This window comes from Coptis chinensis, chromosome 8, assembly GCF_015680905.1.
Source record: "Coptis chinensis isolate HL-2020 chromosome 8, ASM1568090v1, whole genome shotgun sequence".
Classification (NCBI taxonomy): domain Eukaryota; kingdom Viridiplantae; phylum Streptophyta; class Magnoliopsida; order Ranunculales; family Ranunculaceae; genus Coptis; species Coptis chinensis.
The window spans coordinates 84,440,657-84,512,745 of NC_141463.1; the positions used below are offsets into that span (position 1 = coordinate 84,440,657).

Sequence of the window (72,089 nt, forward strand, 5' to 3'; positions counted from 1 at the left end):
TATAAATCATCGGTTGCCTTGGGAGATTTTCATCATAGTACAGTTGTTCCATCTATCAAATGGGAAAAAAATTAATAATAATTTAAGATCTTTTGTAATCGAGTGAACCTAACTACATGTCAACTTAATTTAACACTTACGCGAGCCCGGAACCATTCAGCAAAATGTTGTTCCTGCCTTTTTTCCAAATCACGAGAGCTGTGCTTTTGTAGCTCAACCATATGCTCACTGCAAAATGAGTATTATTATCTTCGTGATTGATTTAACACAATCTACATACGACACATCTAATCAGAAAAGACACTTACTCTAAATATGATGATATTTCTTCTGAATTGTTTAACACATAATATCGAGCCTTGTTGAAATCCTTTGAACTCATTGTTATATAATTCGGAGCTCCCAATGGTCTAACATTATGTGAGAAAACATGCAACCCCTTGGTTTGTTTCACTTGACCACCGTCGTAGTTCACGATCTTCACGCGGTTGAACCCGGCGTTTCAATTCCTTGGAGATACATTGAACAAAAAGTGAGACATTCGAGTCAATGTATGCGCTTCTGCAATGGAACCCTATACGGGTGTGCCCTATTACGAACATATTGTTTGAGAGTTTTGAGAAATCTGCGATAAAGTGTTATATAAGTAAAGTTAGATGATGAGGTATCAAAGTATGATAGTATTTTAGCACCAAAATGAGTAGAATATAGTTTATGAACATCACCTCTCAATTGGATACATCCACGGTATTATGCAGGTCCACCAACTATTGCCTCACGAGGCAAGTGGACTGCCAAGTGGACCATGACATCAAAGAATCTTTGGTGGAAAAATCAATTCGAGCTTACAAAGTATTACTGCAATGTCCTTTTCCAATTTCTCGAGTAATTCTACTTTTAACGTTTTGCAGCAAAGCTCTCTAAAGAAGAATCCTAGTTCAATTAGAGCAGAAGATACGTCACTAGCCAAAAACCACGAAGTGCAACTGGGAGAACTTCGTTGTAAAGAAAGTACATGACAATCATGACTCTTTGATCCATGTACTTTTGCGATCTGTAACATTTACACATCGAAATGTTTGATGCATAACCATCACGGAAACTTCACCGTTTTCAACCACTCAAAAAAAATCCTTCTTTCAAAGCAAGAGACAATGTATGTATAACATGCGGGGAGGTACAACAAATTTATTACCCTTGGAATTAGATGCAACTCTTGTCTAATACCCAATTCGGCCAAATCCAACCGAAGCTTTTCTTTGAATCTTTTTTGTCTTCCCATCTAGGTTCAACAATGTCCCTAAAACACTTTCACAAATATTCTTCTCTGTGTGCATAACATCAATGTTGTGGGGTAATTTAAGAATGCGCCAATAGGGTGTCGAAAAAATATGCTATGCTTTGTCCAGTTCAACTCGGTCTCGAGACGCTTCCTCTTCTTGTATTACGGATGCTTTCCATACCTTTGTTCCTCAACATGTTCTAACTGCTTTAACACATCTTCCCGGTCAACTTGTTAGGAGGCAACTGCTCCAATTGTTTCCACTGAATAACTGCCTCTAGCGGCTTTGTCAAAGGATGTCGTGGCTGCAAAACCTACAATGGTTCATATAACATAACTTCCGCCATTTTTCAAGTACATAGAACATGTATCCTTGTTGCAAGTTGGACATGCTAGTTTGCCTTTTGTAGACCAACCGGATAAATTAGCAAATCACGGGGAAAGTCATTTATAGTCCATAGTAATGCGGCGTGCAACGAAATGTTTGTTTTGATTCACGACATCATTATGTATCCACACCATGTACCCACAGCTCTCTTTCGGTTCCTCTATTAATGGCTGTAAATACACATCAATGTCATTTCCGGGGAGCTTTAGGCCCGGGGATAAGGAGAGACATGAAAATGAGCGGCTCCTTCATACATTTCCAAGGGGCATATTATATGGCATAAGCGATCGCGGCCACATGCTATAGATCTTTGCTCATGTCGAGGAAAAAGGGTTGAACCGTCACTTGCTAGGCCAAGGCGGACATTTGCGGGGATCACTAGAAAACCACTCATGTTCCTTGTCAAACTCTTTCCAAGCGAGAATCGGCAGGATGCGAAGTATATTCTCCTCCCCAACTTCGCTTCTCCTTGTGCCATCTCATGTCCTCAGCGGTCATCCTCGACATAAATAACCGTTGAAGTCTTGGCTTAAGTGGAAAATACCGTAATACTTTCACTGGTATTTTTTTAGTCTTACCTTCATTAATTTTATACCTCGATGCATTGCAAACAGGGCAATTTTCAAGATCCTTGTTCTCTGTCCCCCAGAAGAGCACACAATCATATTGGCATGCATGTATTGAGATATAACCTAGGCCCGGATCCCCGCGAGTAATTGCTTAGCCTCATAGTGAGATTTTGGGAGCCTCTCACTGCGGTAGTCTTGCGACTTAACCAACGCAAGGACCATGTCAAAAGATTTGTTGCTCAACGATTAATTATCTTCAAATGGAACATCTTCATGAGAAAATCCAACGTGCTATATTTCTCACACCCGGATAGAGAGGTTGGTAACCGTTTAAGAGTCTATCAAATGACATTGTATTTCCATCTTTCATTATTATGATGGCGAGTAAATGCACCCCGTCAGTTGCATCGGGTATGTAACTACTACTAGCTTCCCCATGTTGGATGCCCCGCTGATTGTCTCTATGTGTTGATTGTCTCACATCTTCAAGCATGTCATCAAACCATCATAGCGTACACCTTCACCACCTAAATCGATATATCATCATAAATTCGTCATCACTTGCGACGTCTAAAGGTTCTCCGTGGTATATCCAAGAAGTATAATCTTTATCAAAACCATTATCATACAAATGATCTTTTACTTCTTGGAAGTGTCGGTACATCCTATTATTGCATTTCTTGCATGGACAACGGGCCCTACCTTGACCGTCTAAATGATTGCTAGCAAGAGCAATAAAATCCCTAATACCTTGGGCATATTGAATAGGCCTATGTGGCATATTCAACCAACTCTTATCCATATTTCTTCCTATTAAAAATTCATAAGACAATGATCATTTAACTAATAAATAATAAATAAACAGCAAACACCATGCATTTCACAACATTTTCCACATTAACCATATTTGTCTCCTTATGACTCGAGGATTTAAATGTGTGAGCCTATTTAACATATCACATTCTAAATTAAGCGTAAGGTCGTGTTTGTTGGTATTTCTCACCTATTGATTTTCTAGTATGTTACAAGGTTCTAAAAAGCAGGTGTGGGACTAAAAACAAGCTATTTCCCTCTCACTACATGCCAAATATATAGGAAGCAAAAAAGCGAGGCTGCTACGACATGTACTTCAAGGCATTGGATTCAAACTCCATTCTTGAACTCATTTAAGAATAACAAATACTAGGATGCTACCGGACCTCGGATAAACTTGCAATAACTTGTTACTAATCGGACTATTCTGAAACTAATTCTTAGGTGCCTACAAAAGAAAATGGGTCAATATAATCTTGTTAAGTTATGTAATGTCTTGACAATTCAGATTAACTAAAGAGACTCACAAATCCATTAAGCATATATATCTAGCTAATTAATTTATCATACCCATGTAATTAAAAATGAATCCTAGTATATAATCATACATGCAAAAATCAAAACTACAAGAAATAATTTATCTTTCAACATATAAATTATGTCACAAACATAAAAACATGCTTACCCTTTCAATAGTAATCATTGAGCAAGACAAACTAAACAAAACTTTGTAAAAATATTTAAGAACAATCAAAGAAAGCAATAAAAGGTGAAAGCAAAAATAAGACTTGCAAAAAAATTTAAAAAAAAAATCAACTCTATAAAATGTAGGCTTTGACAAGTAACTAGAATGTTCTTTCCAAAATTGAGAACATAAAATTATGAGGGGTATGAAACCATAAAAATCAATTAAATCAAGTAGGAGATGCAACCATCAGACTATGTATCAACCAAGCTAATGAAATCTACTTGATCCAAACCTATTATGTTCTTCTATCCCTAACCAAATCACGTATTTTCACTCTTGTACAGTATGAAGTGGCTATCATATAATATTAAATTCTATTTTATAGTGATAATAAAAAGGAAATATAATAGGTGAAGAAAGTGGGTGCTATTACATGAAAATGAACTTAATTGACAATTAAAGTAGTTGATATACAACCCTTACAAGCAACTTTATAATTTAGAAATATAAACTCTTGAAGTTGTCCAAGTTTATATGCTTTAAATTCTGAAAAGCTATTTCGTGACTCATTAAGTAGGAACTACATGTGTAACTACTATATGTTAGTATAACAATTATATGATAAAATTTCATTTGCCCTTGGAATGCCTATGGCTGTACTCGATGATTTAGTGTATGGTTGAAATTTTGTTTTATCCATAAGAAAAGGTTGCCTCATCCTTCTTTTGTCGGGGAGTTGAAAGTTTGTGATCTCCAAAATTACAGTGAAGTCCGCTTTACAAATTTCGTGGGAATGGTTAGTTTTCACTTGTGTATCAAAACCGATCGTGATGCCTGAGAAAAGGGCGGTTTGTAGGTTATTCATCAATATTATATTTTTAACAAGCTTATTATGCCTTCCTAAAACAGATTACTTCTGAATTTTTTTTCCAAACATGTAGTGAAGTTTATTTTCTTGGAGAAGTACACAAGCAAGCACTGAGGTTGAGCACTGAGGTTTATTCTATCCTGGGCATGTCCATCTTTTAGGTGAGCTATGCAATTAAAAGGGCAAGCACCGAGGTTGAAAGCGAGAATGAATGAGACAACCCCAAGGTGCGAGAGGCACTAGAGGTGTGAGCCTAGAGCCTACATGCACTTTTGACTGCATAGTATGATCGCCCTTCAGGAAATTCCTAAATCTGCTTTATTATGCTATAGAAGTTAGCATCACGGTTCACATATTTGTTCACAATAACAGCTCCTTCAGCTCTCTAGTCTCTAGTGCTCTAGTGCTTCATTATCCTAATGTATGATATCAGTAATTAGCCACAATTGATTTTTCCTAATGATTTGGGGCTGTTTATTATTCTCCGAAACCAGTCCATTGTTTAACACTATAATTTTCCTTCTTTTGCTAACTGAGCTGTAATTGTATTAACAAAATAAACGAAAAAAATGTACAAGCAACACAAAGACGGACCAATGATACATTTGCATCATTATGTAAGCCCTACCTGTAACTATAGCAGCCCTACTGGGAAGGCCTATCATACTCCCCCAATAATATGATCAAGTACCTTGAGAATTCAGTCAAACTTTATGGATAGCCTCCCATTTACATAATTATGGGGGATTAACTTCATACGTAGAATGCAGACTATATTTGGCCGCTTGATCTGCAGCAAAACTAGCTCCCCTCCAAGTGGAGGAGAGAGTACATTGTGGAACACTGTGACCTTTCCTTTGCATTGCTTCTATCTGCTTCTTAAGCTCCAAGGCATATTCCCTGTCCCAAAGGCTGCTATAGCAGCAACTGATAAATAGCTTCCCTCTGTTTGGCCATTGGATAACACTATAACAGCGATTTCCGACTACTAATCTATACTATTCGAACAATTGGCTATATTTGTCCGAGAAAAAAAATATGTTTTTCATCTATATATTACCCTTCTATCTTAGATAGTTCATCAGTTTTCATAATTCCCCATTTTAGGAAAGGTCGCCGTTTTTTTTATTGTTATGGCATAATGATAAACGCCTTATAACAGTAGTATCTAGATGTTGCTCACGAGTCAAGAAAAATGCTTAAGCTCATTTACTACACCAGCTTATATGACGAAATAAAATAAGAACAAAAGTTGCAAATACTGCACCAGTTTTCAATGTGATAATATCAAATGACATGCATATATAGGCTACAGCATACCTCAGCGTTATCAGGAAGTTTTAGCGGATCATAAATCCCGGATGCAACAGCTCCTTATTTGAAGATATAACTTCTAAATAATTATCAAGAGCAGAAAGAGCTTCAATTACTCTAAGAATTGTATCAAGAACAGGATACCTGAAGAGGAGTGAGATAGAGCATAAGAAAAATATAGTCTGCTATAGTAAATGTAAATGAATAAAACCGCTATAACCTGTCAAAAAACTGTAAAAAGAGATCTTTAAGACATAGGCGATCACCAAGGCAGCAAACAGGCAATCCTTAATAGTGCAGTTTGTTGTCAAAGGCGTTCACAAAGGGGTCAGTTTGAAAAACCTAGCACCCTGAGCGTCGCCTCGCCCCTGACAACACATAGATGCTAGCCCACTAAAATACAGCTTCCACTTTGTTTAGTGATTTAATTGATTTTGGACCCTCCGAGGTATCAGAACATACACAAGTCCAATTTAGGCGATGTTGTAGTAGAATGTATGTGCAAATATCTTTGGATGCTCTATGAGTCCATGACCAAGGGGAAAAAAGGTTAAACAGCTGACTTTCTATGTGATCCAAATTTATCCAAGTAATTTTGAGTTATCCACAAGTATCCGCCCGAGAAGAGGAGGGAGATTGGGTTATGGGATGGCAGCAAGGCTAGCTTCACCCCAAAGTTGTTATGCTTTCGGTAGGCGTAAAAGTGGGTGAATTAAACATCGGTTTGGTGAATTGACCTTGGAAATAGGTGTGGCTCTAAAAGGTTCCCCAAGGTCCTTTTCAGATTATTATTTGGACCTCGGTTCTTAGAAGAATACATCAAGGCTTCGGAAACCCAAATGGGGTTATAAATCTCAACATGTGAACCGACTTTAAAATGGGTGACATGGCATTACATGGCTCCGCCGTGCTAGAGAAATAGCACATTCGAGACCATATTAAGGTCTTAGATACCCGATATAGGATTATAATTCTCAACGGTGATATAGGATTATAATTCTCAACGATAACCAAAAGAGATTACATTCATACTTGAGTACTTAGCCCGTGACTAATTAAACAAAACCAAAACCCCATAACAAAATATCATAAATTCCTAATACAATCATTCCACCGGGGAAGAGCACCCCAACCCGTCAAACCAAAACAAATAAAAAGAAGAGAGAAGACATTACAAGATTCACAGAGACCCTCAAAGACCAACCACGTTAACAACACCTATATCCTAGAGCCCCCGCCTTAGCGGTTGATCACCTTTTGGAGTTCCAAAGGTCAAACTAGTGCTAGGTCCCTCTAATCCCTTCATTATTGTTTTCTCTCACTATCTAGTACGACTTAAGTGGCATTGACCGCGATGCGTAAGCGTCGATGTGCAACACAGTATCTTTGGACATGGGAGTAAACCTGCATTAATAAACTAGAACTCAAAATAAACTATTTTGAGACCAGATTGCCACCTTACACCCAAATTGTATTATTTTGTTATGAAGACCGACAAACTATAGCCATAATACATCCCAAATGTTACTTTCGGCGAGGAGTTTATGAAAAGCTGAAAAAACGGAAGGCGGGGCATGGTGAAAACCGAGGAGCGGAATCCATCACAACCAAATGATTTAAATGCGAGAACATTTTTCTCCTTTGGTTTTCACCCACGTTTTTCTAAATGTCACTAGTCAAGAGAATAAAATACTCTCTCTCTCTCTTCCACAGGGGCCTTAATTGACAATAACAAATTAAAATCCTTTTGTGCTTCAGGATTTAATAGATAACAGAAGATAGGGAGTTGGAAAAGCTGCTAAGGGACCCACCAACACGAGGGAATTTAAAGAGGTGCGGGGCGTAAAGCCCTTTCGACTATCGGCTTAGAGCATGGAATGGGGTTATCCTTTTTCGAGGGGAAAAGTCTTCACCGAACCGACTGTCCACTTTCCTTCCCTACGTCAACTGTCCCGGTGGGAACGGCGGGTCTGCGAGCTTCGGTGGGGAGAAGCATTAAGCGTCCCTAAGCCCAACGGAAAAAAAAGCGGATTCCTAGGCGGGCAATCGGAATTCATTCAACGGCGGCGACGGGTAAGATTGACCTACCCGAGGATGGGAATGAAAGAAGGGCGCTTTCTCGGACTCCTCGGAGGCCACCGGAGACTACGAGAGATAGACCGGGATCTATCGACCCACTTGTCCAGCGGATCGGTCAATAAAGAGGAAAAAGGGGCGCAGCCCTCATCTTCTCGACCGGCCGCCGGGAAGACTCGACTTCGAGCTGGCGCTAGCCCCCTTTCATTGATTCGGGGGACAAGTATAATTCATCAACAACCGGGCTTACCGACTCTACTTATTTGCACTTCCGAAGCAGATGGAAGTGCGCCGATGAAGAAGTCCCGGTTCGCCATTCCCCGAGGAAAGGTAAAGGTAGTTGGCTGAAAGGAATCGGAGACAAAAAGAGCTCGTTCCAAAGACTTTGAGTTCAACTGCCCGGGTCCCGATTAAAGAGGTAAAAAGGAGTGGAAAGGGGCAACGCCAATGAACCGCATCTAATTGAATGGATTCTTTATAACCTGCGCCGCCTTAACCAACCCATCCTACATGAATCAAGCAAGAGGCGCAATCGACCATCTTGATGGAGTAGCAAGAAGAATTCCTACTAGGCGGAAGGGAAGCCTACGCCTAAGAGAATGGGCTCACCAGTTATTAGACCTACACCTAGGGAGATACTAACCTTTTTGTTTCATAAATCTTTACCATGCCAATTCAATACTCTAGGATCAAAGACTAACATATAATCCCTCGGTGAAAAAAAAAGACTTCAAGTTCTTAAAAAATGTGTTCTTTGAGCGACCCCAACTAGTGATCGGCACTTCTTCCAAATGCAATAAAAGCGAGTGTAGATAGCAATCGAAAATCTGAATATAAAATCCCACCCACACACGGATAATGTTCCATCTCGAGAATGTGTTGCCAATCATAGCTTGACCAGTATTCTCTACGAGTACCACCTTTGCGCCCCATACAAAAAGCTAGGTTTAAGAGTATTGGTATTGGGCTTTTGCTTAGGGGCTAATTAGATATTAGGATTAGATATTAGATATTAGGATCAACAAAACAAAAGAGAACATCACAAGCATATGAGCGGCAAAGAAAGATAATGCTATTTATCTCAATCTCTAAAAACAAGAATATTCTTTCAATTCAAAAGGATCGGCAGTTGATTCCAACCCAACTGCCATGCCATTTTATTTTTCTTTGATAGCGATTCGGACCCAACCCAACTGTCTTTGATAGAACATCACAGCATATGAGCGGCAAAGAAAGACAATTTCTATAAAGCATTTTATCAAACAGTAAGGAAAGGATGTCAAACTAACACAACAATACAAAACTAGTCAAGCCTCTCTTCATAAAACAGTTCATAGGTTAATTTAAGGTTTCTAGAAGATGAGCGCGAGTGTAAAGTGTACCAATTGATAATGAAGTTTGATTTCGCTGCCAATGTACGGGGAAGTTAATGCTCTCCACCTTTTGTTAGCGCCAAGGCTAATCGAGAACTCCTATCTTTGTGTAAGAACACGCGAAACAATGTTTTATCGGATAACCAATATTAAGGTAAGGTGGGTTACGGTAGTTGGGATTGAAATAACCTCGATCACCTTTAGCCACCTCAAGCCAAAGGTTGGTGTATTGATTAAGTATGGTTGCCGCGATTCAAGTATTGAGAAAGATGAGTGTGGGAGAGGGGAGGAAAGTCGGGTTTTAAACTTGGTTATTTTCTATTTTGGAGACTTAGGTTTCCTATTTAATTTTTCTTTGTGTTTTCAGTTTTCTTAAAACAATGGGAAACAAATGACTAAAAATAAAGCGGGCTCGACCGAAAAATATAGCGCCATATATAAAAAAATTTTGTCACTAAACTAATTAGATATAAACTAAATTATAAAGTGAATTAGCGACGTATATTTTGTGAAATCCCATTAGTAGCAATGGTTCGAAAAAACGTCGGTAATGAAATACAATCACCAACGCTAAAAAACGTAGCTAAATAGAAAAATCAATTTACGTCGTTGACTTCGTCGCCAAAATTCTATTTTCGTTCTACAAATAATGATTGCCACTTTTGGCTACGCTAAAAACGTCGACAAAAATATTTTTCAAAAGCAAGTTAGAATAGTATGGGCAACGATTAAAAACGTCGCCAAAAGTGACCATTGGCTACGATATACTGTCGTCGCTAAAACTTTTGTCGCCAAAGACCCTGTTTCTTGTAGTGTGATGTCCTTTACCAATGATTTTTGGGCTCTGCAAAAGGGTCTTATTTATAACGGATCCCTTTTGTTGTAGTGTATACCAAGTTCTCTCGGGGAAACCAAAATTTTCGATTATCAAATTTGTGGTTTTTTTTTTTTTTTTTTTTCTTTTTTTTTGTATCAATTTTAAGGCTAGTCGAAAGCAAACCAGTTGGCTGTTTAATTTCTACTTAAACTAATTTTTCGATGGTCTTTCAATTCTAACTAGGGAAACCAAAATATATTAAGATTAGAAAAAATTGCAGTCTTTTATTTTTTATTTCTCGTTTAAGGGCGGCTAGTCTAGCAAACCAATCACGCGCCTATTTCATTTCTATTTAACCTATTTTTTTTTTTTTTTATGGTTTTTTCTAACTAATTAACTTAATAATTAATAGGTATATTAATAATAACACTTGTGGAAGTCACATCACAAGTGATTTCGAAAACTTGGCAAAGTCATTTTTAAAGTGATGTTGAATACATAGATATTACATCACTTTATAAGTGACACGGCGAGTGACGTAAAAAGGTGTTACTATATCACTATCACGACATCACTTATTAAAATGATGTTGTACAACTCTACTACATCAGCCTTTCAAATTAGTGATGTTAAAAAAAAGATTGTGATAATTATTACATCACATGCTGAGAAAAGTGATGTCATAGTTTTCATATGACATCACTTCGCTGAAAGTGATCTAAAATTAGTGATGTCATATGTCATATTTGTTGTAGTGCCATGAGACTATCTACTTTCATCCAGAAGTCCGTTTTTCAAGGTAATATGTGGGATGTTCGTATTATTTATTATTTTCTCCATATACATCAGGTAAAATAGTAAACCATCTTCTGAGAGATTTTTTTTTCCTGAAAGTATGACTGGTGAGGATTGAAAGTCGAGATTATCTATCTAAAAGTAAACTAGGAATTCCGTTTCTTGGATAGGAGAGTATAGGAGATTGACTAAGTACACACATAGGCTTTGATCGAGAGTTCCGTAAATTTTTACTATCTCCCAACATAATCTATGAGTCTTTGCAGCAATAAAGTTAGCAATGGAGACCCATCCATTGGATTTAGCACTAAGTTGGTAAGAAATTTCTCTCTTTGAAAAATATTATCATTCTTGAACATGATATTGATTGATTTTATGGGTATATCACCTGAAAACTCTCACGATACTATAACTCGTCATTTTTGGATTTTGTGGGTATATCACTTGAAAACTCTCATGGGACTATAACTCGTCCTTTTTGGGGAACTTAAAGGTTTAAAGCCTTGTTGCATAGGATAAATGCAATCGTGATGCCTACAAAAGTGAGTTAGGATTTTTTTTTTGTTATTAGAATGTGATTTCGATCACTTTTTTTTTTTTTTTTTTTTAATCTTATTTGCTAAGAGACTAGCAAAAGGCTAGTTGGGGGTTATGATAAGTGCTCAAAAAGTATATTTTAACCCTCAATTATACCTCTTGTTTAGCCATCTTATTGGACCAATAGTACTTGTAAGTTGTGTTTTATGACTTTACAGGTGAAAAAGAGAGTTTTGCTAAATATTAGAGTTAAAGGGGTAAAAATGAGCAATTTGGGGCATTAAGAATCACATGGAAGTTCATAAATAATTATGAAAAAAGCCCAAGGTTTTGAAGCTATAAAAAGATAGGAATTGGACCTATTTTAGAGCTTACTTGAAATCCCAAGGCAAAAGAATTCGTTACTTGGACCAAAACCCACAAAAGAGAAACGAAAGATGGAGCAAAAGAGGAAAACAGACTCATACGTCTGGGACGCATGGATTTATATTGTCCCGTGCGTCTAGACGCATAGAACCGACACAATAGACTCCACCTCTTAACACTTTTGGAAATGAAGATGGAATCAGAAGGAGGTCGATATGTAATAGGAAATTAGGTCCAATATCCCATGCTTTGAGATGTTTCTAGAGCTCATTGTAACCCCTATATAAGGAGCACCTCAGTGCCAGTTGTAATTGTCAATTCACATTATTCTTGCCTCCAGAATTTGAGACAAAGAGAGGTTAATAATAAAAGATTCGGTTTTCACTAGCTATCCACGTCTTAATAAGTTAATCTCTTTAATTAGTCTTATGTTATTCTTTTATTCTTCTTCTTCTTCTTTTTCTTCTTTGTGTTCTTTATTCTTCATAGAAGGCTAATCTTCTCCTTCAAGGGAAGAGATGAAACTAACAAATGCTTAGGGTTTGGTGATTTTTTTGGTTCATGGTGTTCTATAATCATGTTAGTTATTTATGTTTGTTTAGTTATTAGTTTTATTGCCCAGACCAGGGGATGAGAGTATAGATTAGGGTTTTTATTTATTGCAATTAAATATCATGCTAGTTTATGGTTTTATGTATTACAATTAAATATTTACTAGTGACAGACTTTTATTTATTGCAAGTTGAATATAGTCTTTGTAATAGGGTTTTATTTATTGTAATTGAATATTATACTACTATTTTCTATTTTTCTTCTAGTTGTGTATTGTTATAGAGTAAAAGGAGTATTCTTTGTGTTTGCCTTAGATGGTGATTCATTGAATAGCTGCCCAAGCTCACATATAAAAGTAAATAAGATATTAATAACATATACATAGGAATAACATAGAAATAAAAATAATTCTTTAACGATGTTTCACCCAAGAAGGCATCAACACTTGCTTGATTGCCCAATTGTAGTCTATTTGTGAGAACAACGTAAAGCAAAAGGTCATTGAATCAAAAGTACTGGTGGATTTGAATCTCTTGAATCTCTCTATCATATTCTATATTTATTTCCAATTCTTAGCTTTAGTTTAATTAGATAGTTTAGTTTAATTCATAATCTCTACTACAATAGTTTTAATCCCTCAACACCCCTTTCCACTCTCGTCCTTCATAAGTGATACAAGTCAGAAGCGGATTGATACCCGGCCTACTCATCTTTTACTCATTAAGAGATATTAGGTTTTGATCTTGTGTGGTTTTGACCAACGACACTCATCCATATTTTCTTTCCATCTCCATTCCATACATAAAAACCACGCTTGTCATCTACCATGGATAGTATCTCCACAAAAAATCAGCCCAATCAGATGTGTCTAGTCTTGTCAAAAGAGTGCTAAAATTCTGGACCGTTAGATAAATTTCTAACTTGAACTCAACTTTTAGTAGGGCTAGACATGTTCAAAAGAGCTGATTTTTTGTGGAGATCAAATCCCCATAAAAAAAAATCAGTTTTAGTTCATTGTGTAGGTAGGTAGGATTTGGTATGTCAATTCCCTATACCATTTCTCGTATGCGGCGTAGCTTGTTGATATATATATCTTGAGATGGACATAGAATTTGTTGTTCAATCGACGTCATATTTTTCAATGTACTGAGATATTTGGTCACAAGCCGAGTTCAATCAGATTACAAAAAATGAAAATCCCAAGTTCAATTCCTGAACTAATTCCAATTTTAATCTGTTGCAGTCTTGCACTCACTATATAAATTTTAAATCCAAGGCAAGCAAATTTGCATAGAGTATGATTTATGACGTTATGGTATTGGGTCTAATTCAGAACTCATCTTATGTTTGCGTCTTTAAAAAAAAAAAAAAAAAAAAAAAAAGGATATATCTCTTTGCATTTATTGGAGTTGCATCAAAAAGGATATAGGGAGGGATTCTAAGGACATATCTTATCTTAACACGTAAACAAACTCAAAATCGTTAGGGTATTTGTAAGTTTTGGATTAGACTAATTTTTTGTAGATATGATTTTCTAACTATTCTAAACATTATCACAAATAATAAAAAAATTCTAAACTTGCCAAATATGTCCCTAAAACCCCTCCCAAAAGTATAAAATATGTTTACGTGTTAAGATAAAATATGTCCCTAAAACCTCTCCCAAGGATATAAATGCTTTTGAATGCTATTGTATTGGCGTTAAGTTGGCAGAGTACACCACGAGTCCATGACCATGTTACGGAAAATGGGGTCAAAATCTTTATGTACAGTGAGATGAGAATATGAGATTCATCGTGCCATTTGGAAACTTGACTTAACTTGCATATTTTTTAAACGGGGAAAAAGACAATCAAAATTGAGCAAATGATTAATTCAGCAAAATGTACGAACAAATTACCATTATTTCTAGTCCATTGTGATTATGATCGATTATATTTCTTTATCATACATGTCCCAAAATACTTGTAACCCATAAATCCCAAAGGAGTGAAAGGACTATGGGATTTGTAAATGTGAGAACTCAACAAGGGTAATTGAGTAAATATACGGGTGACAAGTTGACAACTCACTGACTCTCTGTCTAATGTTCCTCTCGTACAACAAACCACGATAGAGAACAAACTAATCAACCGCAGCGGCCCAACTCGTTTTTTTTTCCGATAAACATCAACGGCCCAGCTTTCCTCCCCATCACGCACTCTTATTCTCTCACCCGTAAATTTTGTACATGTTACGCATTAGTTTTTTTTGGGTTCTACTATTGACACCCCCAAATTGTGATTGGCAGACTCTGCCCAACTAGGCCCAATTTAGGGTATTACAAGTCCTGTATACCCCCACCCAATTCACCAAAAATAAAAAAACTGGCACTAACCAATTTCAGCCTCCATTATATCTTTTTTCTCTCTTCGACCACTCTCTAACCGCACTCACCAAATTAGTATAAATAAATCGAAGCCAAATCGAAAAAGTGCACATAGCGATTTTTTTTTTTTTTTTTTTTTTTTTTTTTTTTTTTTCTAAAGTCTCAAAGCCTATTATTCGAGATCGATAGTTAGGCATGGTTTATTCGGATTCTAATTCTAATTGGTAATTATAATTATATAGGGAATACATAATTATATTATTTAAGTGACATTAGGAATGTTTTTCTAAATTATCAATAAAAGAAGACTTGTTTTAATTTAAATGAGAGAAATAAGATATAATTATATAATTTAAGTGATCTAAAACCATTATTGCACAGTGGGCGAAAATGCTCATCTGCAATTTCAGGAGGCCACATCAGCAATATTTTTAAGTAAGGACACAAAATTAATTACAAAGCAGGACAGTATTTTGATTTATTACAAATTGATCATTGCCTTGAATTTCATTGGATGCAGGATGTTCTCGAGATTGTTTAGATGTTCTCGAGATACATATATTAAGAACAAACTAATTACATGCCAATTACAATTTTGATTCGTGATATAACTACGGAACACTAAAACACACAAATTGATTCTTCAAAAGAAACTTTTTGCCTTCACCGAAAACACACACACAAAAAAAACACAAATTAATTAACAACCCAATAAATAAACAAAACCCCAATCTGCTTAACCACCCCAACCACACATTCTCTCTCAAAAAATAGCGATGGCCTCAAATCTATATCTGAATTCGAAAAAGGGCCAGAGATCGAAGAAGAACTGCTCAAGCTCCAATGGTTGTTTTTCTTAATTCTAAACGTGGTCGTCGTGGTGAAGAACAGGTGATGACTTATATTTGTTTTAACCCGAACAGGTGATACAACAAACTCATGGCTTAACAGCAGCATGAATCTTGAGGAATGCAGGGTGAAGTGCTTGAATAATTGTTCATGTATGGCTTATACTAACTCTAATATTAGAGGAGATGGAAGTGGTTGTGTTATGTGGTTTAAGGATCTAATCGATATGAGACAATTGGTCAGGGGCAGGGGCAAGATCTCTACATTAGTATATGGCTTCGAAGCTAGGTATGTACTCACAACTTCTTTGTGTACAATATTAATTCGCACAGTTTATTTAACCATTTCACCTATTCACGTTCCATTATTAGCTCTACAATGAATTGTATACCTTGATGTTGTGTTTTCCCTCTTCTACTAATAGCTCTACAATGAAACACTCTGGTTCTGTTTCACTGCGATATGCTTTAAGCCAACACATTTTTTCATTTCATACATGTAGTGGTCTAATGCTCATCTTACGTGTTATAAAATTTATGTCTAACTTCATAGTTCCTGACTGCATGCTCAAATAATCTATTGTCGGGTAATGTGTGTTCAAAGCTTCTAAAAGCAATTCAAGGAGGGAATGTGTGATAATGATCATATGCATTGCATTTGCTGCTGGGATGATTGTGTTAAGCTTGGGAACCTGGTGTTTGTGGAAGAAGAGAAGACCCAAAGGTATTGTTCATGATTTTTTGTTTCCATTGTTCTTTGCTTTTAAGGCATCAGAACCAAACCATGCCTTTATTGTTGAAATCCATATGTCAGACATCTTATGAAGGTGCAGTGGTTCATTTATGCTAAGTGCATATCCTTAGTATTTTGTAGTACATCAAAAATTTTGTATAACGATGATCATCTTCTGATCAAGTGAATGTGAGAAAGATGACCTAGAAATGCCGCTTTTTAATTTAAGTACAATAGCAACAACAACAAATAACTTCTCAGAAGACAAAAAGCTGGGAGAAGGTGGCTTTGGTCCTGTATATAAGGTAAGTCTTACTCATATAGTCTTCACAAATTTAGAAGGTAAACTTAATATGATTTTCTATGTGGACAACTAATATCACTAGGGCAAGTTGGATGGAGAACGAGAGATAGCTGTAAAGAGGCTATCAAGGAACTCTATACAAGGTGTCAGCGAGTTTAAGAACGAGGTGTTATTAATCGTTGCTCTATAGGAATTATCTCGGCTGCGCAAACCTGTCCAGAGAACACTAAGAAGAAATCACAGGTATGAGTTTTTTGTGGTCTGATGGCAACAATAGAGTTTTTGCGCAGGTTTTTCTATATTGGTGTAAGTTTGGTGGCGATTTCTCTTTAATTTGATGATACTACTTCATTGTTTTGAGTTTTAAGATACCCATATTTGAATTGGCTTCAATAATTGTTTGCAGGAAACTCAATTGTCACATGATGCATACAAGTTCCTTATAAACTGAAAAAAATAGCGTTCTTAAAACCTCTGCTTGGTTCCCAAAATTAGAAGTATGACTAAATCCTATCAAATTAGAATTCCACTTCAAATTTCAATTAGGAAGGTGAAGCACCGACCTCAGCAAGCATATATAGATCATCGTAGCAGTTCGGAACCCCATCAAACAAACATCGCCCAAAAAAGAAAATTTTGAGGTACGGGGGGGTAAGCTTTAGAGGTCTGCGGGCGGGTGATTGAGATGGAGAACATGCAGTTATCGAATTTCGAATCTACACCCGACGGAGGAGCATTATCAAAGGTTGGGGTTACAGCCGAGGAGAAGGATCAGATCGAATCGATCTTAGTATGGGTTTGTGCTTGAATCAAATTTTCAATAATTTTATTTTGGTTTTAGTGTGTTTTGAATTTTTACGTTGATCTTTCACAACTTTTGCAACAACTTGGTATTAAGTAGTGAACTGAAAATAAAAGTGTGAAATTACAAATTATATGTTACCTTTTCTATTTTCAATTAGTAATAGTTAACAATTTGTTTGCGTTAAATTAAATTGGGTTCTAATTGTTTGTTACAATGTCTCACCAAGTATGAGTTATGATTACGTTTTTTCGTTGTGGTGATAGTGATATTTCACAACTTTTGCAACTTGATATTAAGTAGTGAACTGAAAATGAAAGTGTGAAGCATTATTGAATTGGATTAGCGACTAAGACTATCGATATATGTCATGCTTTGTAGGTGCTTGCGTGCATCACGGAAACCACTATTTGTTCGTTTTGATCTTGAACGAAGAATTTTAACATTTGCAATCACTATTTGATGGTATTCATGTGCTTAACCGTTATTATGCCGATTTCACCATTTCCAGAGTTTTTGCTCCCAAGAAGCTCTAATAATGATCATGGATTATGCCGATTTCACCATTTCTGTTTTTCCCACACCAATTCCTCAATTCCACTTGACAAGGTATTACCTTTTAGTATTGTCATTCTTATATATGATTAATTCATTTATTTTAGTAGTTTGCATATTGTCAGGTTGGTCCCATTGGTGCATTTCTCCTGAAGATGCATGTGCTAATAGTGGCAGTCTGTTGTAGATATAGTGTTTCTTTTGAAGGGCATGTAATCATTGGGTAATACTGAAGCAGTAAAGTCCGTTTGAATATGAAATGTTGTCTGTTTTTTGACTTTTCCTTATTTGTTTTTAGTACATGTGCCGCACATAATAGTTTAAGTACTTATATATGAGTGCTTGAATACCATATGGATATCTAGAGTATCTCTTGCAGCCTAAAGGAATTTTCCTTCTCCGCACTTAAAATTAAATGAACTAAATGCTTGGCTTTATATTTGCATTTGGTATTATTTATATCTATTTTGGTTTCTATGTTACGTTTGTCGTAAATTAAGCCCTATGTTTATATTTTTTTAGTAGCATTGTTGTCTTGCACACTATACTGATGTATCTTGAAATGGATCCTTAGCTCAATGGAAGAGCACTTGATGATGGTTCAATAAAATTAGTAACCTTCTTTTGATGGAGTAATAACTCTTGGTTTTGATATACAATTGTAATTTGAAAATCAACCATAATTTGAAAATCAACCGTAGTTATTTTGATTTTTCGGTATTAGTACCAGGGTTAAGACTGTTAATAAAAGGACACAACAGGTGATAAATAAGTCCATATTTTTTTTCTTTTGAATCAAGATCTAACTACTAAGTTGTACAATGAGAGACAATGGTTTCAAATGTAATGTATGAAGATATAAGGCAGGTTCATATAGGCAAGATTTTGAAAGTTATTGAGGTACGCACATAAAGTCTTAATATTTTGGATGGATTTGAGATCAATCTTTCTTTTCTTTTTCGTTTTTTAATGTATATGACGTTGACTATGTCAGTTATTTTGATTTTAGGGGGGTATTACATGTGCATAAGTGTGTAGAATTGTCAAGCCCGTAAACAAATTGAAAGAGCTTGAGATAAAGCAACAATGTTGATCATCACATACAAAGGAGAGCACCATCATCCTAACACATTCAAAGAAACAGTAAGTCTCTAACATCTTTGAATCATTTTAATTTGCTTATTAATTTTATATGATAGTTAAAAAAATTCATGTTCATTCGATCATGCTAAAATTTTAACCTAGCTTGATAAAATTTAGAATATGCTTCATATATTCAATTTCTTCTCTATCAATGTATAAAAGTTGATTTCTTAGCTTGCTTTGGAGTGATGATTCAATTCATGTCTTAAAGCCAACAGTTGGTACTCAACCTCTTACTCTTTTGTTGTGGTTGGTGCATGAATGTAGCAAGCTATTGAACTTGGAGTCAGATTAGCAAAGTAGTTGTGGGAAGCTATGGATTTATGTTACAGTACATGCTTAGCTTAGTGAATTTGAGTTGTTAGTTAAGAAAACTATTTGAATATTCGATTGAGAAACAAAATGGATGATAAAGATACATATTTTTTTTTCATCTTATTTTTTTGGTTTTTTTTTAAAGTTTAGTGTATTGAATGGATTTTTTCAAATACTTTTAACCCTGTGGTTTAGCAGACATATAGGTTTGGTTACAAAAAGAAAAGAGAAGAAGACAGGAGCTATACTGAAGAACAAAGATGAGTATAAATTGCACTTCTTAAATGGTACGATCAAGTGCTAGAAAGGGACAATTCCTAAGCCTAATTTCTAAGTTATAATTACTGCATGGTTGTTTACTAAGAGATGACGATAGCATTGCAGGTCCTAATAGATTGAATGTCAAGTATTGAGATGGTGCATACAATGATACCACTAAAGAAAAATCTGAAGGCAAAGACTGAAACATAACTATGAATATGTAATGGTGCAGACATGATTTATCATTGCTAATTGCTGATGCATTTTATTATTGCATAACTTCAAGACATATATTTGTATCCACGGACATGTATATTTATTTGTATCAATGAGATTTTTGACTAAGATGCAAAGGTATTTACTGTAAATGTAACAATCCCGGCATGGCCGGGCAAAATGGCTAGTATTAGATAAGTTATTCTAAATTATTCTAAATTGCCTACTTGATACTGGAAAGAGGTTCTTGAAAACTGAGCTATATTATAGTGTAGAGACATGAAAAACAAAAACACTATGATAAAACATTAATTCCAAGTTCAATCCCTTGGCAGTCTTGCACTGACTACAAAAATTTTAAATCCAAACTAACTGAATTTAAATTGTAGGTTATGATTTATGACGTTATGATATTGGGTATTTGGGTCTAAATTATGAGTTCGGATTCATCCTGCAATTTCTCATTGGACTTGACTTATTTGACCTTTTGGTGGGGGAGGGGGGACAATCAAATTGTGCCAATGATTGATTCAGGAAAATGTACGGGGGGGGGGGACAATCAAATTATCACTCTCTATAATTGATTAAGGAAAGTCAAGCAATTGCATTGAGTATTTGCTTTGCGTCATAGCCGTCATTGACCAAAACCCAAAAAACAAACTATCACTCTCTATAACAAAGAAACTAACCAACTCATTTCAACATCACACCAAATACCTTATTTGAGTTAATAAATGTGTAATTATCTTATTTGAGTTAACAAATCACAAGCCTTTGAAAACATATATGTTGCAGCTTGTGGTGGTGGGAGAAGTCCTTGAAGGATCCGTAATTGATGCTCCCTACGCATTTTGTAATTTGCATAGCGCTATGGCCTATCGTACTAGTGTAATCAAGTGTTTTTGCGAAAGGCTTGTGCCTATGTGTTGAGATATTGGGCATAAATCATGTGCCAGTCCGAATTATATTTGACCATTTGAGTATATTGGGCATGGGCTTGGATCTAAAATGATTTGAGTTAATAAATGTGTAATTATATTACTGCTCACAAAAAGAAAAAAAGTTACTGAAACTGAAACTGGGGCCAAATTCTTTATCTACATTGAGATGGATTCATTGTGCCATTAGCAAATTGGACTTAATTTGTGGTACTTCTGAAGACGGGGAGGGAAAATGTAAGAAAATGTACAACCCACATGACCATTATTTTTCCGTCCATTGTTATTAATTTATTATACCATACATGCTAACATGCCCCCAAAAGTACTCGTAAGCCACAAGGCACATGCCCATAACTATGGTGTTTATAAATGTGATAACTCAACAAGGGTACTTCAGTAAATAAACTAGTGACACCTCCCTGACTCCCAAAATAACTGTCTAACAAACTATCAAACCGCAGAATCACTCTCACTCAGACACCCACCCGTAAAAATTCGTACAAAGAAACTCTCACAAATCAAACCTCACTTTTTTTTCCTTCACCTCATTTCTTCTAGAAGGGGTATTCATCAGTAATAAACCATAACTAATTCTCTAACAAACTCAATTCTCTCCCTCCACTCTTGACGTCACTCCCCATTTCTTCATTTCAACCACACTTTTAACCAAAACTTTTTCTACTACAAATACCCCTCATCAGTAAAAAATCTCACCTACTAAAACAAATATCCGGAAACTTCTACAGGGTCAAATCAGTCACAAAATATAACCTAACCAAGGTCAATATCTCACCACAACTGAAACCACAGTCACACATAACACACTTCACGCCTGGTCACTCATCTATAAATACCTCCCTTCACTCACTAGCCATCTCCTCATTTCTTCATTTCTTCTCTTTTTCAAACACTCTCTCTCAATTCAACAAACTCAACAATGGTGATAAGGAAGTTTCTTTTTCATCTCATCACCATTCTCGCTTTACTCATCATCATTATTCCCAACATTTCTTATGATGAATCTTCATCATCAACAACAACAACAACAACAACCATCGATGATTCCTCCTCTTCTTCATCATCTTCATCACCACCATCTGATTTTTCCAAGAATATAGACGATTCATCATCAGCTACTACTGCATTCTCACCACCAGCAGCCGAGCCACCTTCTTCTTCATCGAATGGTAACAATGTGCAATCACCAATGGCTCATTTGGAGTCGATATTAACAACGCTACCACCATCAGATTTCTCAGCTACTACTACATTCTCACCACCACCAGCCGAACCACCTTCTTCTTCATCGAATGGTAACAGTAATAGTAAAGAAGTGCAATCACCAATGGCTCATTTGGAGTCGATATTAACAACGCTAGGTTTTCAAGAACTAGCAGCAGCAGTTCCATCACTATCAGATTCCGCTTACTATACATGGAATGGTCCTTCAACAGTATTCGCACCAACAGATGATTCGATTCGGTCATGTATCGGTTCCGGTTCAGTAAGTAGCTCATGTTCTGTACCTCAGATCCTTCGTGAGCACATAGTTCCGGGAATATTCTCTTATGATTACTTGAACAAGCTTGCTTTTGGTACTAAACTTGAAACTATGAGTACTGGTAGATGTATTACTGTTACTACTGCTTCTTCTACTACTACTAATAATAATAATCATGATTCTTCTAGTTCATCAAATAATGATACTAGTACGATTGTTTATATTGGTGGTGTTGAAATAACACATCCTGATTTCTTCAATAATGGTTTGGTTGTTGTTCACCGTTTGGAAGGATTCATTTCTCCTGTGTCTCCGTTATCATGTAACATTGAACGGATGAATTCATTCTCGTTTCCTCCTTTAAGACAAACTGATAACAACAATAATCGAACTAGTCCCATTTCTTCTTCATCACAATCATCGAATAATCCTCAAAACACTTCTCCTGCTTTAATGAGATTGATGTTGAAAGATGTTATGCTTCGTCTTCATTACAATGGGTTCAGTATTTTATCACAAGCATTGAAAGCCAAGTATCCAGAAATAGTGAATCTCCAAAACATGACTGTTTTGCTTTGGATGATGCATCCATCTTCTCAGGTGGTCATGCTTATTTGAGTAACTTCCGTTTCCATATTGTTCCTAATAAGATGATGTTGAGCTCTGATTTAATGAGGTTACCAACTGGGACCTCTTTACCAACTCTTGATCCTGGTAAAAGTTTGAAGGTAAGCAGTGGAAATGATAGTGGTAAGATGATGAGGATCAATACAGTAAGAATTGAAGTGTATGAACTGATTTGTAATCTCAAGATTGCAGTCCACACCATAGTACAAAATATCAGGATATGGGTATTTATCGATATTCAATTTATGGATATGTATCGTGGATATATCCCCCTCTTTGGGGATATTTGACATTGTTTCACATGCAAATATCGTGGATATATCTAAAATATCGAAAAATATCGTGGATATTGTGGATATTTCTTGATATATCATGATACATTATTTATATTTATTTGAAATATAATAGTAAATATTAAATAAAATTATTATATACACAAAATATCGTAAAATATCTCCAAATATCGCAAAATATCGCAAATATCGTTGAATATCACCGATATTTGCAGTCGTATATATCTCTGAACATATCGTGATATTTATATATCTTTTTCTGGAATATGGATAGATATCCCCAAATATCGGGATATATCGGGATATTTTATACTATGGTCCACACTATTTCAGTGCCGTTTAGAGACCTTTCACTTGATGGAACGGCCACAATAATTGCCTTCCTTACCCTAGTGGTAATTCTGTTTCTGATTAACTGTGGTATCGCCTATGGTGAGCCCGACCAGCCCGACCAGGAAGTTCCCCAAGTTGCTGAGGCCGAGGCCCACGATGAAATTGATATAAATCCAGAGTCAGTTGAGTTTTTAGGTGAAGAATCAGAGTCGGAATCAGTGCCGGCCCTGAGGCAAAGCGACCCAAACAATTGCTTTGGGCCACCAAACCAAAACAAAAAAATAGGGCCACACTATTATCGGCTACAAAACAATAAACTTTCTAATAAAGAGTTCAGTTAGTTGCCACTTATTTAAATTATGACAAAAAATAAACCAACCATATTTAAAAAAAAAATAAACATATGATTTCAATTAATCCCTCAATACCTTTTGAGACCCAACTTTTTATATTAAACTCTTTGGCAATACTTATCCCACTCATTACAAACAATTAAAAAAAAACAAAAAACACTAAACCAACTCACAATTAAAAAACCCAAACTTTTATCTATATCTAAAAAAACAAATAAAACTCTTCTTTCAAATAACAAAATCACTCACAATCCCCGAGAACCCAACTCCTTATTAAACTCTTTGACAATACTTACCCCACTCGTTACAAACAATAAAAAAAAAACAAATAACACTAAACCAACTCACAATTAAAAAACCCAAACTGTTATCTATATCTAAAAAAACAAATAAAACTCATCTGCCAAATAACAAAATCACTCACAATCCCCGAGAACCCAACTCTTTATTAAACTCTTTGGCAATATTTACCCCACTCCCATTCGTTACAAACAATTAAAAAAAAACAAAAAACATTAAACCAACTCACAATTAAAAAAATCCAAACTTTTATCTATATCTAAAAAAACAAATAAAACTCATTTGCCAAATAACAAAATCACTCACAATCCCTGCGAACTCAACTCCTTATTAAACTCTTTGGCAATACTTACCCCACTCGTTACAAACAATTAAAAAAAACAAAAAACACTAAACCAACTCACAATTAAAAAAATCCAAACTTTTATCTATATCTAAAAAAAACAAATAAAACTCCTCCGCCAAATAACAAAATCACTCACAATCCCCGAGAACCCAACTCCTTATTAAACTCTTTGGCAATATTTACCCCACTAGTTACAAACAATTAAAAAAAAACAAAAAACATTAAACCAACTCACAATTAAAAAACCCAAACTTTTATCTATATCTAAAAAAACAAATAAAACTCTTCTCTCAAATAACAAAATCACTTCACTCGCTCTCTCTTGGATTATATTGAATAACACACGTTAAAAAAAAATTGATAACATTAACGCATATAGGGCCACATTTTATTGTCTTGCTTTAGGCCACCAAAATGTCAGGGCCGGCACTGGTCGGAATCAGAGTCGGAGATTACCCAGGAACTAGGGGAAGAACATAATTACGAATGCTGTGGAATCCCGTTCGCAACAATGTATGAATTGATTATGCACCGTAGCAATAGTGATGAACACTAATTTTTTTATATTTTGCATTTGATGTTCTAAATTTCTATATTTTTGCATTGTTGTCACGAATCACATTTGTAAACAGAAAGGAATGCTGATCAAGTTTCATTAACATGCACTAAATTCTTCAATGTCAAACTTGTATTTTTTGTTATCGCTTGGAACTTTCGCGCTTAAAGCTATATACATTGACTATTTGTACCTCAATTTTCCCATTAATGGAATCTCTTCTGTATATACATTGGATATTTCCAGGGAATGTTCAATACCTTTTCGTTCTTCACTATTCACAAAAATATATAGAATATAACAATATGGGATTGTTTTGCTACGTTAGCATGCATTCAGTATCTTTATTGTTGTTCTATAAAAAACTTACAGAAACCCATTTGTAGACTTTGTCAATTTGGAAAGGGAAAGATTACATGTGCGGTGGATAAGACATACAACTCCCGAGTCTGTAGAAATTACCTTATGGGCTGCAATGATTGTTGGCTAATCTATATTTAGAAGAAATCTTGTAGGATAAGTTCTATTATTGATCTCCTTCAATACTGCATTTTTGAGAGGCAAGCATGTTTCTACACCAAGTTTGAAGTCTGGGATGATACTGCTCTTACCAAGTTTGAAGTCTGGGATGATACTGCTCTTACCAAGTTTGAAGTCTGGGATACTGCTCTTACCTCTGGTCCTGAAAATTAATCTTACGTACAGTAAGTAATGAGCGAGACAGAGAAGGGAGTCCATCGTTGTCCATAACTAGGTCTGGCATAAATAGAGATGAGTCTAGAGTTGACTTGAAATGAGGATTATCTTCTCATCAGTGTCGTCGGCTATGCTAAAATCTTAAGCAATAAGAAATTACCTTGGAGTTTGAAAGTACACCACACACAACACTCTCTCCATAGCTGAGGTCAAAAGTAAGTTGCAGTCCTAGAAGTAATAGAGCAGATGCTACAGGATGTTTCTTCTTTTTACTTCTTGCTTAGAGGCACTTCTACTCACTTATTAAGCCTTCAATTTTTCTTCAAATAAGTAAAGTAGGAAATCAAGTTATGTAACATGTCGTAGGATTTCACACTGCTTCGTCCTCATTATTATTATTATTACTGGTAGAGGGCACGTGTGATGCACATGATTGAAAGCTAGTACCATGTAATATGATAGCTGGTATTAAATACATGGTATAATCTGATGTTGCATGTTTGTGTTATATTATTGGGGTGAAAATATTTGAAGAAAATATTTTACTAATTGTCAGTCACATACAATGTTTTAAAATTATTATTGTGTAGAGATATTCAATTTGTCCTTAAGTTTGGAATAGGTGGTCATCACCACACTATGCAACAATTAGTTACCTATACTATGCCAACATTTTGTCAATCCCAAGTGAATTCTACCACATTCAATATGGATACTTATAATTCATCAAGAAATAAATATCCATATTTATATGGAGTCCAAAACTATGATTGAGATCGTATCATATATATGTTTACCTACGTGTTCTTCAAAGGACAAAGTAGAAATTCTTTGTACGATCTAAAGAATCACAAATATTCCCCTCTTACATAAGGTTCTGCTTCAAAATTTCTGATGTATCCAAGCGAAAAAATATGGCAAGGAAATTTTTGTTTTGAGTCAATGTGTGATGTAAGTTTTTTTTTCCCTTCGAGTTTAACAATTAAATACCACCTTATTGATAAATATATAGCCTTTCCACTTTCCAAGTTCACAAGCCTTTCCGTCCTTATGGTAATCTGTAATGGCAAAAAAAAAAAAAAAAAAAATCGTCAAACTTTGTGTTGTCAATTTATGACAAATCGAAGAAATTGAACCCAATAAATAATAAACAATAATAAAATACAAAAGAAAGACATTTTACTTTTTAACAAACCAACATAATATAATGTGCTGTGCTAGTAGGGACAAACCAACATAATCCCGGGTTCGATCTCGCAGCGGGAGTTTAAAGATTTGTAAACTGATTTTAGTATCTAATGTGGTAGTGATAACTATCAATCCTATCCATTCATTGTACTATGTAACTTTTTCTTATTAATACAATTATCCTTTAAAAAAAAACAGAAAAAACATAAGAGCATCTTTAGCAGTGATATCAACCTAGCATCAAACACCAAATTCTCAAGAAAAAACACCAAATTGACCAATATTTGGTTCCAGGTTTGGTGCTGTATCAAATCACTCACGCGGTTTTGGCTTTTGCCAACACCGCGTGGGCTTGGGCTTCTAATTGGGCTTATATGGCGCGATTTTCACAAAACCGTGCCAGAGATTGGGAAAGAAAAAAAAGAAAAAAGTTTATGTGCGATACATGGCGCGTGGTCTTGGGCCTGTTAGTTGGGCTTTAGTGGCGCGGTTTTGCCAAAACCGCGTGGACTATATGGCGCGGTTTTGGCAAAACTGCGTAGTTGCTTGGTGTTTTTTTGGTTTGGTGTTTTTTTGGTTCAAAATTTTAGTGTTTTTTTGGTTGCTCTGCTAAAAATGCTCTAACAAACTCATAAGAAATCTAACTACTACATGATCAAAACAATGAAGGAAATTCTTGCACATCCTATTGTTCCCGTATACTAAATAAGATAGCATACACATATGGTTAAACACCCGTTAAATGTTTTATTAGTAATTGTTAATGCAGATTTCAACTAAAGGGAAGTCGAACGCAACTTTTAGGAAAAGGTGGTGGTCTAACTTTAATGAAGCCATTTCCTTATTCTTAGGAGTGTCCCCCTTGATAAGTTTTCTTTGTTATCTCTAGGTCCTACAGAGTCAGCCAATGGCAATAAAGATCCAGAGGTCTTGTATAGATATTTGTCACATATTGTGTATAATGCTGCAATCATCTCCATTCACTTCATAATTAGTTGATGCGAAGGTACTTAATATATATGTACTTCAATCTCATATGAACTATTTGTTGCATCCCTCTGTGCCTTTTTCCTTGTTTGCATTTCCTTTTATAAGTCTTGTTGATCTACTTGTGCAACATATTTTCTCATTATTTCCTTGCTTTGTGCTAATTTATTGGTAGACTGTTTTCAGCACTGTTTGCAGGAACTTCAATGTTCGGACCAAGAGAGAGTAAAAGAAGCTATGAGAGTGTCACAGCCCGAATTTCTAAACAATAACAAAGTGAATATTTGAAATATAAATATCTCAAACATCACTAGGTTCACTTGTTTAAAAAACCCAGACAATGACGGAGGATACTACACATACAAACCCTAATAGCCATGTCATAAAAGAAACAACTTAAAATAAAATAATCCCGATAATTATCCGCAACTTCTTATTAAGATAACATCCTTCCAAATAAAATATCAAACAAACTCTCAGAATAAAATTCCTCACTACCATGTTCTCATGCCATGAAAAAGGTAAACTACGTTATTACATCCTTCCAATAGGAATCAGACCTAAAAGAAAACTAACGGACTGCTCCAGGCAAGAATCCTAATCACACGCCGCGGTTCCACTACCTTCCACCTATGTTCCCAAGAACACACCCACGTTGCCAAAACAAAGCAAACATGGGTCAGCAAAATGGAATTTGCTGGTATGAGTAGACTAACTACATATAAACATTTCAAACTTTACTTATCCAACTAACACTTTAAATCTATCATAACCTAATCATTCTCAGCTTGGAAGACAGGTAATTCCGTAATCTCAACCGGCATAGTTTCTTCCCAAGCAAAACTTCCATTTTATTAACTCATTCTAATAACTCCTTTTAATATCTAAATAATTAAATTACACTTACCGATGTGTATATGCTGTATATAAGGGTAGGACGGCGTCCTCAAAAAAATATTATTAAGTCCTACCCTCCTGCAAAAGAAAGTTAGAACTTGTATATAATATATGTAGATATCCTATATGGATTCAAAAGTAAGCCCAAACACACTCGCATAATCAAATCAATTTCTCTTGTCAATTAATCAATTACTTTTCTTATACACCCACCTTTTAGTACCTACTCCACGATTTGCACTCCACACATTTGCCAAATCACACATTCCTGTTTGCCTCTCTCCGACCGAATACCTCAATATCATAGCCATCTCTGGGATTTCATACACATATTTCACAGCCTATTTGGGCACAAAACTCAGGTCATTCATGGCACATTCAATGAATACCTATCACATAACTAACGGGCCATTCATGGCACATTCAATGAATGCCCTGGGTCATTCCTGCCACATTCAAGGAATACCCAATCCTACATTCTCGTACACTCAAGGAATACAACTAACCCGCAAGGCAAATACCTTAGTTCCTCTTTAGGGCAGTCCAAACCATCTGGTCATTCATGGCACATTCAATGAATACCTGGGTCATTCATGACACATTCAATGAATACCCTTATATAACGCTAACGGGCCATTTATGGCACATTCAATAAATGCCCACCTAACATATGACTTCGTCAGTCATAAACTCAATTCCAAAACTTGAGGCATGGAGAGTTCTAAAAGGGTGCGGTAAATTTTCTTTACGCATTATTGAACTTTATTGCATAACTTATTTAGAGAACGAAGGAAAAATCTTGATTCAATTATTTTTGGTTTACGCGTTATTAATTTCATGGATGTATAAGTGTCGTAACGTTGTGTATCGTAAAAGACTGAAAAATCACAAAGTAGTAAATACATGTACACAAGTATATTTAGGAAGGTCTTAGCCTAAAGTCAAACACGTTAATAGTCCTAGACTTATCCTATTAGACTGAATCATAATTTTAGGTAAAAGTCAAATTTGGGTCAACTGGTCAAAGTCAACCCTGGTCAAAGTCAACAGTCAACTCTGGTCAACAGTCAACATTGGTCAACCAGGCCTAAACTCCAAAAACCCAAAAGCCCAAAGCCTAAGGCCCATAGTCTAAAGTTAAGTCAAAAAAAAAAAAAAAAATCCAAACAAAACATATAAGCCCACCACGATTTGGCCCAAGCCCAAATCGTGGTTCACTACTCATCTCCTTCCTCATCCCACTTCCAGCCACCACCGACCACCACAACAACCACCACCGGCCACCTCTAAACAAAAGGAACCCAGCGGTTTTCATCCCCACAAAAACCCCTACACACCTATCCTAACAATTCATGATTTCGTTATACTGCAAAAATCGCATCCCACGCCATTAACAAACCTTTGGAGCTTCGACAGCTCCTCTCCAGCACCCAATCCACCGCAACACATCCACCTCAACCCAACAACAAATTCTCTACAAAAACCAAACAAAAACACTAATCAAACAACCTTAGTCCCAACAATCAAGACGCAGGACGGTTTGGTCTTTGATTTGGTCGCCATTGAAGCTCCTCCAAAGCGGTAGCCCCCTCGCGACACCAACAACCCATCTAACACCAATTAGAACACTAACAGTTCCAACATCACCACAAATAAAAAAATAAAATATACTTCAAACACAAAACATGAAGGACGGTTTGGTGCTTTTGGCCGATGGCGGCGCCATTAACCACCCGTGTCAAGATGTCAAAGGCGGCGGTTTAACTTTTCAACTTTACCCGCGTTTTACATACCGTGGTACTGCGACATTCGTATTTATCAGTCGACACCATTAAGCGGGTTTACACTTTCTCAATTCTGGAAAACAGTATTACTGGGATGAATAGTATAAACAAATATAACAAAAAAAAAACTTCAGACTACTCACTGTTTTAAAACCGAACAGCTTCCCGAAAGCAGAAAAACCCCCAAAGACTGAAGTCGACTGTCGCGCGAAATCGGACGATCTTTCTTGTTCAAACCCTTTTTTTCTTCTTTCTGTAAAACTCTCCCTTTTTTTTTTTTTATAAACCCTCGCTGTGTTTTTCTCCCAGAACTCTCGTGAGAAAACTCTATTTTTTCTAGTTGTTTAAAACCTCCCGAAAAACAAGGGTTTTAAACCTATCTACTTACTTACGGGTTTTATCGAAACTCTTTTGGATATCCTATCTTTGTTTTATCTATTTACATTATTATTATTATTATTAATATAAATATTATTATAGGAAAAGCAATTAAAAGACGGGGTGTTATAATATACACACCTTAAAAGGATCTCGTCCGAGATTCAAGGTAGAGTGTCCAGAGAAGAGCTCGAGTGCATCCGCCTTATCTTATCTTCAAGTTCCCAGGTCATGTCATTTTCCCTTTCACTCCACTGCACTTTTACCAAGTTTACAATCCTCCTCCTAAGGTGTTTCACATCCCTATCTACTATCGTGATAGGCCTCACTGTAAAAGTTACATCATCGTTCAACTCTAGCTCTGCTGGCTGGACAACCTCAGTAGGATCTTTCACACATTTCCGTAGCATAGACACGTGGAAGACATCATGAATCATCACTAAGTTAGGCGGCAAAGCAAGATGATACGCCAAACTACCAACGGAGGCTACTATCTCGTATGGTCCAATATATCGTGGACTCAACTTTCCTTTCATGCCAAACCTCATAACTCCTCTCATAGGGGAAACCTTCAAAAACACAAAATCGCCTACAGAAAACTCTACCCGTTTCCTCTTCAAATCTGCATAACTTTTCTGCCTACTCTGTGCTGTCTTAATCCTTTCTCTAATGACTTTAATATGTTCAGATGTCTCTCTCACTATCTCGGGCCCAAGCAATTTTCGGTCTCCCACATCACTTTAACAAGCGGTGATCGACATGGGACGCCATACAAAGCCTCAAAGGGTGCCATACCGATGCTCGACTGGAAACTGTTATTATATGCAAACTCCACCAAAGGTAAATGCTCCTCCCATCCTCCACCAAAATCCATTACACAAGACCGTAACATATCTTCTAATATCTGATTCACCCTCTCCGTCTGTCCATCTGTCTGAGGATGATAAGCAGTACTCATCGCCAAACTAGTGCCCATAGCACGCTGAAAACTCTTCAAAAACTCGAAAGTGAACAAAGGATCTCGATCTGAAACAATACTCCTTTGGAATCCCATGTAACCCCGACCACTTCCCCGAATGTACAAAGGAAACCAACTTATCTGTATTTCTACGTACGTCAATAGGAATGAAATGAGCAGATTTCGTTAGACGATCAACAATAACCCAAATAGATTCATTACCTCTCCGAGACTTAGGCAAGCCATCAATGAAATCCATAGAAATGTGCTCCCATTTCCACATCGGTATCTCTAATGGCTACAATAATCCAGAAGGCCTCTGATGCTCTGCCTTAACTTGCTGACAAGTTAAACACTGAGAAATATATTCTCCGACATCTCTTTTCATTCCTTCCCACCAAAAGGTCCTCTTCAAGTCTTGGTACATCTTCGTTCCTCCAGGATGAATTGTAAACCGAGAATGATGAGCTTCATATAATATTTCCTTCTTTAACTCTACATCATCAGGTACACATAATCTCTCATGAAATCTCAATCCTCCATCAGAATCTACTGTCCAATCAGACGGACAATCATCTAAAATATCAATGACCAGATCATCCAACCGACTCAAAAGAAATCGGTCTCGTGGTTGCATGGCAATCACTTCTTGAAATCACCGCCTAACCTCCGGACTGCATATATACCCCTCATCGTAGACGGTGTAGTCCGGACGTCATAAGCTGCGATAGTCTCTAAACTCTTCCACTCTTGCACCATAAGAGTGGTCAAAACACCAGGCAATCGACTAAGTGCATCCGCAACTACATTGCCCTTGCCTGGGTGATACTGAATCTCGAAGTCATAACTACTTATGAACTCCATCCATCTCTGCTGTCTCATATTCAACTCTTTCTGTGAATAAAGATACTTCAAACTCTTGTGATCTGTGTAAAGCTCGAACTTCTCACCATATAAATAATGTCTCCACATTTTCAAAGCAAAAACCACTGCCGCTAACTCCAGGTCATGAGTAGGATAACGTCTCTCATGTATCTTCAACTGTCGTGAAGCATACGACACCACCTTCTGGTCTTGCATTAACATACAACCCAAACCAGTTCCACTAGCATCTGTAAAAACCACTAGCTTTCCGCCTCTAGTCGGGATTACTAGAATTGGAGCTGTAGTCAACCTCTGTTTCAATTCTAGGAAAGCTTTCTCACAATCATTAGTCCACATAAACTTCACATCTTTCCTAGTTAACTTGGTGAGCGGAGCTGCTATAAGCGAGAACTTCTCAATAAATCTCCGATAATATCCAGCTAACCCCAAGAAACTTCTAATCTCTGTAACAGTGGTTGGTTGTTTCCATTCTTTCATTGCAGCAACCTTCTCAGGGTCTACAACAATCCCTTCACTAGATACCACGTGTCCCAAGAAACGAATTTCTTCTTCCCAAAAATGGCACTTGCTAAACTTAGCATACAACTTCTGTTCCCGGAACGTTTGCATCACTATCTTCAAATGCATCTTATGTTCTTCTGTGTTTTGTGAATACACTAAAATGTCATCAATGAAAACAATCACAAATTTATCCAAAAAGGGCCGAAAAAAATACGATTCATCAGGTCCATAAAGAATGCAGTGCATTTGTCAACCCAAAAGGCATCCTGTAAAACTCATACAACCCATACCGAGTCCTAAATGCGTCAAAGGAATACTCTTCTCTTCAACTCCCATCCGTAATAACCAGTCCTTAAATCAAACTTTGAAAATATCTTAGCCCCCTTTCAACCGGGTCCAACAGTCATCAATCCTAGGAAGCGGATACTTATTTTTATAGTTACGGTTCAAATCCACGGAAGTCAATACACATCCTCAAAGTACCATCCTTCTTTGAAACAAAAATAGCAGGCGCACCCCATGGTGAGTTGCTCGGTCGTATGAACCCCTTCTTGAGTAATTCCTCGACTTGCACTTTCATTTCGTCCAATAGATTAGGTGCCAACCTGTAAGCCGACTTTGAAACTGGTGCAGTCCCCGGTAACAAGTCTATCTGAAACTCCACCTCCCTCTTGGGTGGCAACCCGGAATCTCCTAAAAACATCTTGAAGTCTCTCACTACTTCCACATCATCGATATCCCTCGTGGGTATCTCTATAGAGCAATGTGAAACTAGACATCACCGAAGTCCTCCTTACTAACACGGTGTGAATCAACCTCGGCATGCGGTGGTGTATTCACTATAACCTCCCTCCTCGCACAATCCAAGGTAACATGATAACGCGTCAACCGGTCCATACCAAGTATGAAATGGAAACCCTCAAACCCCAACACGATCAAGTTTACCATAAAGACACGGTCTAAGAAACACAACTTAAAACCTTTGCACTTTCGTCATATAAGGTAAAGAACCTCCTAACGGTGTCTCAACACACAAGGGCTTAGATAAAAAGGGTAGTTTTAAAACTTTCTTTCTCAACATCCGGCGACATATAAAGGAATGTGAAGCACCCCGAGTCAAACAAAACTCTGAATGTAAACCGAGATGAACTAAAGGTACCTTCAACATTCCTGTGTCTGGCATAGCTGCATAGGCTCTAGCACGAGTGGTAGTCCGGTGGCGGGTGCTCGTTCTGGCGATTTCCCTCGCTTGGTAGGGCAATAACGAGATAAATGCCCCACTGTTTACACTCCCGGTAAGCCCTTTCAGCGGGAACTATGGCTCACGAGCATTGGTCTTTGAGTGCGGGTAAAAGTAATCTTCTTTGGGTCGATCACGGAAGAGCCGGAGCTCGACCCTGAAGCTGGGGACCCTACCTCTGCCACTGATTCCCCTGAGGTCTATAGCCTCCAGTCTGCCCCGGTGGCCTATAACCACCCTGCTGATGAAATCCTCCCTGGGGTCGGTATACACCCTGCTGATGAAATCCTCCCTGAAACCCCTGGGATGGTGGTCTCTGAAACGGACCCCTCGGAGGTATATCATAAGGCCTAAACCTATTAATTTTTGCTCTCAAAAGGCCTAGGACCAACAACCGGTATCTCACCAAACTTCCTCTTCCTCCTCGACTCTCTTAGGGCTGCATTCGCTCCTCATATCTCAAGGCCAAGTCCAACACACGCGATCAAAAGTGTCCCCATCAAAAGGAATCAACTTCTTTGGACAAGTGACTCTCTAACCCACGTATGAACTTTTGTTTTTCTTCTTGTCGGTATCCACAAGATAGGGAGCAAACCTCGATAACTCATTAAACTTGGTCACATACCGATCCACGGACTTTCCGTCTTGAGTCAACTCAGAGAACTGCTGAGCCAACCGCTCTTTTCTCGCTTTCGGGAATGAACTTACTCTCAAATCTAACCTTGAAGTCCTCCCAAGTCAAAATTCTAGTGTCCGGACTAGGGGTGAGAGCTTCGCCACCAAAACCTATCGGTGTCATCAAGTTGGTGGTACTTGACTCCAACTCCTCGATCTCAAGTAAAGGCTGCATCACGGCTCAAAAACATTTTCACAACTTTGAATCCAAGACTCTCTGCTGCAATCGCGATTCCCAACACCGATAAATCGGCCGCCCACCAAGAGTACCAAACTCCTTATTGCGGCTTTTAGCAAAAGGATCTCCCGAAACGGGATGGTTATTCTCAAGATAGCACGCAACAACCGATTCATTTGTCCTCTCCATCGACATCTTTGGACGGAGTGTTCGCTGCAGTCGATTGGTATTACCATTACGATGTCTCAACCATGATCTACGGTTCAAACAAAACTCCCATTAATATTCACATATATCCAAAACTCTCAATACTATAACCCATATTCCACATCCGAGGGATCACTTAGACTTTCCAACACTAAGCTAACCCAGCTCGATACCAAAATGTCCAAATTTCTAAACAATAACAAAGTGAATATTTGAAATATAAATATCTCAAACATCACTAGGTTCACTTGTTTAAAAACCCAGACTATGACGGAGGATACTACACATACAAACCCTAATAGCCATGTCATAAAAGAAACAACTTAAAATAAAATAATCCCGATAATTATCCGCAACTTCTTTATTAAGATAACATCCTTCCAAATAAAATATCAAACAAACTCTCAGAATAAAATTCCTCACTACCATGTTCTCATGCCATGAAAAAGGTAAACTACGTTATTACATCCTTTCAATAGGAATCAGACCTAAAAGAAAACTAACGGACTGCTCCAGGCAAGAATCCCAATCACACGCCGCGGTTCCACTGCCTTCCACCTATGTTCCCAAGAACATACCCACGTTGCCAAAACAAAGCAAACATGGGTTGACAAAATGGAATTTCTTTGGGTATGAGTAGACTAACTACATATAAACATTTCAAACTTTACTTATCCAACTAACACTTTAAATCTATCATAACCTAATCATTCTCCGCTTGGAAGGATGTAGTTTCATTATCTCAACCGGCATAGTTTCTTCCCAAGCAAAACTTCCATTTTATTAACTCATTCTAATAACTCCTTTTAATATCTAAATAATTGAATTACACTTACCGATGTAATGCACAGATAAAGGGTAGGACTGGCGTCCCTCCAAAAATATTATTAAGTCCTACTCTCCTGCAAAAGAAAGTTAGAACTTGTATATAACACATGTAGATATCCTATATGGATTCAAAAGTAAGCCCAAACACACTCGCATAATCAAATCAATTTCTCTTGTCAATTAATCAATTACTTTTCTTATACACCCACCCTTTAGTACCTACTCCACAATTTGCACTCCACACATTTGCCAAATCACACATTCCTGTGTGCCTCTCTCCCACTGAATACCACAATATCATAGCCATCTCTGGGATTTCATACACATATTTCACAGCCTTTTTGTGCACAAAACTCAGGTCATTCATGGCACATTCAATGAATACCTATCACATCACTAACGGGCCATTTATGGCACATTCAATGAATGCCCTGGGTCATTCCTGCCACATTCAAGGAATACCCAATCCTACATTCCCGTACACTCAAGGAATACAACTAACCCGCAAGGCGAATACCTTAGTTCCTCTTTAAGGCAGTCCAAACCATCTGGTCATTCATGGCACATTCAATGAATACCTGGGTCATTCATGACACATTTAATGAATACCCTTATATAACGCTAACGGGCCATTTGTGGCACATTCAATAAATGCCCACCTAACATATGACTTCATCAGTCATAAACTCAATTCCAAAACTTGAGGCGTGGAGAGTTCTAAAAGGGTGCGGTAAATTTTGTTTACGCATTATTGAACTTTATTGCATAACTTATTTAGAGAACGAAGGAAAAATCTTGATTCAATTATTTTTGGTTTACGCGTTATTAATTTCATGGATGTATAAGTGTCGTAACGTTGTGTATCGTAAAAGACTGAAAAAATTACAAAGCAGTAAATACATGTACACAAGTATATTTAGGAAGGTCTTAGCCTAAAGTCAAACACGTTAATAGTCCTAGACTTATCCTATTAGACCGAATCATAATTTTAGGTAAAAGTCATATTTGGGTCAACTGGTCAAAGTCAACCCTGGTCAAAGTCAACAGTCAACTCTGGTCAACAGTCAACATTGGTCAACCAGGCCTAAACTCCAAAAACCCAAAAGCCCAAAGCCTAAGGCCCATAGTCTAAAGTTAAAAAAAAAAAAATCCAAACAAAACATATAAGCCCACCACGATTTGGCCCAAGCCCAAATCGTGGTTCACTGCTCATCTCCTTCCTCATCCCACTTCCAGCCACCACCGACCACCACAACAGCCACCACCGGCCACCTCTAAACAAAAGGAACCCAGCGGTTTTCATCCCCCCAATAACCCCTACACACCTATCCTAACAATTCATGATTTCGTTATACTGCAAAAATCGCATCCCATGCCATTAACAAAACTTTGGAGCTTCGACAGCTCCTCTCCAGCACCCAATCCACCGCAACACATCCACCTCAACCCAACAACAAATTCTCTACAAAAACCAAACAAAAACACTAATCAAACAACCTTAGTCCCAACAATCAAGACGCAGGACGGTTTGGTGCTGATTTGGTCGCCATTGAAGCTCCTCCAAAGCTTCAGTAGCCCACCTCGCGACACCAACAACCCATCTAACACCAATTAGAACACTAACAGTTCCAACATCACCACAAATAAAAAAAATAAAATATACTTCAAACACAAAACATGAAGGACGGTTTGGTGCTTTGGTGCTGATGGCGACGCCATTAACCACCGGTGTCAAGATGTCAAGGCTTCGACAGTTTAACTTTTCAACTTTACCCGCGTTTTACATACTGTGGTACTGCGACATTCGTATTTATCAGTCGACACCATTAACCGGGTTTACACTATCTCAATTTCGGAAAACAAGATATTCTTTGGGATGAATAGCATAAACAAATATAACAAAAAACTTGGACTACTCATCGTTTTAAAACCGAACGACTTCGAAAAGAGAAAAAACCCCAAAGACTGAAGTCGACCGTCGCAATAAACCGGAAGATCTTTCTTGTTCAAACCTTTTTTTTTCTTCTTTCTCCTTTTTAAAACTCTTTTTTTTTTTTTTTTTATAAACCCCATTTGTGTTTTTCTCCCAGAACTCTCGTGAGAAAACTCTATTTTTTCTAGTTGTTTAAAACCTCCCCGAAAAACAAGGGTTTTAAACCTATCTACTTACTTACAGGCTTTTATCTAAAACTACTGGATATCCTATATTTGTTTTATCTATTTACATTATTATTATTATTATTATTAATATAAATATTATTATAGGAAAAACAATTAAAAGACGGGGTGTTATAGAGAGATCAAAAGGAAATTTTCACCCCCATTTAGAGATTCTAATAAAAATTACTGAGTCACTTGGTTTAACTTCAAATCAGGAGTTGCTGGTGGAGAGTGTGACCTTGGAAAAGAGAGAGCAAGATCACCGCTTAAGGAGTTAGAAGCGATTGATCAATTTTCAGCTACAAATGGCGTGCCTATTCCTCCTTATTTTTTTTGGCCGCCGGCTGGGGCTGATGTTGGACCCATGATTGTGGCATCTGGACAGACTTATGAAAGAGCTTTCATCCAAAGGTGGGTTGACAACAGACTAACCATTTGTCGAAAAACCCGTCAAGATCTTGCACATGCGAATCTTATTACCAATTACACCGTGAAGGATTTAATTGCAAATTGGTGCGAAGACAATAACATAAGACGTTGTTATACTGCTAATGGAAACAATGCTTAACCTTTGCCTATATCTTCTAATGTCCCTTCTCAAGATTTCACCCGTGCAGAGAGTTTTCGTTGTTGTTTCTATAGTAATAATTCTACTCCAAGGTCCTCTCTGGAAGCTGGACATCGAGCTCAAAAGAAAAAGGTTGGCGACTCATCAAAGTGTGTTGAAGATAATATTCCAAAGTGTGACCAATCATCGCCAGGCGATCATATATTCACAAATTTGAATCAGCCTCTCAGCGCTTACCGAGCATTGAATATCTTCCCCCATCCTTTGGAACGAATTTACATGAAGCATCAGATTTGTCGAGTAAGCATGGACACACGAGTGAATTTTTCGGAGAAGTCACATCCAATTGTGTTGGAATCTCCAAGAGTATTTCAAAATACTTGTGTGTGTGTGCAAAGTGGAGGAGATGAACTATGTGTGTTCTCTCCACTTTAGTGCATTGTGTTTAGTCCCACATTGGTGAACCACCACTAGCAAGTGAGGTATATGAGAAATTCCTCCATCATAAGGGCGTGCCTTTAAGGTACAAAGGCTTTTGTGTTAGGAGGGAGGACTCACCCAAAGCCACACGCCCGCCCGCCCCGCACCGAGTCGTGTCGGGCTTGGGCTTGGGCTTATTGTCTAGTGGGTAGTGGCTTACCAATTGCCTAAACTCTATCCACCCTATACAGAAACCACTACTACAATCTTAAGGAAAGAGAGAAAGGGTGTTCACATCCCTAGATGTACTCAACTATGCAAAGCATCTCACTGATACAGCACCCGTGGAGGGTTCTAATGATTTCGAAAGAAATCAAGCTGCTTGGCTCAATGGGAATAAGGTATGTCGTCATGCTATTTTGAGTACCTTGTCCAATGAAATTTTTGATATTTATTGTTCAAATAAGAATGCACATGATATATGGGAGAGTTTAAACAAGAAATACATAATAGAGGATGCTGGTACTCAGAAATATGCTATTAGGACTTTTTTAAAGTTCCATATGAGAGAGGATAGAGATGTAACGTCTCAAATCCATGATTATCATGTGCTGATTAATGATTTGAAAACTGAGGGTATTAATTTACCCGAAACCTTTGTTGCTGGATGTTTGATTGAGAAACTCCCTGAGTCTTGAAAACACTATAAAAATAGTATGAAGCATAAACGCAAGTAGATGACCCTTGAGGATGTGATCATTCACATTCACATAGAGGAAAAGAACAAGACTCGGGATGAGGTGTTGTCTAAGGAATTCCATTCTAAAGCCAATATCATTGAAGGTGATCCCAGCAAATCTAACAAAACCTCTAAAAAGCAGAAGTACAACAAAAATAAGAATTTCAAGGTCAAATACACTTCTTTTAAAAGGAGTGGTACTGGCAATGGAAATTGTTATGTTTGTGGTAAACCTGGACATAAGGCTTTTCGGTCTGCGCATAACAAGAAAAGACAGCGATGATCCTCCCAATGCTAATCTAGTTGAGGGGAGATGATATTATTCTTCTTTGTGGTGTCACAAGTGTTCATGGCCATTGGGAAGAAGAACTGGGTACTAGATTCCAGTGCCACCACGCCCTGTGGTGATGTTGAAGCCTTCTCAGACTACATACTAGTGAAAGATGAAAAGGTCTATATGGGTGACTCTAGGTCTATTCCTGTTGATGGAACAGGCAAGATTCTTCTGAAGTTAACTTAAGGGAAAATCCTTTCACTTAGTAATGTTCTTCATGTTCGAGATTAAATGAGAATCTGATTTCGTGTCCTTCTTCTTGGGAAAAGTCGGGGCCAAGGTGACTTTTGAGAGTGACAAGTTCGTTCTGACAAAGAATGAGGGTTTTGTTGGGAAAAGTTATTGTAATAACAGTGGTCTTTTCATATTGAATGTACTTGACAACATTATTATTAATAAGAATGAATCTGCTTCTGCTTACTTGCTTGACTCTTTTAATATATGGCATGGTATAGTATACTAGGACATGTGAATGTTTAGTATATGAAAAGGATGAAAACATGTGGTTTATTGTCTGATATTTCGGATTTTTCTAATGATAAATGTGAGATATGTGCTGAGACTAAAGCCACGAAGAAACCCTGCAGAACTGTTTCTAGAGATAAAACTGGATTACTAACTCTTATTCATACAGATTTGGGTGAATTCAGAAGTACCATGTCTAGAGGGGGGAAGTTTTATTATATTACATTCATAGATGACTTCTCTAGGTACACCATGTTATATTTACTTAGAAACAAACATGAGGCAGGTGAGATGTTTCTCAAGTACAAAAAGTGAAGTTGAAAACCCGGCTTTAATTGTAAGATTAAAAGACTTCGGTCTGACATGGGTGGAGAATATGAGTCTAACCCCTTCCAGGACTTTTGTGACAAGAATGACATTATTCATGAGACTACTCCACCATACTCTCCTAAGTAATGGAGTAGCAAGAAGGAAAAAAAAATAGTAAAAGAGATGATGAATGCTATGCTTGTAAGTTGGAGCTTCCCGAACTTGTGGGGGAAGCAATCCTATCGCTTGCCATATCTGAGAATAGTATACCCAACAAGAAAACAGGGAATAAGACACCATATGAGTTATGGAAAGGTCATGTACCTAACACGGCATACTTCAAAATGTGGGGGTGTCTTGCAAAGGTTCTTGTGAGCGAACCTAAAAAAGAAAATTGGGACCTAGAACTGTTGATTGTATGTTCATTGGTTATGCTCATAATAGTGCTGCATATATATTTTTAGTCGTAAAATCTGATAATAACCTTGTCGATGCTAACATTATTATAGAGAGTAAAAATGCTGATTTCTTTGAGAATTTGTTTCCTTTGAAAATTGGCATTGAGAGGTTGGTTGCTCCTAGTGAACAACAATCAATAGATCCTGAAATTTCTGAACAAGAAATTTGAAAGAGTAAAAGAGACGAGAAAATCCACCAATTTTGGTGATGACTTTTACACATTTCTTCTTGATGATGATCCCTGATTATAATGAGGCAATGGGTTCTCGAGATGCACCTTTATGGAAGGATGCTATACACTCAGAACTAGATTCGATTATAGCTAATCACACATGGGAGATAGTTGATCTACCTCCTGGGGCAAAACCTATACGTTACAAGTGGATCTTCAAAAAGAAATTGAAACTAGATGGTTTCATTGAGAAATACAAGGCTAGACTTGTAGTCAAGGGATTCTCTCAGAAAAAAGGCATTGACTATTTTGATACTTATGCTCCTATAACTTGGATTTCTTCTATAAGAGTTCTAATGGCTCTAGCTGCTATTTATAATTTATTTATTCATCAAATGGATGTAAAAACTGTATTTTTGAATGGTGATCTTGATGAAGAAATATATATGATGCAGCCTGAGGGTACGATAGTACCAGGGAATGAGCATAAGGTATGCAAGTTAGTTAAGTCTTTATATGGGTTGAAACAAGCGCCAAAACAATGGCATGAAAAATTTGACAGTGTCATGATGTCTAATGGATATCACATAAATGATGCTGATAAATGTATTTACTTTAAATCTTTTGATGTGAATACATATGTGATTATCTGTTTATATGTGGATGACATGTTAATCATGAGTCCTAGCCTTGATGTTGTGAGAAACACCAAGATGTTTTTATCCTCCCAATTTGAAATGAAGGATTTGGGAGAAGCTGATGTGATTCTTGGAATCAAAATCATCGAGAAGCTTGATGATGGCTATATGCTTTCACAAGAGCATTATGTTGAGAAGTTTTTGAAGAAGTTTAACTTTTATGATAGTAAGCCTGTGTCGACACCTTATGAGGCAAATAGTGAACTTCAGAAAAATGCTCAACATGGTGTCCTTCAGTCTAGATATGCCGAAATTATTGGTAGTCTCATGTACTTGATGAATTGCACTAGACCTGACATTGCTTATGCAGTTAGCAGGTTAAGCAGATACACTCATTGTCCTAGCCAGGAACATTGGAGTGCGTTAGAGAGACTAACCAAGTACTTGAGAGGAACAATGAATTACGACATACGGTTTAGACAAACTCCACCTATGATAGAGGGTTATTGTGATGCAAATTGGATATCTGATTCTCATGATATCAAGTCCACTAGTAGTTATATTTTCACCCTAGGTGGAGGTGCAGTCGCTTGGAAATCTTCTAAGCAGACCTTGATAGCTCGTTCAACCATGGAGTCTGAGCTTATTGCTTTAGATAAAGCAAGTGCTGAGGCTGAGTGGCTTAGAAACCTCTTGGCAGATCTTCCTATTGGTACAAAACCGCCTCCAGTTGTACCTATGCATTGTGAGTGTCAGGCCGCGATAGCAAAGACAAAGAGCAAATTGTATAATGGGAAAAGCAGGCATATTCGTCTGAGACTACAGTCTATAAAGCAGCTGCTGGAATCTGGAGTTGTGGCTCTAGATTATGTGAGGTTAGAGTTAAATTTGGCCGATCCTCTGACAAAACCGCTTAACAGGAGACAAGTGGTTGAAACGTCGAGGGGGATTGAGACTTTTGCCTTAGATAGAGGGCGACACTGACGGCAACCCCACCTATGTGATTGGAGATCCCATGAAGTAGGTTCAAAGGGAAAAACAAGTCACCTCGCCGCTCACGGTATGCTATTGTCTTTCTTTGAGACGCGTCCACCCCCCCTATGACTAGATAGCATTATTGTATACTTTGTATAACTTGAATTGCAATGAGAAAGGATGAGTTATCTTACTCTTAATGGAATCCATAGTCCATTATTTTTTTATGAGATAGTGTATTCTAACTGCTCACGTACACTTGATGGATATCCACCTACGTGAATGTAGAACTGGTCGGTTCTTATGAGTATTGTGCAAGTACTCTAAAGCATTCATGGAACACAGAAACGTAAAAGGGCAAAAAGCAACACCTTGAAAAGGCATATAATGAAAGAACAATGTGGGTGCATGTGCTCTATTTTACTGCAAGGGAATGTTGGTTCAAAGATTTTTTAATCCACCACTTTCACGTATTATAAAACATGTTACCCTATGACTGGTTCAAGCCCGAAAAGCACCAGTATCTTATGCATTGTTTTTTCGATTCTCTCTGGCATTTCGTTAACCCTTTTCTTTTGTAATATCCTATTCCAAAATAGTGGGGGACTATTAGTATTTTGAAATAGTGGGGGATTGTTGGAATCTCCAAGAGTATTTCAAAATACTTGTGTGTGTGTGCAAAGTGGAAGAGATGAACTATGTGTGCTCTCTCCACTTTAGTGCATTGTGTTTAGTCCCACATTGGTGAACCACCACTAGCAAGTGAGGTATATAAGAAATTCCTCCATCATAAGGGCGTGCCCTTAGGGTACAAAGGCTTTTGTGTTAGGAGGGAGGACTCACCCAAAGCCACACGCGCCCGCCCACCCCGCACCGAACCGAGCCGAGTCTTGTCGGGTTCGGGCTTGGGCTTGGGCTTATTGTCTAGTGGGTAGTGGCTTACCAATTGCCTAAACTTGTTTTGCTTTTGTAGCAAGTTTCAGCTAGAGTTCTACTTCGAGTTGGTTTTGTGAAATCGACTTTGAGAGGTGTCCTTCTCCCATCTGGCAACCGGATGATACCTCTATATAAACACTGCTGTGTCCATAGAGGGGATCGATTACAGACGTAGAGAGAGATAGGAGCTAGAACTCGAGTACACCAGCAAATCCATTACAGACCAGACACATAGAGAGAGACAGAAATCGACAACCTTCTATCCACCCTATACAGAAACCAGTACTTGTCTTATTCTTCTTCTATTCTTACTGTCAGCCGCCAGAGAGAGTTATATTGCTATTCTAGAGGGTAGTCTGTTCTAGTGCAAAGTCAGGCTGCTGTTAACCATTGAATCCTCGTGGAAGAAGACGCATCTTGTTGCCTTTCTGCACCATTGGAAGGGGCGAAATCTTTCCTTAAGGACAGCCTAATCCGCGCCTTGGTTATTACCTGTTATTCTGTCCTTGTCTTCTATTGTTTTCTTTTATCTGTTTACAATAAATTGTTTAGTTTCTTCTCCAAGTAAAGAGGCAGGATTTTCTCCATGGTTGTCTGGCAGAAAATATCATAGCTCCAAAACAGTCACCGCAGTTGCTGATAATATGTGGAAGTATGATAAGAGCCCAAAACTGTAGTTTTAACCCCTTAATAATCATACTGTTAGACCAATTATGTGAATAATAAGTAAGAGTTAATACTGATTACGTGTTTTTATGCATTTCAGGCTTCAAAGTCCATTATGTGCAGAAATGTGCCACTTTAGCGAGATAAAGGAGCAAAAGTCAGCAGAACTTCCAAATGCCATATCTTTGGACTCAGACCTCGGAATTGGGACTACCTTATGTCAAAACGACCGGCTCGGAAAGAGCTTTGCAATGGTTCAAGCCTTGACCCAATCAGAGGAGCAGAAGTAGACGAAAAGTCTGTGGAAGCAAACTGCAGCTGAAGAGGCCTTTTTGGACTGAAAGAATTGGGTTTTGGGCCTGATTCTCTGGCCCAAATCATGGCTCCAAGCCCATGCACGAATTTTGGATCTGGATGTATAAAAACAAAAGCTTAGCTCTTTGTTAATGGTAGCTAGTTAGACCTAAATTAATATATAGGATTCTAGATCTAGTTTTATTAATTAAATTAAGTTTTAGTTCCATTTCAATTCTTGTTTTAGATTAAATCTTTGAATCATTGTTCTTGATAGATTAGATAAATAAAATAGTTATTATTATTCAATTTCGTTTTTGTCATTTCCAATTCTAGATCTAAATTCAATTCCTGTCCTTATTTCATTTTAGTCATTAAATTAGATTTCATTATTGTTTAAATTAGTAAATTTCAAATCTTTATATTATGTTTAGATTTAATTTAATCGGGAATGATTGCGGAATGAATCAAGGCTAAAACCTCCATTAGAGGGGTTGATGAAGCCTTGATGAAAACTTAGTTGTTAGTGTAGAATTGTTTGTAGATTCTATTCCACTCTAGAAAGTCGTGTTTCGCCATGAGAATGGGTGGACGATTTCACATGCTAGTTAGTACTCGGTAGAAATGCCATGAACACTAGGGATTAGAACTCGAATTTCTTGCCGTAAGAACGTGAGAATCGAGATACAAGAATCTATACTAGGTTATTAAGTTGGATTCGAGGTGGATTCAATCCCCCTCTAATCCTTTATCTAGGTTCAAAAACAATCATATTTTCATAGCATTCAATTCATAGTTTAAATTCAACATATTGTGTTTCATATTGCATCGTAGTATAATTCCCCCCTCGTAAAACTCTCATTGACTTAAGAGCGACTAGTTAGACTAGAAAACAACCCATGCTAGGGAACTAGGAGTGGAACGAACTTCATACTCCATTTAGTGCAATTCGCATTGAGAGAGTAGAAGATTTGATAATTAAGAGTAAAAGAACAGTTTTAGTTTACTTACGTTGTGAATTCATCGTTCATTTCGTAGGTAAACTACTCATTTTATTTTTATCAAATGGCGCCGCTGCCATCTTAGTTGCACTTTAGCATTGTTTTCTTTGTAGAAGTAGTCATTTTTAAGTCCCATTAAACCCACCCACCCTTGTTTGATTCATACTGTGGTTATTCGTTTATTCGAAAAATTCGGAAAAAAATACCGGGCCCCCGCCAAGGAGAGCGACCAGCTATGTTCTTGGAATTTCATCAATACACCGAAGCGCCCGCTTAAAAAGAGAGCGACCAGCTAAGTTACTGTAATTTTCTTCTACCCCAGCAGGCCCAGCGAGAGCGACCAGCGCTAAGTTAAGTTCTGGAACTTCGAATTTTGCTTCAAGATAGCTGGCTCGCTCTTAGCTGAAATTTCGGATTTCCCAGGTTTGATTCGAACTTCGAGTTGTCAAGTTTTTCAGTGTTCTAATCTCTTATTTACACCGAACACGCCGTAAACAAGACGCTTATTCAAACGCGTAGCAAGGAGGCATATGGTACTCCTTCTTCCACTCCTCGCTTTACAGCCGGAGGAGTTTTAATTCTAGTATTATCGAGGGCTTGTTTTCGTAGAAATAAATACAACACGCCTATCTAGAATTTCACACACTACACCCGATATTATGGTGAAGAAAGAGAGACTCTCTCTCGACTTTTATAAAGCCTTGGCGATAGCCCTAAATCTTGCATCGTTTAGGGTAATCTAACGGGGATTTTCGAATTCCCCAAACATATTTAATTTTACCCGTTTTCCATGGTCTAGACCATGAAAACCTTACCAACACACGCGTAGGATTGAACAAGTCCTTACAACATTCCATCATCCTACCGTTGGTACGAACAGATTAAACCGAGGGTATTTCCTTTCACCTTAGGCGATAAAGCGTCTTGGTTAGCTTTTTAATTACGTGGACTCGTGGGCCAAACTTGTTCAGCTATTTATGGAACATTTTACCCCTAAAGACGGATGAAATGCTTTCCAAGATTCATTTTTTCCGACAAAATCCTCATGAATCATTTTTCGAGGCTTGGAATCGCTTTCACCGACCGCTTATAGAGTGTCCACACCATAACCTAGCAAAAGACACGTTAGTTCGTGCTTTTTTTCAAAGGACTTCAACATCACCATAAAGAAGTCCTTGACATAATGAATGGGGGTAGTTTCCTAAGTAAAAGGAGCCCCGGAGGCTTACAAATTTTTAGAAGATCAAACTAAACGTAATAACAATTGGGGGTAGTCATGATATCCCCGCTCGTTAGTTCTTTTTCAACGATTAAGGCCGGTATGTTTGAGATAAAACCCGATCTAGAACTTAAAAATTTAATCGAATCTCTAACTAAAAGGTTGAGGCCATTTTTCGTACAACAAAAGCCTATCCCCGTCATGAATGTAAATTCAAATCCATGTAGTTTCATTTGGAGTCCCCGAGCATCCGACTTAATCGCCCTATAGCCTATGAACATTCTTGTTCAATTAATTGTGAACCTAACGCCGCGGAGACAAAATCCCAACTTCGGTTGGAGAAATAACCAACAAGTCACACCTCCAGTGGTACAATAATCAATATGTTAGGCCACCACACGATTACAACCAAGCTACACCGGGACAAAGGGCGGTCGGGTAATTATAATAATTATAACAACCAAGCACAACCTCGACAAGGTCAAGCACAAGGTCAATATAGTTATAATAATTATAATGCTAATAGAGGTATCGCCCGGTAAATAATAACTATCACAATCCGCTTATAAATAATCAACGCTGAGATAGTTCAAATACACCACCCGTGTGACTACTACACCCACACAACCGGATCGTCTTGACACCTTCATACAAGTGAGCCAACAACTTTTCCAAACCATGGCTCAATCTAACCAACACATTCTACAATCTGTTAATAATATAAACCAACAGTTAGCCCAAGAGAAAGCCCAACCAAAAGGCGTGTTTCCAGGCCAAGCGATCCCCAACCCTAGAACAACAAACACGACTTTTGAGGTAAGCGGTAATACTAGTGCGGAAACTACAACCGTAGGTGAGCTAAATGCCATCACCACTCTCGCTCGGAAGAGTGGTTGATAACAAAGTAACTATGCCTATAGTTACCCCATGATGATCCCCACACGGATATTGAACTAGATGCGAAATAGAAACTGAAGAACCTACCACCGTAGAGGTACCCGGTTAAACCACAACCTAAGAAAATGAAAGCCAAGGTTACACATCAAGTCGAGCCATACGCTAAGTATAGAGTTTAAACCACCGTTCTCTCAGAAATTAGCCATGCTAACCAGGGGATACTAACTTTGAGGAGATTAGGAACGTTTTAAAAATCTAACGATAAACCTTCCTTTTCTCGAAGCTATAAAAAGCTACCTAACCATGCTAAGTTTCTTAAGGAGTTCAGGCACTACTAGCGTAAGACCAACATACCTAAAGACGCCTTTCTAACCCGAGCAGTTCCCAACTTTATCCGAAAATAATGGAATTGTTAAGTACAAGGACCCCGGTCGCCCCATTTGCACAATGCACCTTAGGAGATTCTCACACGACGACGCGCTACTAGACACGGGGGCTAGTGTTAACTTACTCCCGCTTTTATTTGTATAAACAAATAGGTCTAGAGGAGATGCAACCTACTAAAATGACATTGCAATTAGTCGATCGGTCTATTAAGTATCCTAAGGGTGTGGTTGAAAACGTGCTAGTTAAAGTCCAAAATTTTACTACCGGCCGACCGTTGTCCTAGACCGCGAAGTCACTAACGACTCTGTATTCTATCATTTTAGGCGTCCCTTCTTGGCACATCGCCAACGGCTCATAAAACTGCCAGCGATGGTTCGATGTCCTTGTCCTTTGGCCATCTTTTACGTTGAGGTAAATGTTTTCAAAACTAGGACATAGTATCCCGATTCATCTACAAATGGAGAGGTTAGCATGATCGAGAGCTTAGCTCAAGATTACTTCAAAAACATGTTTCAGGAGAAACAGATTAACAAATTCTTTTCCTTCGAAATTCCAACTTTAACAATGACTCCACGGTAGTAGGCGAAATAGAAGAAGAATTCCTGCAACTCTTTTTGCACGCTTCTTTACCAACAGAGTCCCCTTGCCAACAACCATACATCCTTTGATGCTATGACGGAAGATGAATTTTTCAATCTCTATCCCGGTGATCCTTTTGACCCAACTATTGAGGAATGTCTTGCACATATCAAGATTTTCGATGATATGGACTTGAGAGCTCTAGCTGAGAATCATTCACCTTCCCTCACCAATATTCCCCACCCTCCACCTTTTCGGAGGAACCTAGAGTTTGCTTTTCGATCCTTTAGTTTCTCTGTGGCTTCATGATTTTTTAAATCCACCTAGTAAACAAATACTTCCCAAGGATAAACCACTTGACACCTTCATTTTTAGACTTGAGGCGGTCCCTAACTACACCATGAATGAGTTTTTTGTGCTAAACCCACATCCTCATTTTTCCATGCTTTCCCTTTAAAACTTATCCCAATCCACCATATCTTCCACAACCATTCACTTTTCCACACTTATTCACTAGGACACCCTCTCATTCAAAGATGAAACATAAGGTGCCTACCGGTTATGTTATAGGTCTATCCGACCGGCTTTCATTCCACTAGGTTTGCGTGTAGGAAATCTTGGTGCTTGATTGTGTTTGGATATGTTTTCTTTGATATTTATTTATGGAGCGATCCACAACTATTTGGTTGTTGATATATGATAAACTACATATTCATACATATGTTTAGATAAAGTCTCGAGTATCGACTATAAAGCGACTCAATTCTTGTGTTTGGTGCATTTCCTTTCATTTCCATATATTGGTGAATGCACCATTCAGTAACCGGACCCTCCCTATGGAGTGTGTGGCATGAAGTACCGGATCCTAAGTCCACTTTTTTTCACATAATTCACGTTTTCCACTCTTGCATGTTTTCTCGGTTTTTGAGTCATGTTTCTCTATGGTGTGAATTATGTCTTTACTGCTTATTGTTTTCCTGTATATTAAACCTAATTCATAAAAAGTAAAAAAGTTTAAAAATATAAAAATAGTAATCTAGCAAGTCTAGGGAATCTGACTTTAAAAGACCCAAGTTTTCGTACAATACCAACTTTCTAGAGTTTAGGCCAAACAAAATTTTCTGTTTGGGGGTGGCGTATTTTGGGTATTCATTTCAAATCATGTTACCACCCTAAGCCTGTCATGTTTACTCCAGTAGAGTTTGTGTTAGTTAATACGTAACAGTTTAATTGTGCTTCATATTATCATATCATCGTTACAATATTTCTGTTATAGGTACTGCCAATTTTTGCCACGTTTCTATGGTAAATTCTTTCCTTATCTCTTTACACTTTGAGGACAAAGCGTTCGATTGTTTTGGGGTGGGATAGAAACATTTGCAAAAATTAGACACTTTTAGGATGTAAATTACGCACTTTTATTTATAAAATGTTAAAAATTATAAAAATTAGTTAGTTACATAATTTAATTGTGCTATTGAATTGTTTCATGAACCCCTTCTCCCAAATTGTTTGGGGTGGTATAGAAACACGATGTAAATGTTAAGCACATATTAGGTTGTACAAGATTATTATTTGTCTTAAAAATAAAAAAATAAAATAAAAATAAAAATAAAAAGTTTATGCTATACACTTAGGAATATTGGTATTGTTTTCTTTTCTATGCTCTTAATAATCTAGAAGTCTCAATGTAGCTTTTTGCATTAGAATAATTGTTAGAAACTTAGGTTAATATATAGGTAATAATCTTTACATCTATCTATAAATATATTACATGAGTATCTATGATTGTTAGCGATAAGTTTTCTGAAATCTAGGCTAGAGTACTTATTCTACAAATCCTGTGAGAATATAGCCTAAAGCCTTATATATGAGCGAAACATTTGAGAAATGACACAAGCGGGAGAAGTAAAACGGATAGAGAAATTACACGCCCACTTGCTTGATCACTATGCCATATCCTAAGCGAGAATTTAGGCCCTCTTTGGATCGATATAGCCAGAAATTCAAACCTATGAATTATTTCCCGCTAATTAGCCCCTCCGAGCCTTTCCTTAGCCTTCCATAAACCACAATTCCTTTACCTCGTTACAAAACAAACAAAATAAAAAAAAAAATCAACCTACCCAATTTAGAATAAGTCCGAGAATAGAATGAATGAAGAAAGAAGAAGAGAAAAACCTATGTAAACAAAAATTAGTTAGTTGCTTCAGAAAATAAAGAAAAGAAGTTTCCATCCAAAGAAAAGAAAAATAAAAATAGAAATAAAATAAAAACTCCAAAAAAATAGAATAAAAGGAGTCAAAAGCCAAAGAAAAGAAAAAAAAAAAATGGCTAAGGATGGAAACAAAGTGTAGAAGCAAAAGAAAATAACAAGGTTTTCTCTAAGTTACATAATATGAAGACTCTATTATCTCAGACTTGTCCTTTTTGAATATCCATTTCCTTCCTTCTTAAACCATCTCCTAATCCCCGCAACACCTAATAAAGACCTCTAGCTCAATTAGGAATAGGTTAGTGTGATAGTAAGTGGCAGATGTGTTTGATCGACTCCGGCTTCCTTGTGTGTCATTGAGATTGTAAGGTAAAGTGTGCCCACTGCGCACTAGAGTAGCGAAACTTGAGTGGAAAAATCAGAGTGTTGTATCTTGACTATTATTGTGAGAACTCTACTTCTAAGGACGTTATTCGAAGTTTGAAATGGACCTGCTATTGCATTTCATAGTATTACTCATTGCATATATGTTTATTGTAGATGATTGATTATTATGCATATATTAGCTTAGGTTTTTGACTTGGTTATTCTTATTCAATAGCTAGTGAGATGTATAGATAATTTGGAGCATGAATAAGGAAACAATAGTTTTCTTTCTTAGTCGTTGTAGTATAGATGAAGTTTGTGAGTACCTTCACTGGAAAACTCTCACGAGGCTATAACTCGTCCACTAGGGAATTCCTAATGGTTTAAGGCCTTGTTGCATATGGTCAATGCAATCGCGACTTAAAAACGAGAGTAGTTAGAACTCCATTTTGGTCACTTATTCTAATTTCTCATCTTTGCTTGAGGACAAGCAAAATCTTTGTTTTTGGGGGTGGTTTGATAAGAGCCCAAAACTGTAGTTTTAACCCTTAATAATCATCTTTGTTAGACCAATTATGTGAATAATAAGTAAGAGTTAATACTGATTACGTGTTTTTATGCATTTCAGGCTTCAAAGTCCATTATGTGCAGAAATGTGCCACTTTAGTGAGATAAAGGAGCAAAAGTCAGCAGAACTTCCAAATGCCATATCTTTGGACTCAGACCTCGGAATTGGGCCTACCTTATGTCAAAACGACCGGCTCGGAAAGAGCTTTGCAATGGTCCAAGCCTTGACCCAATCAGAGGAGCAGAAGTGGACGAAAAGTCTGTGGAAGCAAACTGCAGCTGAAGAGGCCTTTTTGGACTGAAAGAATTGGGTTTTGGGCCTGATTCTCTGGCCCAAATCATGGCTCCAAGCCCATGCACGAATTTTGGATCTGGATGTATAAAAACAAAAGCTTAGCTCTTTGTTAATGGTAGCTAGTTAGACCTAAATTAATATATAGGATTCTAGATCTAGTTTTATTAATTAAATTAAGTTTTAGTTCCATTTCAATTCTTGTTTTAGATTAAATCTTTGAATCATTGTTCTTGATAGATTAGATAAATAAAATAGTTATTATTATTCAATTTCATTTTTGTCATTTCCAATTCTAGATCTAAATTCAATTCCTGTCCTTATTTCATTTTAGTAATTAAATTAGATTTCATTATTGTTTAAATTAGTAAATTTCAAATCTTTATATTATGTTTAGATTTAATTTAATCGGGAATGATTGCGGAATGAATCAAGGCTAAAACCTCCATTAGAGGGGTTGATGAAGCCTTGATGAAAACTTAGTTGTTAGTGTAGAATTGTTTGTAGATTCTATTCCACTCTAGAAAGTCGTGTGTTTTAAGCCATGAGAATGGGTGGACGATTTCACATGCTAGTTAGTACTCGGTAGAAATGCCATGAACACTAGGGATTAGAACTCGAATTTCTTGCCGTAAGAACGTGAGAATCGAGATACAAGAATCTATACTAGGTTATTAAGTTGGATTCGAGGTGGATTCAATTCCCCTCTAATCCTTTATCTAGGTTCAAAAATAATCATATTTTCATAGCATTCAATTCATAGTTTAAATTCAACATATTGTGTTTCATATTGCATCGTAGTATAATTCCCCCCTCGTAAAACTCTCATTGACTTAAGAGCGACTAGTTAGACTAGAAAACAACCCATGCTAGGGAACTAGGAGTGGAACGAACTTCATACTCCATTTAGTGCAATTCGCATTGAGAGAGTAGAAGATTTGATAATTAAGAGTAAAAGAACAGTTTTAGTTTACTTACGTTGTGAATTCATCGTTCATTTCGTAGGTAAACTACTCATTTTATTTTTATCAAAGTAACCATCAGAGAAGCCTTTCTCTCCTATTTTCTGATTCAGGATTTGATGATTTGACCACATCTTCCCATGTTGAGAACTTGTAGAGGATCTAAAAGTTCAATGTTGTGACACACAAACCACAAATTGAGAATTGCGGCTTCTCGCCAAGCACAATATGGATAATCGCGTAATTATTGCTCATTGTGGTGCTATTCCACCACTTATTTCATTGTTATATTCAGTAGAGAAGCTGACCCAAGAGCACGCTGTCACTACTCTGTTGAACCTATCTATTAATGAAAACAATAAGAACATGATTACAGAAGCAGGAGCAATAGAGCCACTAATCCATGTTCTTAAGTCAGGAAATGCAGGAGCAAAAGAGAATGGCGCCGCTACTTTGTTTAGCCTCTCTGTGTTGGAAGAGTACAAAATGAAGATCGGTCGTTCTGTTACAGTCAAGGCCTTAGGTGATCTCCTAGAATCGGGAACCCTTAGGGGGAAGAAAGATCTTCAAGCACGCTTTGTTCAATCTATCCATATTTCATGCAGGGCGGTGAAGCACCTTATTGTGATGGATCCCAACATAGGAATGATTGACAAATCGTCGCTCTTCTTGCCAACCTGTCAACAATTCCAGAGGGGCTTTAGCAATAACTCATGAAGGTGGCATCCCATTACTTGTTGAAGTTCTAGAAACGGGGATCACAAGTGGGGAAAGGAAAATCTTTGGGTCTATCTTATTACAACTATGCTTTAATAGCCAGAAGTTATGTACCTTAGTTCTTCAAGAAGGGGCTGTGCCACCTCTTGTTGCATTGTCTCAATGTGGCACACCTAGAGCAAAAGAGAAAGTATGCATTCCTAACCCTGTTACATTTATATAAATCTTTGCATTCTTTTTCTCTGATATGTGAGTGTATAAACAAATAGAGTTTATTAGCAGAAAAATATATCAAAATGTAGACTATGAAACTTCATTACGTATATATACAAATATTAAATGGTGATAGAGCTATCAAAGACAACTATTAAGATAATCTTGCTTGCAACATGATATGTCAGAGAAACCTTTGTTTCTGGAATAATGTGTATTGGTAGGAGTTTTATTCTCAACACATAAATAGTAGTGTTTTGCATACTTGATTGGGCTATCCATGGAAGTGCTCATGTATTGAGAGGTGATATGCGGGAACCTCTCGTTTCGGTGTCGGTCTAGCGTTTCTTGTAATTTCTCTTCGTACTAATGAAGTGCGATTTTGATTCTGTTTACACGCAGGCACACCAGATTCTTAGTCATTTTCGGAACCAGCAAGAGGGATTCAGATTCTAGATTTTTGCTACTGTCATGCTAGTTGGAAAGTAATGAGTTTCGTGTTAATGAGATGACCCAATCACTGCTTCTATGTTTTTCCTAGTGTAAAACCTCTATATTATATAGGCCTTACCAATTAACCTCCCTGTTTTTCATAATATAAGCACATCACGGTAAGCTGGTTTGCACAAGGTGGAAAATAAAGTGATAAACAGTAATTTCGATTCACTTATACACCGTACCATAGGTGATGAAGAGATAAAAAAAAATGGACATATACGTGTTTGAATAAAATGAATTAACTACTAAAAAGTCAACAAATGGATACACCAAACCATAGTACAAAATATCCCGATATATCACGATATTTGGGGATATCTATCCGGATTTCAGAAAAAGATATATAAATATCACGATATGTTCAGAGATATATACAACTACAAATATCGGTGATATTTTAACGATATTTGCGATATTTGTGATATTTTGTGATATTTTGCGATATTTTTTATATATAACAAATTTATTTAATATTTACCATTATATTTCAAATAAATATAAATAATGTATCATGATATATCAAGAAATATCTACAATATCTATGATATTTATCGATATTTTGGATATATCCACGATATTTGCATGTGAAACAATGTCAAATATCCCCAAAGAGAGGGATATATCCACGATACATATCCAGAAATTGAATATCGATAAATACCCATATCCTGATATTTTGTACTATACACCAAACTACTATGTGAAATACTCCACTCTTTAAAGCGAAACATGAAAAATTAGTTTAGATGCACCTTTAAGAAATGGCTAAAAACAGTTAGATCCCGTCTTGAGAAAAAGGGTTCAATAGTGGTTACACACAACTCTTGGAAACAAAGGGTGTTTCTATGGGTTCACGTCATTCAATTTCAATCTATGGGTGTTGGTCATTATAAAGTTTGCATTGGATGAAGGATTTAGATGCCAAAGAAAATGAGCCACCAATAAATGATGCAAAGAGAGAATTCAATGCGCTTGTCCTCCCACGATTCAAATTTAACATGCTATAGACCAGAGTTTGACAACGTCTAAAGACAATGAAAACCTAAAAATGAAATAGAGGAACGAAAGAGCAACCAAAACAATTTCGTTTACAATGATTATCACATAAAGTGGTTTTCATATCAATCGCTTACCTATAAGTTTCTTGCATTGAGGCAGTTTTCCAAACAACATATGGGGAAAAATTACTCATATCAGATACCTATTACCAAAAAAAAAGGAAAAAGAAAACAAACATAAAAAAGTGAAGGGGATACAGAGAGAGAGAGAGATAGAGAAAGATAGGAGTACCTAGAGTAATTGTAGTTGCTACCTTCAACAGACTATTTAAGAAAGACAACACATGGCAATTCAAATTTAGGAAGTATGGAAAAAGATAAAGCAATTACAGACAAATAGAAAAAAGAAGAATCAATAATATTTCGGACATACATAATAGGCACAATGGGCGAACGAAAAGAGGTTATTTTGCTTAAGGGCAAAACTGTGCCAACAAAGGAACTGGAAATTTAGAAAATGATTTTATAAGAAAAGGAAGTCGTGGTGTGGAACAGTTCCACTTTTATAAATCCAACACCTTGGTACCTTGTCTATCATATGAAAAAACAACCAAGATTACCTTACAAAAGCAAAATTAAGAGCACCATTGTTTCGTTATACCGATGTCTAGTTTTTTACAAAATTTCAATAATCAATGTTTGCAATGTTTGCTTTTCACTAACGGTAAGTCTATAACAAATAATTTACGTCCACAAATATGCTAATTTCAATGGTGATGTACATTGAGGATTAGCAAGCAACAAAACTGTTAAGCAAAAGGGAATGTGTACATACCTCATTACCGGTAGGATAAGAGTATTAAGTCCCTCCATTTTTATCCAAAAAAAAAAAAAAAGAAAGAAGTTAATAACATACATTTAAAACTTGAGAAATTATCTTGTGTAGTAAACAAATATTCTACACCAAAACATTTCGTCAAACATGAAATGTTCAAAAACTAACGCAGAAGAGAAATGGATAATGTAATTTATAGTTAGACGTTATCAAAGAAGAATAAAACTAAGAGGATAAAAAGAAGAAATGTGAATGAAGTAATGAACCAATTTTCTAGAAAACAAAAAGAATGAAAAATTGAAAAATCGAAGACAAAAAGTAATCAAGGACTAAGTGCTTAACAATTTAACAATCACAAAAGTAAAGAGTTCAGTAGTTTTAGCCATTTTATATGGAGAGTTCAAAGCCCCTGCCACAAAGACAAATGAAAGGGTTTCTTCTGAAATTGGAACAATCCCAAAATTAAAGTTAGAACCATGTAAAAAAAAAATCCAAATAGAAATAAGTCGTGGAAACGTTTAGACAACAACACCAAATACTAAAATTCTACTTTGCGTTTAAAAATGGGAAATTGGGAATTAAATTATTAAAGGTTGTAAGTCTTCATTGTAAAAAGTAAAAAATAAAAATAGGAAAGGGAAATTAGGAAGTGAGTGAGCGAGTTTTTCTTTTCTCTGATAAAAGTTGAGAATGGAGAAGAAGAATAGCTATTAGAAAGAATTACCTGTTATCTCGACAAAAAATGATATATAAGGGGTCGTTTGTTTTTTTGAGCCTCTGAATTCTGAATGCTGAATTCTGAATGCTTAACTCAGAAAAACATTTCTGTCAGAATAATCTGACTCTAAATGTTGAATATAAATCATTTAGACATTTTTACTCTTGCAATCTATTTTGAACACTAACTTATTACTTGTAAAACAAAAGAGTTAAAAATGGATTTGACAGAGTTTCCTTTGTTTATTCAACATTTTGATGCCTAAAGGACTCATATAGTAATATGAGATAAAAAAAAAATACTAAAAATATAAACATAAATAATAGTTCAATAATCATAAGGTCATCCATAAAATCTGAATACCAAGTTAAATGACATTACAAGTAACTCCAAAGTGTGGCTCTTGTAAACTTGATCATATATATCCACTAAACAATTGTTCCGCAATTTGATCACGCAAGTTGATCATGTACTCATGTGCCTCGGGTCCAAATGTGTGATTTATACTTGGTGGTGCTTCTGGTTTGTCAGAGTTAATTGAAGACCTCACGGGAATAATCACATTTTCTTTTTCATATCGCTTGAACAATCGATCATCATCACCATGGCCATGCAACGGAGAAAATTATGTATCGCCATGCATGCTACAACAATTTGAACTTGTGTGCGAAAACTATATGGGCCATCTTCTTCAATATCTTGAATCTTGCTTTCAAGACACCAAATGTTCTCTCAATTACATTTCTTAGCGAAGAATGTGCCTGATTAAACTTCTCCTCTTTGTTTTTAGGACGACCACCATGATTAAAATCTGCCAACCAATACCTAGCATTCCTACAAGGACACATAAATCCCCTAGTATGTGTGTATGCAGCATCAATCAAGTAATACATACCTACAATAATGAGACACATAAATATGTAAACCAAAAATATATATTTGATTGGTGAGGTTGTTTTGATATGCACCTTCAGGAGGCAATGGAAATCTGTTTTTTTCAGGCCACCTTAATGTCTCATTTAATACACGAGCATCATGTGCAATCCCTTCCCATCCAGCCATCACATAAGTAAATTTCATATCAAAATCACACACACCAAGAACATTTTGGAAACAATCCTTACCTCCTCTTCCTCGAAAGGGAATCTGCTTATCAAGTAGAATGTGTGCATCTACTAGTGTACCATCCAAAGGTCCAACTGCTTCTTTAAATGATCCTCTCTTAAGACGGCGTTGGTAACGAGATCCACCTTTATGAATAACCCCGTCAAATGGCGGATCAATTATCATCTCCTTTGAGAAATGGAGCATTGTCACTAGCACCTCATGAAAACACTTGCTAATGGTTTGTGTTGAATGTTGAAATCGATCTACTATTGTTCGATTTTGCTTATTGTGACCAATAGTCATTAAAAACATAGCCATTTTTTCCTCTACATCAATATGTTTACTATCATGAAGCCACTCCCTTTGCCGAAAGTGATCACATAGCATAATGAATGCAGGCTTCTTCAACCTTAGCATGTTAAACATATGTGTGGAAGTTCCATGTAGAAGCTCTTGTACGTACATTTTCCCAGTAAGCGCGGATATGCATATCTTCTGCCTTATACGCTTACGCTTTGTCAAAAGCCATGTGAATATTATGATTAAATACACTAATAACCATTGTCGTGGTGTCATTTTCCCTGAATTAAAATAATAATAAGAATAAATAAATAAATCAAATCAAATCAAATCAAATGTTAACCTTAAAGTAACAAGTTTACAACAATCATAAGCAATCAAGTCAACAAAAATACTCATAAATGTTGAGTCATAATAACCATAATATGACAGTAATCCAAGTCAACAAAATGTAAATACGATAGTCATCCAAGTAATTAACGCACATTATTTGCAAAGATTATGTCATCCTAGAAGTAATATTCTTCAGGAATTGGATCTTAAGCCTATTTTCTTGAAGATTCATAAGTTTCTTGTTATGAGAAGCGTGGAGGGAAAGAGCTTCCAAGGAGTTAAGATAAAGAGAATCATCCAGCAAACCCAAAACATATAACTCTTGCACCTGCGCATCACCTTCATCCACAAGCTTCTTGTCTCCCATGGTTTCAGTCTTCACCATCTCCACAAGCTCCCCAATACTCTTAACAAGAGGATCTGCTGGCTCAATCGAATCTCTCTTATGTTTTTGCTGCGAGCTACTTGCATCACTCTTTGCTCGTGACGTAGTCGGAACCTGTCTTTGGTTAGGTGGTCTATCTGCTGGAGTATTATGTACATATGTAGGAGATTCTTCATTATCATATGGGATATCATGAGAAGGATTATATTGTGTGTCATCCATGGGTACATCCTATGATGTGTAAGGATCATAGTCTCCACAAATTGTGACATTAGGGAAGTAATAAGCTTCGCGAATCTGGTTATCCTCATCTCCGGCCATCACTTTCAATATTTTGAACCTTTGCAACATCATCATTGGGGGGATTCGTCATTGGAATTGGATGCTTGTGATTAAACATTTCATCGCCAGAAGCTAGGGTGGGCTCAAACAAGGATTCTAACAAGTCCCTATTCATCAACGGAGCATGCCTGAATTGACCCGTCAATGGATATTTCTGTTTATAGCAAAAAAAAAAAATCAAATTAAACAAATAAAATAATATGCATACACTTATATAACTTGTACGAACAAAAATATGTGGGTTTCTACCTCAATTAAGTCGTCCCAAACTTCATCCGGAAATTCAAAGGCTCCTCTAACAAAATCTACTCTGTGTCCCGTCTGTTTTGATAGTAACCTCCATGCCGCATATTGCTTTCGGAGGTAATCCCATTGGTTCTTGAGTTGCCTTTGTGTGTATTGGACATTGTAATTCTTGCTCATTTTTTCATTAATCTTAGTTCATGACTCTGATTTTAATGAAGTTCCACTAAAACCTTTATTATTAACCTTCTCCAAACACATTTCGATGAAACATTTTTTCCATGTATCATCAGTCTTTAACCTAAGATTTGGAGCAGATTTCTCAACAACTTCCTGAGTTGTTTTTTTCTCTTTCTTAACTCTTGGAGTTAATTTTTCCTTCCGAGGACCCACATATAATGTCACTCATTAGCCATTTAAATGAATTTAAAGTAATGCCCACTAATAAAATAAAAGAATACATAGAAGCATAGACGAATGCAGTTTTGAATAAAAACAAATATTTGCACAGTCTACTCACTAAGAAGAAACAATAGTTCCAATTCATGACAGTCTACTCACTGCAAGCTTGATCATGAATCTATTGTTCATGATAGTAGAGAAGAACCTGGCCTCATGACCTTTTTCTCTTTTTTGCATCAAGATAATTCATATCCTTATATGATTTGTCAATGAGCTAGTTACCCACGTGGCAATATTTTGACTCCTATTATCTTGACTCCTAATTGTCAGTAACCTTACAAGTTCAAGAACGTTTTTCCCATCAAAAATTGATTTAATTGCATATAGTAGAAACATATTTTCTCATCAAGTATCTCGCGAGTAGTTCTATTCATTTTTGTGGTTTTCTAGCTTTCTTGTAAGTTCATAATTCTTTGTTGATCCTTTGGTTCGGGCTGCTAAACTTTCAATTGTACTACTTACTACAGTGCTGTATAGCACAGTGGAAAAGCAAGAGCCAAGATATAATGTGAAAACTCCCTTGGCAGAAACAAGAACTACTTGGTTTTACAGGTTAAAAGCTTGAAGAAGATTATATTTCATGAAACAAGTACCTGGTTGAAATGACAAACAATATCTATGTGTCAATGAAATCACAAGAAGCATCCTTATACCCTTCTAGGAAACCCCACACATCTAGCTCTCAAAGAAACAATTGTTGAAACATGTGTCTCCCTAAATTTGAATTGGATTAAGGGCTGTACAAGCTATTGAAAAAAGCAGTAGCAACAGCAATGTAACGAGTTGAATCCTCACTTCACAAAGGAGGAAAACGCTCTTGTTTCTACTTAGTTTATGCTATAATTCCATTGTCCTCATTTTCAGATGGAACAAAGTACATATGTGAAACTTTTCACTGAGACATCCAAAGGCCATAATCATCAACACCTTCAAAAATTGATAAATCAAATTCCAGATCCTGGATCAACACACTTTTTCAACGTACTCCACTTGGAGTAAGGTTTCTAGCTCTTTTTTCTTAGGGTGTCTTCGAGATTGAAAGTTCCAACTTCTAGTTTGTAAATCAAGCTACTTTGAACTTTTATTCTAACTTCTCGTTACAGCTAGTGGAGAGTTTCTCAACTTCTTAAGAGTATTCGTTCAAGACTTCAAGGTACGTATCAAAAAAAGACTTCAAGGTACGTATTTGGTAGAAGTATAAACTATCAAACTCCAGTAGTTCATATGGAGAAATCCCTTAACAAGTCATCTTGTAGATCATATGCGCTAGTTACCTGTGTGGCAATATTGATAGGAACCTAGTTGTTCTAGCTATATATATCTGTGTATATCATGAGAATATATTCCGCGTGGACTCCTACTGATTATGAATGGTACTGGATATATAAAAATAACTTAACAAAAACACAAAAACATCTTTGCCAATAAAAAAAACAACAAAAACACAAAAACAAACAGATATATAAACGGTACACACAACAAATATTATGAATGGATCAAAGATAAATAGAGTAGAGAAATCAGTATTTGCTGGAAAAAAAAATTGATAAAACACGACTTTTACGTACCTAGTTATTATAGAGCAACAACCAAAAGTGGGAGAAGATGATCGAGTTACGTTGTAGGGGTTATCAAGTTATGGAAGGGTAGAGAGGGTTATCAAGTTATGGAAGGGTAGATGTGGAAACCTAACTTGAGCGACTCTTTCTTCAACGTACAGTGAGAAAAGAAACGCGGAATGCTGAAGTCGGTTTGGACCTTTGAATGCTGAAGACTCCTATAAAAACAAACAACTTACCTTTCACTGAAGGCTGAAAACTTAGTGTTCAGCGGTGCTGAATGCTTAAAAATAAAAAAACAAACAATCCCTAAAAGACTCATCGCCATTGTATCTCTGAAGTTGGGAATGGGAAGTTAAAGACCGAACATGTGTTTTTCGATCTGAAACGGTGCAACTGTATTAGTTAGTTAGGTGATGACGGAAAGACGCCTTGTTTAGAATGAATTATATTGTAAATTTGTAATCACCAATTTGCCCTTTAACTTAATGCCTTCTGAGAATTTTGTGGGTACTCTTTTGATTTAAAAGATTGGATTAAAATCGAAAATACGGGAACTAATAAATGACGGCAAATTTTCCCATTATATATAAGATTATTATTATTATTATTATTACTAATTTCTAATAATTGTTATAAGTGATAAGTGCTATAATTGTTATTATTTTGTTATCCATGTTGTTTTCCTTATTTGTTCAACAATTATAAAGATCCTCAGTCGATAGTGTGAACATTGAGTTTCATGTTGTTGCATGCCTCTTATTACCTCCATGGTGTGGAAATAGAACCAATCTTACAAAACAATAGGCCAATCTATGCTAATATCAGCGGCAGCTATATTCTGTTGTAACAGAGCCATTCTTACAAAACAATGGGCCAAAATCACTCTTTCTGTTTTGGTCTTTCAGTATTTCACCCGTGTTAAGTTAATCATTGTTTTCTTTAGTCTTGGCGCTGGTAAATACGGCCCGACCGTATTACAAGTAGTGGCGAAAGCAGCTTTTGCCAATCAATTTATGTTTATTGAGACTACTATATGTTTATTATTATCACTATTATTTATAATTTATAATTTATAATTATAATTAATTAATTAATTTTTTTTAATCTTTTGTTTATGTAACTGTCCAATAGGGGTAACAGGTTGCTTTGTGTATTTGTCTTACTGGTTGACTTTGTTGATGTGTAGGGCAATTATGACTGGTTATTTTGCTGTTTCTTAGTGAGTGCAGGTTCTGTTGCCAGAATTGTTACAGGACAGAAGGCAAGAGTGGCTTTGGAAGAACCTATAATCTTCCATTTTTCCGAAAAAAGAGGAGTTAAGCGATGGTGAGCTACAACTACTATTGGAAGAAAGTGACAAGCCTGGTTCTCACATGTGGTAGCCTAAAGCCTTGGCAAGCTTATCCTGACTGCTTTGATACACTTTATTATCGAGGCTTCCCTATATACGTGAACTTACAGTTTTGTTCTATTCCCAAGTATCTTTCTTGAATTTCTGTTATCTTCAAAGAGTATATCTGACTGAGACATGACATCACGATCTTAAATATCTAGCACGTTGCCTTCGATGAATACCGTTACTTATGCTCTACTTCTCCTTTTGAAAAAATAATAACAAAAAGTAGCAATCAACGTATCAAAAAAATTAAATGAAAAAATGCATTATCAATGCATTAACAAATTTATAAGTGGACCTATCAGTTTATGCTGTGAATACGAGTGACAGTTTTTTCTTTTTGTATGTAGGTTGGTGGAGGTACTGTAAAACAAACAGCAGTCCCAGCAGCCAGAGTTCTCAGCTCTAAGGGAGTATGTGCTTCCTTTATTGCAACGACATGAGCAGTCCCAGCAGCAAGAGTTCTCAGCTCTAAGGATCTTGAGTATGGGCTTCCTTTATTGCAACGACATGAATTCCGCTTGATATATATACTTTTCATGTTTTTTTTTTCTACAACAGATAAGAGTTTTAGCGACAAAACAAACTGTCGGAAACAATAATAGAACCGTCGGTAATTTTTATTTGTGACGTTTATATGATCGTCGCCCCGTCGTTGCAAGAAGTATAGTCGCAAAAGATCTGAAACTACAAAAAGAAAGAGTCGGAAAAGGTTAAGTATCAACGACGTTTTATAATGTCGGTAGTGCCTAGAAAAACGTCGGTATATATATTTTGTATTTGATTGTTTAAAACGTGGCAAAAACTATATTCTAGCGACGATTCAAGACAACATCGGTTATTATGAACACTACCGATATTCTATATCGTGGCAAGAACACAAGTTTTTTCGTTACTTAAATTAGTATTGCGATGTTATGTATCGTTGTTAAAGACGAATTAGTAACAACGTTTTGAACAAACGTCGGTAATATGAATAATTACCGACGTTTTATTTCGTGGCAAGAACACCAATTTTTCGTTACTTAAATTAATATTACGACATTATTTATCGTTGCTAAAGATTAACGTTTAGTGACGTTGTGCTTCTCGTCATTGTAACTTTCTACTACCGATGTTTTGTTTCGTGGCAACAATACCATATTTTTTGTTACTAAATCGATATAGCGACATTATTTACCGTCGCTGGAAATGAACTTGTGGCGACATTTTTTAAATTTGTCGCAAATTATGTACTTGTAGGAACACTTTTGTGCATCACGATACATTTATTTTTAGTGAAGCTTTGACAAAGCGCCGATTTTTTTTTTTACCCTGTTTTTATTCAATTATATGCTTACATGAATTCATTTATTTCAATCACAAAACCTAAAAGAATCATATAAATAATTTCAATCCAACCACGTTAAATTTAACTAACATTCCCCAAAGTAATTTATAAAGATCACTTTCTCCATGTTTAAGAGTAATATGATTCATTACATATATATAATCGTCTTATAAACAACAAAATATCAAAAGAAATTGTCTGGACATCCAACATTTATTACATAGTACTTTATATCCCAAAAGAAATATGCCCAAACAAACCCATATAAATTGCTTCTTCCAAACCTGCAAGAGAACCTGCAAACAAAATATGACAACATTTAGTTCATATCCACTGAAATGTCAAACCAAGCAAGATATGGCAAAATATATTTAAAGTATAACTCATTGAGGATAATCATCATAAACATTTTTATAATTACATAATAATGATGGGAAAAAGTAAGCATAAACAGTGGATGATGGGAAAGAGTCTGCTATCTTTCTTGGCAAGCTAATGAGGCTTTGGAAGAGCGCACACTTTTTGACTGGCTAATCTTATGATTAATGGTTTCGATGAACTGCAATTACCATCAGAAGCTAAGAACAGTAAGTCGTCAGGTCTAAATCAGTCTTTTAGGATTGCCCTCCATGACAGATGGCTTCCTCCTCATTTTCCAATAACAAATTCTAATAGGCTTAGGGACCCTCCGCATAATCATTGATTATTAACTTCTCCTAATCGAACCTGCCATATCGCCTCTTCCCCTGTTAAGAACCTGGTCTTGGAATAGGCCTATGTATGGTCTCTCCACTAAGCTTTGGTCTATGGCGCACTAGCTTCCTCGGCGACTAATGCTCTTCAGCTGGTCATTCGTCCATTGCCTATGGTCTCCGATAAGTAGTCTATAGTTCACTTTCGTATATGGCCTGCCTCGCTCTCTCTTTAACTTATTTATTAGTACTTTGGAGTGGTGCAGGACTCTTCGACTTGGCTATAGAATGAATTTGATGCTTGTCAGGTCCACTCCTAGGTCTTCTCTTGTCTATAGTCCTTAAAGCGATCCCTTATATATCCATTTATAGCTGACACCACATGTGGTTGACTCATATCCATATCAAACTTAGCCTACAAAAAAGGTAAAAAAAAAGAAAGGAAAAGAGAAAGAAAGAAAAAACATAAGATGGACAATAATAAACAGCTAACACAAAAGTTCGACCAATGAAATCGTCATTTTATACAAAAAATTTAAATGAACTAATGCAAGGCATCTACCAATCAGTTAGTAAGCAATATACTCACTCTCATAATTAACTTATTTAAAAAATAGGCCACATTTAAGCTCTTGAAATAGTAGTAATATAATAAACTTGCAAAGCTAATTAAGAGATAAAATGCAATACTTAATATGTATTACTCATTTACCAAAACTTTTTCATGAAGAAGCGTTCTTGTATCACCATCATCATCCTTCCACTTATGGGCAAAATGGGGCATGTAATACTTAGATATCATGCCAAGCTCATTAATCCATTCTTGGCTCCAATCACCTATAGGCCTCGTTTTCCCATGAGGAATCTCTATTCTTGGTTTCCCGCCACCCCGCTTGATGTGTTTTGTAAGATATTTATTTTTTGCCCTTCCTCTAACCTTTTTACGATTGGCTGTAGAAGCTATTTATAACACAAAAAACAGTCAGAAGGAAGGTAAGGTATTTATACATAATAAAAAAGTAAATTAAAACAAGTTAAAAGAATGAGTTTATCTCCCATACAAGAACCACCCTGACTGGATTGAGGCTGCTCACTAGCATATGGACGTCGAGGACGACTAGGTCCCATAACTACACAAGAGACATGAAGGGTTAATCACAAATAATAAAACCACAATGTTAAATAGAACAAAAAATTAGGGCGAGAAATATAGATTAGTTCAATAAGTGTCAGGAATGCATTCCCATAATATCTATAAGCAATAAATTGACAAATAACAATGGTATACATTCAAAATGGATAATTGATTGAAAATCATAAATGATAAATTAAAAGAAGAATAACTAAAAGAAAATTAATATAATAAGAAAAATTAGAAGTAATAATACTATACTCATTCATGATTTATAATGTTATTACATGAACTTCTAATCAATGTCGCTATCACTATCACTAGAAGCATTCCCTTCTTCTTCACTGTTATAGTCTAGTAATGTATCATCTTCTTCAACCTCAGAATCATCATCAATGAAGTCATTGCCGACAACCATCAGATTTTGATTTACCACATTCTCATCAACTTCATCAGGCTCCACATCCTCCCTGTTTAATTGTACAAGTGCAACATCTTCGCTTTGGATTTCTTCCCTTCCAAGCTGCTCTTCTTGTTGATAAGCCTCATCATCATTCTCTGGAATAGTCACTTCATCTTTTTCTAGAACATCATACACATTTCGATGAGTTACCTTTTGCACAACTTGCCAAGTACGTACCACGCAATTTGGTATCTTCCAAATAGAAAACTTGAGTTGCTTGGGTCGCCAACACAAATGAGTCATCATTATACCACTTCTTTGAGACATTAACACTAGTGAAATTGTCATCTATATTTATTCACGTCCTTCTATTTCCAACATCCCACCAGTCACACTTGAAAAGAAAAACTTGGTTTCCAAATAGGTAATTTAGCTCTAAAACATCTGTTAGGACACCATAAAAGTCCATTTCTTTTGACTGGTGTTTGCCGTTTACAACCACGCCACTATTCTGGGTTCAGAGTGTTGCCTTGCGGTCCTTGGTATAAAATCTAACTCCATTAACAATGCAACCACTATACCGAGTCACACGATGATCATGCCCACATGCTAATGAATACAGTCCGCTTGTTTCAGAAGATTTCTCTCTACGCATTACTTGCATCTATATTGATAGAAAAAAAAAATTAATGCAAATACAAAATTCTCAAACTCAAGTAAAGGAACTACTTGAAAAACTCAACCAATACTTACGCGTTTTTTAAACCATTCAACAAAGTATCGCTCTTGCCTTTTGTCTAATTCATGCAGACTTTGTCTTTTAAGCTCAACCATGTGTTGACTATATATTTAAAATAAAAAATTACATATATGTTCATATATAATAAATACAATATCGAAGAACTAAGTTGGGGACTTACTCAAAATGTGAAGATATTTCTTTTGAATTATTCAACATATAGTATTGAGTCTTATTGAAATCCTTCGCACTAAGTTCGATAATTTGGAGAGCTCCTAATGGTTGAACCTTCTGTGTGAAAACATGCAACCCTTTGACTTGTTTAGAATGATCACCATCATAATTCTGCTGTTCACGATTGAAACGTGTTTCAATTCCTTCTAGATACATTGAGCAGAATGTGAGACATTCAATGTCAATATAGGCTTCAGCAATGGATCCTTCTGGGTGTGCTTTATTACGAACATATTGCTTGAGAGTTTTCAAAAACCTATTTAGACTTTAAACAAGTGAATTCCAAGTAGAAATATATAAGTCCAAATAAATTAAATTATAGCTAACAAACATCACCTCTTAATTGGATACATCCACCGATAGTGAATTGGTCCTCCAAGTATCGCCTCATATGGCAAGTGCAGTGGACCATGACATCAAAGAACGCTAGCGGAAATATTAACTCAAGCTTACAGAGTATCACAACAATATCCTTTTCAAATCTCTCAAGCATTTCCAGCTTTAATGTCTTGCAACATAGTTCTCGAAAAAACAAACCCAGCTCGGTTAATGCACTTGATACATCACTAGCCAAGAAACCACGAAGTGCAACTGGGAGAATTTGTTGTAAAAGAACATGGCAATCATGACTCTTCATTCCAGATACTTTGCATTCTTTAACATTGACACATCAAGAAATGTTTGATGCATAACCATCAGGAAACTTTACCGTCTTCAACCATTCACAAAAGCTCTTTCTCTCGGCAGGTGACAATGTATAACAAGAAGGGGGTATAACAAACTTATTACCCCTAGGAATTAGATGTAGCTCTGGTCTAATACCCAACGCTTTCAAGTCCATTCGAGCTTTCACTGGATCCTTTGTTTTTTCTAGGTGTAACAACGTTGCCATAACACTCTCACAAATGTTCTTTTCAATATGCATAACATCAAGGTTATGTCGCAGATTAAGGCTTCGCCAATAGGGTAAACGAAAAAAAATGCTCCTCTTTGTCCAATTATACTCGACCTCGGTACGCTTTCTCTTCTTGTTGTTTGGATGTTTTCCAAATGTTTGTTCTTCGACATGCAGAAGTTGTAACCTCACATCTTCACCAGTTAATTTCTTTGGTTCAGACTTGCTGCCACCAATACCACTAGGTAATTTCTTGAGACGCTTTCTCAAAGGATGTCTTGGCTACAAAAATCGGCCGTGGTTCATGTAACATTGCTTATGCCCGTTCTTCAAGTACAAAGAAAATGTATCCTTGTTACAATTCGGGTAAACCATCTTACCTTTGGTGGACCAACCGGACAAGTTTCCATATGCAGGAAAGTCATTTATTGTCCACAATATTGCTGCATGCATTACAAACATTTTATTTGTCGCAGCATCAAATGTCTCCACCCTATTTTGCCACAAGTCTAATAATTCTTCTATCAACGGTTGCAAGTAAACATCAATATCATTTCCAGGTGCTTTGCGTCCAGGTATAAGCAAAGATATGAAAATGAATGGTTCTTTCATACATTTCCAAGGTGGCAAATTATACGGCATAAGCATTATGGGCCACATGCTGTAAGTACTGCTCATGTCGCCAAAAGGGTTAAACCCATCACTTGCAAGACCAAGCCGAACATTGCGAGGATCAGTAGCAAACCATGGATGTTCCTTGTCAAGGTCCTCCCAAACTTTTGAATCTACCAGATGCCTGAGTACATTGTCCTCCCGAACTTGTTTGTCTTTGTGCCATCTCATGTCTTCAGCATTAATTCTAGACATAAACAATCTCTGAAGCCTTGGTTTTAGTGGAAAGTGCCTCAAGACTTTCTGTGGTATCTTTTTAGATTTCCCTTGATTAATTTTGTACCTTGGTTTGCCCCAAACTGAACAACTTTCAAGATCTTGGTCTTCTTTCCAAAAGAGCATACAATCATTGATGCAAACATGTATACAAACATAACAAAGTCCTAAGCCTCGCATTAACGTCTTAGCCTCATAATTGGACTTCGGGAGTGTTTCACCATCTGGTAATGTATCCTTAAATAACTTGAGAACCATGTCAAACGATTTATTGCTCCAACGGTTAATTATCTTTAGATGAAACAACTTTACGAGAAAATCCAACGTACTATATTTCTTGCAACCAGGATATAGAGGCTGTCGAGCTTCATGCAAAAGTTTAGCAAATGGTTATGGATTCCCACCTCTTGTATTAGAAACAGAAAATGCTTCTGAATGTTGCACTCTGGGCTCCAAAATATCCCTAGAAGTCGGTGCTACATTTACAAACAAGTCGTCCAACCCATGAAAATGTCCACCCGAACCATCATTGTCATTGTCATTGTCATCGTCATCGTCATCGTCATCGTCATCGTCATCGCTCAATACTTCAAAAGGTTCACCATGATGTACCCATCGAGTGTAATCTTTGTCGATACCCGAATCAAATAAATGATCTTTTACTATATCAATGTGCAAGTAGTACCTATTATTGCACTTCTTGCATGGACACCGACATCTACTCTTTTTGTCTAGATGATTGGCGGCAAGCGTAATAAAATCTTTAAGACCTTGAAAGTATTCAGGCCTATGCGGCGTATTCATCCAACTTTTATCCATATTCGTTCCTATGCAAAAAAGGTATTCAAAAAAATAATAATTAATATAGCTTTGCATCTCTTAAAAACAAGTATCGTTCCTAAATTTTCAATTCCTAAATTGTCTAATGGAAAGCTAACTATTAGTGCAATTTCAAATGGAAAGCATACAATAGAGTGCATATTACAAGCACAAAATGATAAAAATAGTGGGTAAAAAGTATATGACTATTCACTAGATCACATCCAAACACGTTAACTTAAGTTCTAACATTCTAAGACTACGGAAAATAATCAATACCTAAACTGTCTAATAAAGGAACTAACTATTGGTGCAATTTTAGATGTGAAACATACATCAGGATACATATTACAAGCACAAAACAATCTGCATCACCAGTTTTTCATTTTGTTCCTAAAACAACGAGGGAAACCTCATCCTCAAGCACCAAGAGTTCTTTTTGGATTGCCTCACTCATCTAGTGAGGACTGTAAGAGGGATACTTGGGCAAAAGAAAGAGCTTTACCCTAACTTAGAGAACCCTGAATGGGTGTAGCATGAACTTTATTTGAATTCCCTCCGCTCCCTACCCCACCCACTCCTTCCCCAGTAGG

At 36.7% G+C, this 72,089-nt stretch overlaps 1 protein-coding gene, 1 long non-coding RNA gene and 2 pseudogenes across 2 annotated transcripts; 3 read left to right on the forward strand and 1 right to left on the reverse strand.

Moving 5' to 3' along the window:
* Nucleotides 1-16,553: 16,553 nt before the first annotated feature.
* Nucleotides 16,554-17,301, forward strand: LOC147483691 (uncharacterized). The gene is made up of 3 exons (XR_015203547.1): nt 16,554-16,692; nt 16,774-16,934; nt 17,098-17,301. It is a non-coding gene; the product is annotated as an uncharacterized LOC147483691 (long non-coding RNA).
* A 4,830-nt stretch (nt 17,302-22,131) lies between these two features.
* LOC147483692 (uncharacterized) lies at nt 22,132-25,926 on the forward strand (annotated as a pseudogene).
* A 15,053-nt stretch (nt 25,927-40,979) lies between these two features.
* Nucleotides 40,980-55,641, forward strand: LOC147483693 (U-box domain-containing protein 4-like; annotated as a pseudogene).
* A 3,237-nt stretch (nt 55,642-58,878) lies between these two features.
* On the reverse strand, nt 58,879-59,524 carry LOC147483694 (uncharacterized). Its single transcript, XM_086579622.1, has 2 exons — nt 59,203-59,524; nt 58,879-59,129 (listed from the first exon to the last, which is right to left on the reverse strand). Exons 1-2 carry the CDS (start codon nt 59,522-59,524, stop codon nt 58,879-58,881), a joined length of 573 nt encoding a protein of 190 aa, XP_086435748.1.
* Nucleotides 59,525-72,089: the final 12,565 nt, after the last annotated feature.

Excerpts from the sequence above, each read along its gene's own strand:
- LOC147483694 (XM_086579622.1), bottom strand. The coding sequence starts at position 59,524 with ATGATAATTGATCCGCCATTTGACGGGGTTATTCATAAAGGTGGATCT. Across the intron at positions 59,130-59,202 it reads ATTTCCATTGCCTCCTGAAG|GTATGTATTACTTGATTGAT; the intron begins GTGCATATCAAA and ends TCATTATTGTAG.